The sequence below is a fragment of the Gossypium hirsutum genome, chromosome A06, assembly GCF_007990345.1.
Source record: "Gossypium hirsutum isolate 1008001.06 chromosome A06, Gossypium_hirsutum_v2.1, whole genome shotgun sequence".
NCBI lineage: Eukaryota > Viridiplantae > Streptophyta > Magnoliopsida > Malvales > Malvaceae > Gossypium > Gossypium hirsutum.
In genome coordinates, this window is record NC_053429.1 from 31,965,850 (window position 1) to 32,021,617 (window position 55,768).

The window sequence follows — 55,768 nt, forward strand, 5'->3', positions numbered from 1 at the left end:
AGTGTGAGCTTCAAGGTGATCCAATCGACGCATTCCGTAAACCGACAATCTACAAAGAAAAAGAAGAAAATAGGTAAGCATTCTGAATGCTTAGTAAGTCCATATGAAATTAACTTAACTTACCTTGACATTATAACAATTTATACAATTGTAATAGATTGATATCTAACATGACATATTTGGAAACCTTACACTTTCATAAGCATTTCAACAAATATATCAAATAAGTTAGTCCAGTTACAAGTCATGAACTTATAATACAATTATATAAACATTTAACATTCCATCAAATGACATAAACCAACTAGTTCGTTTTCAACTTACATTTAACTTTAATCCAACCATTTTGTTTTCATATAGTACCATTTCTATTTTTGTCTTTCACTCAAAGAACTGAAGTAAATTAAACTCGGATACTTGGGATTGATTTGATTACATATGTTGTCATTATTAGGCTACTAACACTAGCTTCGGATTAGGGTTGTTATACATATGTTGTCATTATCGGGCTACTAACACTAGCTTCGGATTAGGGTTGCTAACACTAGCTTGGTTCGATTCTGCTAACACTAGCTTCAAAGGATCTACAACATTTGTTAGATATCAAGTCATCGAATTGATCCCAGATCACAACGCCCATTTGTTTATACAAGCTGACATATTCAGGCTACTAACACTAGCTTCAAATCAGGATTGCTAACACTAGCTTCAGACAATCCCCAACATATTCTGGATCTCAAGTCATCAAATTAATCCCTGATCACAACACTCTTTTTCCTTTTTGAAACCCTAATGGCATGCCATTCATATCCTAATCATTTACTAAGTTCACAATGGCTTTAATACCACTTCTGTACCATTTCAATCTCTCTATAATAGTTTATACATATCGTTTAATCCATATCATCATATTTTTACCATTCTATACTTTGTATTGATTCGTATAATTCATAATTTACAGTTTAGCCCTTTAAAAGCCAAAATCACTAAACTTACACACATATATAATTTTATTAGTATAATTATACAATTCAAACATAATATAAAATAAAATAATAAGTTCCATATGAACCTATCTAGAAAAACAACAAGCAAACAAGGTGTCAATGACTAATCTGTAATTTTTCCTTTTTCTGTGATTATCTCTGGCTGGTTTAAATCCCAATCTATATCAAAATTTAATTAAATTATCAATGCCAAAAATTATTTAGTAGCCTACTATAGTCATGTATCAGTGCATTTATCAAATATTCCCTCAAGTTTTGAATTTTATTCAGTTCAGTCCCTAAAACTGAAATAGCCATATCTTTCACGTATAAGCTTCGTTTTTCAATCTAATTTCAATTTCATCCTTCTATAACCCTCCATTATTTATAATTATCGAAATCTCATATCAATTTTGAATATTAATAATTTTTATTTTACAAATTAGTCATTTTTCATAACTAAGCATTAAATCTAACTATTTAACACTGAAACTCAAAGCATTCATCAATGGCATCATTTGTAGACTTTAACAATTTTACAAATTGGTACACAAATTAGCTAAATCAAACTCTCAGGACCTCAAAAATGTAAAAATTGTATAAAAAAAGACTTGAAATGGCTTACCAATTAAAAGACTAAAGCTTGAAACCCCAAACCCTTATTTTTCTCTTAAACTTTCGGCTATGGTGAATAAAAATGAAAAATATGATGGATGTTAACATATTTATTTTATTTTTCACTTATATATTTTAATTAAAATTAATTAATCATAATTTATTAACTAAAGCTTAATTAATTAATCACTAATCCTAATTAACAAAATTAGTGGAGTACATCGATCATCCACCACCGTTTGGCCATTTAAAAATAGACTATTTGCTTATTTGGTCCTCCAATTAATTAAATATACATAATGATTGATATTTTCCATATTTTACAATTTAGTCCCTGTACCTTAATTAATCAATAATTTAACAAAATTACTTATCCAAAATTCAATTAACCTATATAATAACTTTATAAACATTTAATAAAAATATATATAGACTTGGTTTACGGGAACAAAATTAATTAATTATCCAATTAACAAAATTAAATAAAAAATCTAATTAAACTTCATACTAACCTCATAAATATGACTCAATCATCGAAAATGGGGTTCTAAAACCACCATTTTTAAAGTCACTGAAAAATGGGCAGTCATATTCTGCATAAAAATTGACCACCAAAGCTTGAGATTCCTCTCTGAACAGCAGACCATCACACCATTTTAACAAAAGTAGGTACCCAAAATGTTAGGCTACGATTTTGAGGTGGTGTATAAAAAGGGAAATGCCAACATAATGGTTGATGCACTCTCAAAACAGCCTCACAATCCAGCTGGTTAGCTGCTACAAATGGTGGGGATGTAATAGTTCGTTTTTCAGTGGTGTCAGAAATAGTGATTTCAGGGCCACCAAATTCGACGAGTAAGTTTGTAAATATTATTATTTAATATTTACAAATTAAATATGGTTTTAAAAGTATTTTTGATATGATAATTTATGCTATTCAAATTATTAATTAAATTCAAGTGGTAAGATCTTAAGGTTAAATGGTTCTAGAAAATGAGGTATCGGGACCTCGTTTTTATAAAATGAGCCGTAAATATTTTTATAAATATTTATAGAGTGTCATTAAGGTGGTATTAAAGTTTCATTGAAAAATTTTAACGTTTCAATAGTTAACTAATTAAAAAGAACTAAATTGTAAAAGATGTAAAATTTAATCACTATTTGATTTGAGTGATTAAATGGTTAATTGAATAAAGGAAAAAGGGATTTAAATGGTAACTAAACCATGGTCAAAGTTTCCAAGCGGTGGTGTTATGATTGAATCCGTTAGCTTTTGGATTAATTATTCTTTTAGTCCTAATTAATTTGGGATTAAATTGTAAATAATTTTATTTAGTTAGAATTTAATTAAATTGAAGGACCAATTGTGAAATTAAACCTTCCTTTGATTGTAATTATGCCATAAATTTATGTGATGGACAAATATGGACATGACTTTGGTGTTTTATTTATTTATTTAACCAAGGGCAAAATGGTAATTTAATAATTAAATTAAATAAAAGAAAAAGAAAAGCTATCATTATCTTTTAATTTTGGTCTTTCTCACCGAATGGTTGAGGGAAGGAGGCCATTTTTATACCTTCAATTTTCAGCAACTTCACAAGCTAAATTGGTACGTGATTTTAACCCTGTTTTTAATAATTTTTATGTTTTGAGATCGTTGCAACTAGGTACAGGTAGCCCATATCTTCGAATTTGAAACTGTTAAAGATTTTGAATGTTACCATTGATGAACCTTGTGATTTTAGATGTTAAATGATGAATTTGAGATATTAATTCCTATTTAAAAGTATTTTATTAAGTAATTTTGATGAATTTTCCGATTAGGGACTAAATTATTGAAATAGTAAAACATACAAGGGTTTATTGAGAAATTATTAAAAAAAAGGGCTGTAATGAATGTCATGAATATTTAGATAGCATGGGTTTGCATTAAAAATGGTTAATTTGCATGTTTTAGTCTCAGTGACTAAATTGAATAAAAGTAAAATGTTAAGGGCAATTTTATAAAAATATAAAAAACCAAATTTCATAAAATAAATTTTTTTATTGTCTGAATTAATAAATTGAATAAAATTATTAATTTAGATCAGGATCAAGTGGAAAATCGAGGAGAAGGAAAATTTACTAAAATGCACTTGTACTTTGACATTTCTACAATTTAGCTAGGTAAGTTCAGACGGTTAGAATTTAACATCAATATGAATTTTTGAGTTGATTAATACGGTACAACTTGTATATTTATTTTTTAATTATTAATAATTAATGGTAATTTGATATATAATATTGAATTTGATTACTCGGATTGGATTACATGCGGGATAGAATACAGTCGTGATTTGGTGTGTTGGAGGGATTGGCTCTTGTGAGCATCTGGTGTGTTTGGTTGGACTAACAATGTACTCATATCCGTAAGTCATTCTTCGTTTGGAAAATCTCGGTAAGGTAAATTATTTAATAAATTTGAAAGATTTGTTATTTATTGAATATTCCTGAACATAAATGAATTAATCAGTTGAGATTGTATAAATGTGATAATGTGTAAATATGATAATTGGATATTAGTTGTATTTGGAAAGTGAATTGAAACCCTATTAACTGTATCTGGCTGAATCGGATATAGATGGCATGCCATAGGATAGGAAGAGTTCAGAGATTTCTTCGACTTCGAGTCGATAAGGCACTGGGTGCCAATTTACTTTGGTTTAACTGATGAGACACTAGATGTCAATGTATATAACGCTGAGCACAGTTATTACTTCGGATTTATCCAATGAGAAGCTAAGTGCCAAACTAGTGTGTTGGTTGGATCCGTGTATCTGTCCGAGTCCGAGTCGTGTTAATAGGGGTAATTAAATAAAACGATATTTTGATTGATATTGAATAATGTACTTATATATGAGAAATTACATATGTTATGGTTGAACTTACCTATGTTATGAATAAATATATTAATTAGTTAGTTAATTGATGTTGTTATTTAAGTTTATGTTTAGTAAATGGACTAGAAAGTAAGTAAAAGAAGTTATTCGTAGTTTTATGAAAAAGTTAATGATGGTGTAAAATGTTTTATAAAATCTTATTATGTTAGAAATGAATATATATATGATGTTCATAGACTTACTCATTTATGAGTTAGTGGTTATGTAGTTGATAAATCTTGAGGCATTGGTATGACTTTATATTTATCATATAAAGTTCATTATTGAATTGGAATATTATGTTTAAAGTTTGTACGAGCTTACTAAACATTCATTGCTTAAGTAGTTGTTTATCCCTTACTTTACAGATTATCGGAAGCTCAATCGGGTTGGAAGCTCGTCGGAGATCTATCACACTATCCAGCGATTATATCGGTAGATTTTGATATCTTGGTTAAGGTTATAATGGCATGTATAGGTGGATTATGTCTAACTTTTAATTGATAATTTGGGTATATATATGTCATTTTGGTTGATAATTATGGCATGAAATGTTGCTTTGAATTTGATGTACTTAAGGTACCATTGATATCTTGTTGGTTATGGCTAATATGGTCAATTTGATGCATGTTTAGAAATAACCAAAGTTGGTATATGTTGTATCGATCTCAATATGGCCAAGATATGGTATGTTTTGGAAAAGTCTTGAATAGATGTGCATGATTGAAATATGGTATACCTAATATGGTAAGGTTGGTATGTGTTAATTGTGTTATGTATTGGTATGGAAACAAGTCAGTTGGTAAATGGTATAAATGTGGTCAAATGTAGTGAGATTATTTTTTATATAGCATGGAAATAATATTGAGATTAATTAGATATGTATGATTAAAGTTTGAACAAATATGCTCATATGTATATATATATAAGTTGATGCTTGATGATTGAGGTGCCTTTTGGCATATTGGTTGTATGAACATTTGGTATGGAGATTAGTCATTCTTTGCATAATTTAAGTATGTTTAAAGGCCTTGTATACATACATAAATTTCTTGTAGGTTTATGCTTGAAAGGGTGAAAGAAATGGCTTGGAAGTGGTCATTTTCTTGTCTACACGGCCTAAGACATGAGCATATGTCCCAGCCGTGTGTGACATACGGCCAGGTGACACGGCTGTGTGTCCCCTATTATTTTTAAAGGGTTACAAGTCAGGCTATTATATAGCCTAGCACACGGCTTGGCACACGGGCGTGTCAGGTTACTTTGAATGGTATACGGCCTAGCATACAGGCGTGTGACTTGGCCGTGTGACCAAGTCAGAGAGTTACACAGCCTGAGACACGGGCATGTCTCTCGACCATGTGAGTCACGCGGCTTGACCACACGGCCATATGACCCCTGCAGCTTTGAAAATTTTTTATGTTTTCTGAAAATTCTCTGAATTTCTGATTTAGTCCTGACTTGTTTCTAATACGTATTTAAGACCTTGGGGCTCGTACAATGGATAATATATATAATTTTGATTGGTTTTATTATGAATATTGATATGTTATGAAACATTTGAAATTTCTATTTGTTTGATCTGTAAACCTCAGTAACACTCTATAACCCTGTTTCGGCAACAGATACGAGTTAGGGGTGTTACAGGGGAGCTCAACCATTTCTGAATTGTTAACTAGGGCGCAACACCCTTGGTAGGATGACCCTAAGCTCCATCCTTCTTGAGGAGGAAATACAATTTGGTGGTGGGAGCCAACAAAGATCATCAGTAGGAACTTTTCTCCTACTTCCATGAGAGTGTTATTGGGGGTCACTCAGGCACTCATGCTACCAAAAAAAAGTTGACTAGTCTGGTGTATTGGAAGCGCATAAGTTCTTATGTCAAAAACTGTGAAGGAATGTGCAGTATTTTAAATATGCAAATATGACAATACAACACATCTGGGACTCCTGCAACCCCTTGCTATCCCTAGCAGAGCCTGGTTTCACATAATCATGGATTTTATTGAAGGTTTGCCCTCCTCTAAGGGTAAAGACACTATTTTGATGGTTGTGGATTAACACACAAATTATAGACACTTTGTGGCTTTAAGCCACCCTATTTTTGCTATTATTGTTGCCCAAGCTTACCTTGACAATGTGTACAAACTCAATAGGTTACCAAATTTTATTGTTTCTGATTAAGATAACATTTTTATCAGCTTTTTTTGGTAGGAGATCTTCAGAAAGCTAGGCATTCACCTCCATCTCTCTACAGTTTACCATATTGAGAATGATGGTTAAATTACGGTCCTCAATCAATGTTTAGAGACCTACCTTCGATGCATAACTGTAGAAAGGCTTAGAGACTTATTTTTTTCTTTACATGGAAAAATAGCGATACAATTCCACCTTTCACGCAGCCATTCAGACGGCTCTAAATGGGAAAGTTCCTCCTCAACACCTGCCTTACCTAGCATGCTCTCCCATTGTTTGTGTGGACTATAACCTGCAGTAATAAGAAACAACTCAATGCCTTTTGCAATTTCATCTCAAACGGGTTGAGAATCGTATGAAGCATTTTGTTAACTGTAAAAGGTTTGATTACACCTTCTGAAACAGCGCGTTTTTAGGATTAACCGAAACAGTGGTTTCGGCGCCACCAAATCCGACGAGTAGGTTTGTAAATATTATATTTAATATTTATGAGTTAATTGTGATTTAAAAAAATATATTTTTGATATTGTGATATTTGTTTTATAAGTGATTTATTAAGTTCAAGTGGTATGACCTTAAGGTCAAGTGGGTTTAGGAAATGAGGTATCGGGACCTCATTTCTATAAACAGGGTCGTAAATATTTTTATAAATATTTACGGAGTGGCAAAAAAGATGGTATTAAAGTTTCGTTGAAAAATTTTATCATTTCGATAGTTAATTAAGCAAAAAAGACTAAATCGCGTAAAATGCAAAAGTTGCATTCTAATTGTTTAAGTGTTTATTTTCCATGTTTTACTAAAGTAGAAGTCCCTATTTATCAATTAAACCATTACTTTATGATAGTGGAGATTGGTGGTTTGGCATATATGAAATTATGTATTATTATAAAGGACAAAAAGGTAAATGGAACATTAAAATGTATCAAATAAAAATAAAACATAAAATGGCCATGCAAATTTTATTTCTTGGCCGAATATGGAGGAGGAAAAGAAATCCATTGAAGCTTCCTTATTTTCGGCACTTGCATGAAGTGATTTAGGTATGTTTTGTGTTCGGTTTTTGATAATTTTTATGTTTTTGAGATCGTTGCTTCGTATTCTAGCTAGCCCGTATCTCTGATTTCAAAACTGTTAAAGCATTTGAATGTTGCCATTGTTGAATGCATGAGTATTTTGATAGTTGATGATGGAAAATAAATTATTGTTGTTGGATATACATGTTTTGTAAAGTGAATTTTGGTAAAAATGTCAATTTTGGATTAAATTGTGAATTATTGAAATTATATGGTTGAAAGTGTGAATAAATGAAAATATGGGCTGTTATGAAGTTGTAGTAAATTTGGCTAGGCATGGGTTTGGCCAAAATTAAATGAATTTAATTTTTCGAGCTTAGGGACTAAATTGTAAAGAAGTTGAAATATCAAGGGCAAAAATGTAATTTTTCCATTAAATAATTTATGGGCTGTTTTAATACCATGAATATTCGGTTAAGCTTAATTATGGTTAAAAATGGTTAATTTGCATTTTTTTAGCTCAGGGACTAAATTGAATAAAAGTGAAACTTTAGAGGTAAAATAGTAATTTTACCAAAATATGAAATTGAGTTAAAATGAATAGAATATGAATTGTAATAGTTGAATTTGATTGATTAGATCAAGTTAAACCTCGTACGAGTCTATATCAAGGGAAAAACGAAGTATCGAATTCGTCGATCTAATTTGTCGTTACCACGAATGAGGTAAGTTTGTATGCAATAAGCATTGTTAAATTTATGTTTCTAATGCTTTAATATCGCATAAATTGTATATACGTGAATATTTTAATGTCTGACGACATATCGACAAAATGTGGCACTTAGTGTGCGGGGTAATCAAATATGGTACTCAGTGTACGAAATATTGAGAATGGCACTTAGTGTGCGAGATATTGAGAATGACACTTAGTGTGCAAAATATCAAATGATTCAAAGGGCAATTATAAATTGTGATTGAATGATTAAATAGCGTAAAGTGAACAGGTATACTTGCTATATTATATGAATTGTTTATGAGACGACTTTATAATGGTGATATTCGGGCTTTAAGCTTAGCAAGCTTTAAGCTGGTGAATAATATTATCGGGCTTCGGGCCTAGCAGGCTATAATGCCGGTGAAATGATATCGGGCTTCAAGCCTAGCAGGCGAAATGCCGGTGAATGAGTTCAGACTTAAAGTCTAGCAGGCTTCGTGCCGGTGATGAATTCGGGTTTAAAACCTAGCAGGCTAAATGCCGGTGATTTGATAAAAGTCTAAGACTATGAGACCTTGTGTTAAATCGGCAATTGAATTCGTTCAATACATTAAGTTGGCCAGGTATGTGATATATACTTATGCATGTTAGATCGATTGGATATGAATCATGAATGTGAAATGAGAAGCATAGATGAAAATGCCTATGTCATATATGTGAGTAAGGGTAAAACCATCGTAAATTATCGATAAGGGTGGACTACGTGCGGAACCATCTTATAATTGCTAATTTGAACGGTTGTGTGCAAATCATTGAGCATGATGTATTGTATTGAGATTATGCTTAAGTGAAATTATAGAACTGTGATGAAATTGATTGGTGATATACATGTTTAAATAATGTGAATGCAAAGAATGTATGAAAGAGTAAATTTGTAATAAATCTGTTTGGGACAGTAGCAGTAACGTGATTTTGGAAAATCACCATAAATTGTGGGAGTTGATTTAGAAGATGAATAAATTATGTAATTAAATCTTAATGAGTCTAGTTTCTTATAAAAGAAACCGTGTTAGCAAAAGAATTGCTGATAATGAGATATTTGAAGTGGCGTGGGATAGAGTTAAATGACTTCAGGGTCCGTTGTTCTATTTTTAGAAAATCATTATAATTTGTAAAAAAATGTTTATAAGATAAAATTTATATTCTTAGACTCCTTAATGAGTCTAGTTTCAAATGAAATCAACGATAACATATTTTGAATTCTGTACAATGAGAAATTTGATTCATAGTGAAGAGTGGTCAGATTAGTCAAATAGTGAAACAGGGGAAACTTTAAGAAAAATCTGGTATTGATTGGCCAAATCAAAAATTCTAAAAATTTTATGGATGAAATATATATGAGCCTATTTTCAGGGAAAATTAACGGCAAATGATTTGGAGTTTCGTAGCTCCAGTTATAAATAATTTAGTGACTGTTGCTCAGGAAGACAACTTGTAGTGAATTTGTGATTATGTTGTAAACATTGATAAAACTTGTTAATGAGTTGCTTATTGTTTTCTTATGAACTTACTAAGCATAAAGCTTACTCCCCTGTTCTTTCCCATATTCCCTAGGGTTGCTAGGTTAGCTCGGGTTGGAGGCCGTCAGAGATATTATCACACTGTCGAGTTAACGCTATTGGTGTAAGTAAATCCTAGTGTTTCGAGTCTATGGCATGTATAGGGTTTTAATGTTGAGTATGTGATATTATGATTTAGCCAAAGGTGTTGGCTGGTATTGATAAAGTGTAGTAGCCATGTGAATTGCCTGTGTTGGCTAATGATGTTGTGGGCCTCAATGTTTATTCATATATATGTATGATACTATATCTTGTGATGTGGCTTATAGTATGTATGCCTAGAGATTGAAATGAGATTCATTGATGAGCTAGTAATTGATGCAAGATTTGGTGATTGGTAAATAGTTAATAATGCCTCATGAATGGTTTGTGGAAATGATTATGTATGCTTAGTGATGGACATGAGGTTCGTGATGTAATGATAGTTATGACTAGTATGTGGTAATGATGTGGGCAAATTCTATAATATTTATTGCATAAGAAAATGACTTGAGCATAACATGTTTGTAGATGTTTAAGAGCTCATTTATGCCATGTTGTATGTTATTGGATAAGTATGTATCTATGCATGTGGTGTGAGAGTGACAAAAGGCTTGGTAAATAGCCTTTTTCTGGCCACACAGCCTGAGCATACGGGCGTGTGAAGCCTTAACGCAAGAGATTTTTCTAAGTTTTTCATGAGTTCTCGGTTGGGTCCTGAACCACCCCGGATGTATGTTTTGGGCGTCGTAAACCCGTATATGGGATAGATTGCATGTGAAAAGAAAAGTTTTTAAATTGAACAAAATTTTATAGCCCAATTTTTGTGTGATTGATTGAGTTTTTAATTATTTGAGATTTCATGACCCTGTTTAGTATGGAAGTGTTAGTAAAAGTCAGGTAGCACCTTGAACCCTGTCCCGGTATCGGATACAGGCGAAGGGTGTTACACCTTCCAAATGGGAGACTTGGTCTACTTGAAGCTTCAACCATATAGACAACACACTGTAAGGAGGTTGACCAACCAGAAGCTCTCTTCAAAATTATTTGAACCCTTCCCTGTTACAGCAAGATCGGACAATTGGTCAACACACTGCAGCTACCCATTGATTCTCGTATCCACCTGACCTTCCATGTGTCCCAACTAAAACGCCACATTGGGAAGTAGCCAGCTCATGCCAACTTACCTCTCAATCATTCCCCAAGCCATAAATCTCCATAGTATTTGAAGAAAAACATCCAAGAACACTATAGATTTCTCCATTGTTGAACTTTTAAGTTTTTCGAATTTCTGATCAAACGTTTGGTTTTTCATAAAATAAGGTAACAATTCGGTTCCTTATTAGTTTTTAATGTTATTTGATCCTTTAAAATGAGTTTTTAACTATTAAATCGCATGTTTTAAATAAAAGTCGAAATTTGGGTCATAATAGTAAATTTCAGGATTTTGGGTAAAAATGTGGTTTCAAAGTGTTTTTCAATTAGAATCCATTATATTAGAATGTTTCTAAACTTACTTTGAGGTTTCGTTAAAGATTTTTATCTTTTTAATGAATTTTTGAGGAAATTGCCATAACTTGTCGAAAAATTTTGATCCCATAAATTGGGCAATTTTGTGTAGTTCACAATTTGAGAATCTATCATAGATGAATAACTAAATAAATGGAATTCATTTTAAGCAAAAAGATTAGGTATAGACTGGGATGTGTGAATCTCAAGTTTGCTAAGTCGAAGGTTTCGGTTACACGGGAAATTAGCTTAGGCTTGTATTTTGATTGCTTTGTGTGAGTCCTTAGCTAATTATTGATGGTATTGCTGTGTGATTTGTTTGTTTAAAGCTTCGAATTTATTAGGACATTCTACGAGTTAAGGAAATGTTAGTTTGAACTTTCGGCATCTCAGCGAAAGCGTAATTGGTGAGTGTTTGAAATCGTTGCTTATAGATACGATTCATTGCATAAATTTAGAATTTAGAAGTAGCCTAAAATTCTGAGTGTAATTTTTCTCATGCCTATGTTTAGGTTGTGAAATATGTGCTCATGTATTGAGAAATGAGAACTAAAATGTGATGCCATAACATGTGCTATATGCTTGTAATGTTTATTGTGAAAATGGAAATGTAGACATGCTATGCATGTCAAATGACAGAAATTATGTTGTGCCTATAATATGAATTTGCAGTGAAAAGTGCAGAAAACGGTAAGTAATATGTGTGTTTAATAACGAATATTTTGGCGTTGTGATCTTTGAGACCGTTGGATGTAGTTGGCATGCCATAGGATTGTGAGTACTTACCTATATATGTTATGTTTTTGGGGTGTTAAGGCCCGTGACAGATTTAGAGAGATAGGGGAATGTGAGCTAAGCACCGGGACATGTTTGGTGTGTTGGAGAGTGCTAGCTATAAGCTACTCTTTTTGGGATATGTTCGACTTTATGAGTCATTTGGTGTATTGGAGATCCGTGTATCCGATGTGTGGTGATAGAGCCCACTTTATGTTTCATAACTCAAGTGTCAAATTATATTAAAATGTAAATATGTGTAATATGATTAATGCCTAGATGAGTATATGGTTACTATGTAGATAGATTTATGAATAATGCATGAATAAGTAATATTTTATTAAATATTGAAATTTTGTAATTGTGCTATATAGTTGTTCTAATATTGCATGATGACATGTTTGCGTGGTAGTTATTCTAATCATTCACAGAGCTTGTAAAACTCACCCGCTCTTTTTTAAACCAGTGTAGATTAGTTGTTTTCCGGTGTAAGCGATGTGGTTCAAAAGGAGTGATCCAAGTAAGACTGTAGCAATTTTTCGTAGGTGTTTCTTTATTCGTTTATGTTTAGGGAAAATAAAGGCAATATGGTAGACTTTTAGTTGATTTTTCCATGATGTTTTAGTTGCTTATATGACTTACTTGTTCTTAGGATTTATGGATATTAGATCTTGTGATATTGATTTCTTACATGGACATATTCTCGATGATTGAATTATTATTATGGACGTTTTGATGATTTCTTGATGAGGTAAAAGTTGCATGATAAATAGTTATCAATTTATATGGATTATATGCCTTAAACTGTTATACTTTTGTGGTCTAAAGTAGATGTATCGATATTTGGGTTTTAAAAACGATACCTCCATGATTTTTGAAAGTGTAAGAAGTTAATAACATAATTTGGTATCGATACTACATCACGAGTATCGATACTCGAGGTAGAATAATCGATACTTTATGAAAGGTACCGATAATTTTTGAGATTTTGATTTTAAACGAGAAACAAAATGTTGTTTTGGTATCGATTTTCCAAGCAGTATCAATACCATTTGAGAGAAATATCGATACCTTTGGTTAAATATTGATACCTATTGAATAATTTGAAATTTTTGTTTGATGGTCTAAAAGCATATTTAATTCTCGTTTTAAGCTCGTATGATGAATGTTTATCATGTTTTAATGATGTCTGGAATATACATGACCTATAATTATTACAAAAGACAAAATGGAATATGTTTGTCTAATAACGAGACCATTTGTAATGCTTATGATGTGTGATGGTGATGACATCCTGATATTCGAGCTCGGCGACTGGGCTAGGTATAGGATGTTACACGTCAGCTTGAATGGCACTATCATTAAGGAACCAACTCATATATTAGATCGATGTATGGTGAAGCGAGGCAACCACGTTGTCATTGAGGTGTTGGTTGAGTGGGCCAACACATTCCCTAAAGATGCCACCTAGGAGATCTTCCATGACCTGCAAAAACAAGATCTTACCTTCGATCCTTGAGGACAAGGATCCTATGACCTAAGCACTTGAGACAGACTAATTTTTTACCGTTAATTCAGTTAATGAAACACCCCGTTTTAAGCTTAGAAATCGATTTGTTAAGCTTTAATAAAACAATGAGTTTTAAGTTGTCATTAGACGTTGTATTTTTGTGTTAGTTTGGGTGTAGGGACGTTAAGTGAAATGGTGTGTTTTACTACCCTGCTAGCTGTGTATCTAATAGCCTAATCAGTTTCTAAATGGTTGTAACAGTCATTAAGCCTTTAACAACAAGGGTTGTGTCTGAAGTTTGTTATGCTAATTGTTAGAATTGAGTGACCCGAATCTTTATTTAAATAAAATACAGTGGTAAAATAAAATAAAATAAAAGTAAAATCCTTATAGAACTACACTTCCTTTATTTTATTTTAGAATAAGGTTTTTTAAACCTAATTAAACTTTATCTATTTGATATTGATTAGAATAGGGTATTTCAATATTACTACAATCCTATTAGAATATGGTTTTACAAACCTATAAATAGACATAGTCTACTTCTCTTGTAATTATTTGAATTCAACATAGTAAATTTTCTTTTCCTCTGCCCATGTTTTTTCCTAAAAGGGTTTTCACGTAAAAATCTGTGTGTTCTTTTTTTTTCTTTCTCTTTTCTTTGCAATATATTGTTATTACCGACATTCTACTTTTTACAAATTGGTATCAGAGTTTCCGGGCTGTTCATCTCAATTATGGTAATGGCGTCTTTGAAGTATGAAATTCCGCTGTTGGATCACAACACTAGATTTGTGTTGTGGTAGATAAAGATGTAGGCAGTTCTTGCACAGATGGACTTAGAGGATGCCCTACTAGGGATAGATAAGATGCCTTCAACATTGACGGAAGAAGAGAATAAGCATAAGGATCGAGAGGCATTAGCACAATTACATCTACATTTGTCTAACAAAATTTTGCAAGATATGCTGAAAGAGAAGACCGCTGCTACATTATAGAAGAGGCTGGAACAAATATGTATGTCGAAAACTCTAACCAGCAAGTTGCATATGAAGCAACGTCTTTATGCTCATCGTTTGGAGGAAGGTGTGTCTGCGCACGAACACTTAATAGTGTTTAAAGAAATTCTCTCAAACTTGAAGGTCATGGAGGTTCAATATGATAAGGAAGATCTAGGGTTGATTCTACTTTGTTCATTGCCCTCATCTTATTCAACCTTTAGAGACACGATTTTATATAGCTGCGATTCTTTCACAGTTGATGAGGTTTATGATTCTTTGACCTCATATGATAAGATGAAGCATCTTGTGGTTAAACCCGACTATGAGGAAGAGGGTCTCATTGTTCATGGAAGACAAGATTGAAATGCTGATGATAATCGTGGAAGGACACAGGAACAGAATCCCCGTAGTAAACCTAAAGGTAGATTGAAGTCTTCAAACAAAGGTAAAACTTGTAATGTCTGCAAGAAGAAAGGGCACATTAAATCTGAGTGCTATAAGCTGTAGAACAATATCAAAAGGAAAGCTATGAATCAAAAGGGAAAACAACCAGAAAAATCCAGTGAAGCTGATGTTGTAGAAGACTACAACAATGGTGAACTTCTAGTCACTTTTATAAACAATTCTAAAGTGAACGAGGAGTGGATCCTTGATTCGGGTTGCGCCTTCTACATGAGTCCCAATCGGGATTGATTTACAACTTATGAAACAGTGTATGAAGGTATTGTTTTGATGGGAAATAATACTTCATGTAAAATTGCAGATGTTGGAACGATTAAAGTTAAGATGTTTGACGGAGTTGTCAAAACACTTAGTTATGTGCAACATGTTCCAGAATTGAAGAGAAATTTAATTTTGTTGAGTACTCCTGATTCAAAAAGGTACAAATACACAGCTAAAAGTGGGGTTTTAAAGATTTTCAAAGGTTCCCTTGTTGTGATGAAAAGGTAGAGAAAGACTGCCAAGTTATATGTTTTGCAGGGTTCTACTGTTACTGGTGATACAGTTGTCGCTTCCTCTTCCTTGTCAGATGATGATGCTACTAGACTTTGGCATATGTGTCTAGGGCATATGAGTGAGAATGGCATGACAGATTTGAGAAAAAGAGAAATTCTTAATGGACAATAAATTTGCAAACTGAAGTTTTGTGAACATTGTGTTTTTGGAAAGCAAAAGAGAGTTCGATCACCAGAGAAATCCATAACACGAAGGGAAAGTTGGAGTATATTCATTCTAATTTGTGAGGGTCATCTAAAGTGCCTTCGAGAGGTGAAGCTAATTATATGCTAACACTTATTGAATATTTTTCCAAAAAAGTTTGGGTATTTTTCCTGAAGCAAAAAAATGATGTGTTTTCTGCATTTAAGTCTTGGAAAACTATTATTGAAAAATAGATGGGAAAATAAATAAAACACCTCCGCACAGACAATGGCTTAGAGTTCTGTTTTGATGAGTTTAATAAACTATGTAAGTTAGAAGGAATCGTGAGACACTTGACAGTTCGTCATACTTCACAACAAAACAGCGTTGCAGAATGAATGAACAGAACAATCATAGAGAAAGTTCGATGTATGTTGTCGAATGCTAACTTACCAAAGTTGTTTTAGGGTAAAACAGCCTCTACTGCATATTTTTTGATCAATTGATCTTCATCCTTTCCCACTAAGAAAAAGACTCCACAAGAGGTATGGTCTAGTAGTCCTGCTGATTATTCTGATTTAAAGATCTTTGGGTGTCATGCGTATGCTCATGTTAATAATGGAAAATTGGAATCGAGATCCATTAAATGTATTTTTCTTAATTATAAAACTAGTACAAAAGGGTATAAGTTATAGTGTCCTGAAAATAGAAAAGTTGTGATTAGCAAAAATGTTATTTTTTATGAAACTGCTATGCTACCTAACTTATCTCTTAAAGACTCTTCCAATTAAGAAATATCAAAAGTAGGTGGAGCATCAGATTAATCTAGAATCTACAACAGACTCACTCCTCAAGCTAATACAGAAATTTAGAATAGAGTTGCTTCTTCACCACAATACTCTATCGCCAAAAATAGAACTATAAAAGAAATTAAACCTCCAAAGAAGTATGGCAAGGCTGATCTAGCTGCTTATGCTTTATATGTGGCTGAAGATGTAGATGCAAACCAAGAGCTATCTAATTATTCTGAGGTGGTTAGCTTTGAAGACTCAGAAAAGTGGATTTTGCTATGCAAGAGGAGATGAATCACTCCACAAAAATAGAATACAGGATCTTGTGAAACTTTCTAAAGGGAAAAAGGTTGTTCGTTGTAAATGGGTGTTTAAAAAGAAAGAAGGGACTCTAAGAGTTGAAGAACCCAGATATAAAGCAAGGCTTATTGTAAAGGGTTACAGTCAAATTCCAGGAGTGGACTTCACATATGTGTTCACCCTAGTTGTGAAGCATAGTTTGATTCGAGCTTTGCTTGGTATTATAGCCATGCATGATTTGGAACTTGAGCAGTTAGATGTAAAAACTGCATTTTTGCATGGAGAACTTGAGGAGGATATTTACATGCAACAACTAGAGGGTTTTATAGTCTCAAAAAAATAAGACTATGTTTGCTTGCTGAAAAAGTCCTTTTATAGTTTGAAACAGTCACCAAGACAGTGGTACAAGAGATTTGATTCCTTTATGACTTTTTATGATTTCAAAAGAAGTAGATTTGAAATTTGTGTTTACTTTGAGAAAAACAATGATGGTTTTTTGCGTATCTACTCCTTTATGTTGATAACATGTTGATAGCAGCGAAAGATAAAGGAGAAATAAAAAAGGTCAAAGCCCAAATAATGAAGAATTTAAGTTGAAAGATTTGGGACCAATAAAGAAGATACTTGGTATGGAGTTTCTCAAAGATAGAAAATCAAGTAAATTGTACCTAAGTCAGAAAGGTTACATTGAGAAAATTCTTTACAGGTTTAATATGCAGAATGCTAAACCTATTAATACTCCTTTAGCAGCCCATTTCAGATTTTCATCGGCTTTGTCTCCACAATCAGATGATGAGATTGAGTACATGGTACATGTTCCATATTCTAGTGCAGTGGAATCTCTCATGTCCAAATTTATCATATGTAGTCAGTGCAGTTAGTAGATACATAGTGAATCTCGATAAAGAACACTGGAAAATAGTTTAGTGGATTTTAATATACTTATGAGGTACTAATAATGTTTGCTTACAGTTTGGAAGAACTAGAGATGAAGTCATTGGGTATGTTGATGCTGATTTTGCTGGAGATCTTGATAGAAGAAGATCTCTCACAGGTTATATCTTTACAATTAGAGGTTGTACAATCAGTTGGAATGCCACTTTGTAAACTACAGTTGCTTTGTCTACCATTGAAGCTGAGTACATGGCGATTACTAAGGCTTGTAAAGAAGCCATTTGGTTGAAGGGACTCTTTAGTGAACTCAATGAAGACGTTAAAATCAGTACAGTATTTTGTGACAATCAAAGTGACATCTTCTTTACAAAAGATCAAATGTTTCATGAGAGAACAAAACACATTGATATTTGATATCATTTTGTTCGTGATATTATTGCTCGTGGTGATATTGTTGTAAGCAAAATTAGTACTCTTAAAACTCCTACAGATATGATGACTAAGTCACTTCCTATAACTAAGTTTGAGCATTGCTTAGACTTGGTTGGTGTTCATTGTTGAAGTTAAACCCTTAAGGGATTTTCTAGCAGAGGTGGAGAACTTGTTCGTTGAGAGTTTGCAATGAAGAACTTGTTCATTAAGAATTCATGTCAAGGTGGAGATTGTTAGAATTGAGTAACCCGAATTCTGATTTAAATAAAATACAGTGATAAAATAAAATTGTAAAATCCATATAGAACTACACTTCTTTTATTTTTTTTTAGAATAATGTTTTTTAAACCTTATTAAACTCTATCTATTTGATATTGATTAGAATTGGGTATTTCAATCTTACTACATTCCTATTAGAATATGGTTTTACAAGCCTATAAATAGACATAGTCTACTCCTCTTATAATCATTCGAATTTGACATAGTGAATTTTCTTCTCCTCTGCCCGTGATTTTTTTCCCGAAAGGGTTTCCACATAAAAATATGTGTGTTCTTTATTTTTTCTTTCTCTTTTTTTATGGTATATTGTCATTACTAATATTCTATTTTTTTACACTAATTTTATGAATGAAATCCATTGCCTTCTTTCTCTCTCTAGATCTTTTCCTCTCTGTTTTCTCTCTTCTCTCGATTTTCTTCATTTCCATTGCAACAGGAAATTCTCTCCCATCACTATTAGATGGGGTCTATGTGCTGCAATACACATAATAGCCAAAGGTAAAAGCAAATGCTCAAAAGCAATTTGATGCCATTTGGAATTAATAGGCACATGATCATTTGGAATATGCGGCAACTTGATCTAAAATACATTTTATCTTAAATTCAAAAGGAAAAAACATTTTATCTCCAACTAATTGATATTTATATTTATACGTGTTAAAATCTAATTTATATACAATTCTTAATTTTATTATCAATTTTTTTACCAATGATTTATTAAAAATTAAATTCAAGTTTAAAGAAAATTCTACTTCAATCAAATTCAATCAAATCTATTGAAATCCCAAGCCTTAAATAGGTTGAATCTGATATTAATAAAAAGTAATTAGACAAAATCCAAATTAAAAGTTATAAATGAGATGCTAAATTTGTTTCCGAATAATGCATCTCAATTTGAATATTTAGTTCTTGATAATTTTTTTTTAACTTGGTTTTTAAATATTTTTATTCACATTAATTTCAGAACTTGACAATTTTTTTTAATTTAACCTTTAAATTTAAATAACATTAAGGTGTGATGATGACGTCAATTATTTGATGATGTGGTTTAATTTTAAAGTTTCAAGTCATTATATCTTAATAAAATTCAAATTTAAGAGCAAATTTGAAAAAATCTACTAAATTTAAAGTCTAACGGAGAAAAAAAAAAGCACCCAAAGAAATTGTGCGAGGGACTAAATAATAAAATATGATTTCAAACACAAGTCCAGGAAGAAGAAAAGAAAAAAAGCTCAATTATTGCAGAAGAGCCCAGATATTAGAGGTGGCCTAATAACAAACCCAAATCCAGCAAAAGATATTTTGGGCACTTTTATCATCCGGAAAAGAGAAGGCTGAAGCTGTCTTTGACACAAGTTTTTGAAGATGAAGAACCCGTGGTTCAGGTGAAAACAAAACAAATTATAGCAAAAATAGAATAAAAATAAATAAAATGGAATGATGGATTTGATGGTTTGCCTGCTAACATACGTTTTTCTATTTAACTCTGCAAACTTTATGAAGATTTAATGGACACTCTGTTTCTGCAATACATAAGAATCAACAATGGGTTTTAGATTGAATCTCAAAGGTGTTTTCCCAGTTCCTTCTCATTTTCTTCCCAATTATTCACCTTCCAGGCTTCCTTCTTCTTCTTCTTCTTCAGGTGAGTTCAATGGATTTTCAAATCCACTCTATCCTTCTTGCTTTACTTAAAAGGAAAGTTAAGCTTTTAAATTTTCTGAGTTTGGTTAGATTGTCAGTTAATTGCTTAGTTGAATTTGTATTGCTGCATTCTTTTAATGTTAATTGAAGCTAAGATGAAAATGATGTCCCTGTAATTTAGCGAAGTTTTAGATTTTGTTAAAAATTGAATATCTTGCTTTTTAGATTTAAAAATTCGAATTCAATCATTGACAGCTTTAGTGTTTTCAATCAAATTTGGTTACCATATCAAAAGTGTTTACTGAGTTCATAATGAATTGCTTTTGAAGTTGGTATGATTGTAAGAGTGTTTTGAATGCAAATTTTAGCAGAAAATACTAACTGCATTAAGATTGAGCAAGGACTTTTAAAATCTCAAACTTTATTCAAGAACAGGGATTCGCAACATGGTTTGGCCTAAAATTAACTTCGACTAAGAAGTTGGTTATTTTTCTATTTCGAGCTTTTACTATGCAGTCCATGCAATTGAATTCCAATTCATTCTCTGGCCTTATCTTATACCAAGTGCTTGTCTTTGGGTTGTTGTCAAATTTTCATTTCTTCCCTTGGTTTTTGTTCACTTCGATTTATTTTTCTTTAACACAGTTAGAGGGAAGGAGGCTTCTTTTAACTCAACCAGGCTGTCTTTAATATCTGATGAAGGTGTGTTTCTATCAAAAGATCCTCCAAAAGCATATGCTTCACCTGCAGCTCTGCAAACATTAGAAAATGGTTGCTCAGATATTGAAGAAAAGGTGTGTGGTTGAATATCAAATTATATCTACTGAACTGCACGCAACCCTTTATTGGATATTTCATAATTTTTCACTGTCAAGTATCTTGTATTATTGTGGATTTTTTTTTTTTCTCTTCCAGGTAAATATTGACAAGGGACCACAGTCACAGAATTGTTCCCATGTTATGGTTGGTAAATCGCATGAACCAATTAGAGGAAACAGATCTTCCTCGTGCGCAAGCCCACAGACATGCAAGGCATCACGTTATAACGTGCTTATGGATAATCTCCACGTTTTGGAGGAGACATTTGTTGATTCAGATGTGTTAAGATTGGAGAGGGAAATCCTAGTACAACTAGGAAGGCTTGGAGCTCTAAATTTATTCAATATCTTTCTGTCTCATAAACCTTCAAATATTTTCGACCTATCTGACGATGCTGCTAATAGTTTAGAGTGTATTATGAATGGTTTGGTGGATAGTGAAAAGGACAAGATAATTGTTAGCTCTAGAAAAAATAAACAACGAAGAAAAAGAAGAGAAAAAGCAGTAGAAACTACTACAATTTCTACACAGTTGCCGCCTACCAACACCCTACATGGACGTTATCAAAAGCCCAAACGTTCTTCTCCTAAAAGAATGTCAGACTCTAGAAAGAGAAGATCGGCAGTTGCTAGGAATGAAGTAGAAATGTCAAAGGGTGTTAAGGTTGTCTTACAAGCTTAGTATATGGAATGCATATTCTTTTGTTACACACATCTTAAGGCAACCTCTGACCTCTCTATGCTTTTTCCAAGCAGGTGGTTGCAAACTTGGAGAGGATTAGAGCAACTTTGGAAGAGGAAACCGGGAGAATTGTCAGCTTGAGTTGCTGGGCAGAAGCAGCCAAACTTACTGAGAAGGTGCTGCAACAGCATTTGCATTATGGTTGGTACTGCAGGGATGAGTTAATAAGGAGTACACGCTCCTTAGTCCTCTACTTTGCAAGGAACTATAGGGGTTTGGGAATAGCCCACGAAGACTTAATCCAGGTTAGTCAGGCCTTTTTGATATGCTTGGTTGTCTACATGCTACACTTGTTTTAATCATTTCCAATCAAGTTATTATTCTACATAAAGTAATTTTCTGAGCAGATCTTGCCTGATTAAAAATGCGGCTGCCTAGTTTTTTCTTTGTCTATGTTTACACTTTTGATGTTTTGGAATCTAATCAACAGTATGAATAGATTAGGATGAATCTTCTTATGGGAAGTATCATCTAGGCTAAACCACTAAAAATGCCCTTGGACTAGTTTACTTTTTTTAATAAGCCCCTATACTTTTACTGAACCCAAATAAGCCCTATGTTTTAATTTGTACTTAATTTAGCTTATATTTTAAATGAAATGTTAATTTATGTTAAGAGCATTTAGGCATAAATTAAAGGTTAAGGACTTATTTATATACAAGTTAAAGATTAAGGGCTAATTTCGGTATATATTAAATTTCAAGGGCTTATTTCAGTGTTCATCTAAATAAAGTAGTAAAGTTCAAGGGTCTACTTAATATTTTAGCTTATTAGCGATCATGTTGGAAAGGGTGCGTTGGTTTCTTAAATACTACAACAATTCTGATTATATAATAGCCTTGATGTGCTTTTCCAACTAGGTTCTCTCTTTAATTATATTGATAAGTAGTCATGAATTAGCATAACCAATCAGAAGAAAGCAAAATTTCCTTATGGAATCTGCCTAGTAAATTGTTAATTGTAATGTTTCAATATTTGTGTAGGCAGCACTATCTTATTGTATGGGACCTTTGACATATCATATAAGTGCAAAGATAGAAAGGGAATGATGTTAGTTTAGCTTTCTTACAAAGAAAATTTCAACTTAATTTATAGTATATTTTATCTGAACCAAATCTAATGGATTAACATGTTTCCTAAAAGGTCAGACATGTTTGTTTTACACGTTTCCTATTATCTTAACTTTAATCCTTCAGACATGGAAAGGCGCGAATGGAATTCTTACAGGCATGTTCTCCCTTGCAGCTATCTATTTTATGGATGTCACGTAGACCCTTATTTTTGCAGGCTTGCTAACATAATCAAATGTTTATTTACTTTTTCAAATTTTTGTACAAATCATAAAAGTTAAAACAGTGAGATTGTAAGAAATCATGGCATGATTAGAGAGGGACATATTTTCCTTCATGTCTTCTCTATTTCCTTTGGTTTCCAAATCCTGCCTTACTAAACGTTCAAGTTTTTTTTGTTGTGTTTAACAGGCGGGAAGTATAGGAGTCCTCCAAGGTGCAGAAAGGTTTGACCACACAAGGGGATACAAATTTTCTACCTATATACAGTACTGGATAAGGAAATCAATTTCGAGAATGGTGGCACGGCATGCTAGAGGGATTCAAGTTCCCGTATGTAGCTTTCTCTATATTATTTCTCCATGCAAATATCTTGGTAATAAGAGCTGGAGCTTGACCAATGTGTTATTCTCCTGTCCTTTCTTTCTTTCTAGTGCACGTTAAGCAGGGCGATAGTACAGATACAGAAAGCTAGGAAGGCCCTTAGCAAAAGCCATGGGAAATACCCAGAAGAGGACGAAATTGCCAAGATTACGGGTCTTTCTTTGTCCAAAATCAGGTTGGCTAATAAATGCTTCAGAGTTGTGGGTTCAATTGACCAGAAAATTGGAGATTATATCAATGCAAAATATTTGGTATGTCATTATTTCTTTCCGTTCGCTGCCTTCTTTTCCTCTTCTGCATTATAAGAAAAAGGCATTAAAATTTCATCAGTTTTATTATAGAAGAGTTTCTGTCATTGATATCCCCCAAGCCCCTTGTTTTACATCGGTCAGATCTCAACTGCAAACTGGCTAGATAATGGCAAGAATTGCGAATGACAATGGTGGAAGTTGCAGCATCTGTTAATATGAAAAAAAAGGGCATTTGAAGCTTATCTTTAGGATTGCTTTCTTCTTTTTGTTGAATGCAAGGTTTATATTGCGTCAACGGTGCTACCAAAGAACCCAACTTATTTAGGTTAAATATCTTAGTTCACTTAACCCTATATTATAACCTTACATGTCAGTATTTTCGGAATAATTTTATAATATGGTGGATTATTTGTGGAAAACATAAGGGCTTTCAGTGTTACTATGGAAGTCGTTTTGATATCGTTGAAGCAAATATGCATTGATACATTCTATGAATTGAATGAAGTGGGGCAAGAATATCTTCTTCTTCTTTTTTTCCTTTCTCCCCTGCATTATCTTGAAGCTTTAGATGATGATGGGTTCAGAGTACTTTTCATTTTATTGCTTTCTATTATCTGCATGTGCATTCTTTTTTTTCATGCAAACTTGATATGGCATCAATGAAGATGCTTTGATTGACAACACGTGTGGGTATATGATGATGCAGGAATTTATTCCAGATGCATCAATATGTAGCCCGGAGAAAACTGTGATGAGGCAGCACATGAAGGAAGATATCAATGATCTTTTGAATGGTCTGGAAAAAAGAGAGAGGCAAGTGATGGTTCTACGCTACGGACTCACGGGTTCTCCCCCGAAGTCACTCGAGGAGATTGGGAGGCTTTTCCGTGTGAGCAAAGAGTGGATAAGAAGGATAGAGATGAAAGCAATGGCAAAATTGAGGGATAAAGAAACCTGCAGAAATTTAAGCCACTATTTGGACTCTTAGTTCCAATTATGGTTCGAGATAACTCCACTATTGGCTGTTTTTCAGAGGTGTTTCGAGCCTGAGAACACAATTAACTTCCATTCTCCCAACACTATGACAGATGATTTTGCTCGGGAAATGAATCGCTCTCTCGAAGAGGTTGGCAAAGGCAGAATAAAATCAAACATGGTGCTTTGTTTAAGGCAAGCTTGGTAAATTATCTTTGGAAGCCTTTAATGGCCATTTTGTATTATCTGAAACTCTGCAAAGTTTCCATTGTAAATGTTCGTTTCATCTTCTCTAGGATGAAAGAAAGCTTTAGTATTATTGTAATATCATTACAAATCTCTTGTATGTGAAGTTGAAGATTGGGTCAATTTTACCACTTGGATATTGCCTTTGTAAGTTGCAACTCTGCCATATCTAAGCCAAGCATAAAGATCGAACATTCTGTCTGTTTTATGAATTGCACCTCTTAAATGCAGTGCATCTCACCCACACTTGTAGGTAAGAAAACATTTGTAACCATAAATCTAGACAAACAATAATAATAAAACTGTTCAAGTTCCTACGATCTTGAAAGCGAAGAATTAATGAATATTTATTGAGATTATTCTTCCTCTTCATGATTTTGTACCTTTTTTCTTTCAAATTATATCCCATAATTTCGGACAATTTACGAAAACATGATATAAACACAATATGACATCTGTTCAACGTGACTGCTAATGTTTGGGAGACTAAACTGAAATGCAAATTTTATTAGGGATTAAAACAAATTTTACCATTTTTAGCGAAAGATAACTGATATACTCTTAGTTTTGAGGCAACCAATAGGGTTGAGGTAACTGTACCTAGGGTCTATTTCATAAAAACTGTTTTAAATGAAACAAATATGCATTTGAGAAAAATTTATTATTTTTTTATTATTTAATTGAGTTTATTTTATATCTATTAAATTTATATTTTACATTGTTTTCACATAAATTACAATTATTTATTGATAATTAAATATATCAAATTAAATATATAATAGAACTCAATTATTAAACTAAAATATTAACAATCATAAACTGAAAACAACCAAAACGAATAGATGATTCCTAACTGTGTTATTAAAAAAATAAAAAACAAAGATTGAATAGTAATAAATTAGCTTCTAAACCATAATTAAACTACAAAATAATAATATTATCCAAGTACATAATTAGTAGCACACCACATAATAACTACAATATTGTCCAAGTGCATAACTAGCATTACACCACATAATTAGTACTACACCACATTAAAGCATCAACATCTTTAACGTTGAGAAAAATTTTAAAGCCAAAATTTTCTATGTTTCGTACTTTTAGCTAAGAAAACTTTGGTCTCGTATTCACGACCCACAAGATAATCACATTACAAAGAAAGTCGTCATCAAATCCTTCCACCTCCATCGACATCACTTCTTTATAAAGATGTGGTATTTTATCTGCAGTAAATTGTTCCAATGCATTAGCAATCGTATCAAGTTGTTCACCCACGAATGTAGTTTGTTCATCAACAACACTTTCTTAAGCATTCTTTCTTTTACGTTTAGATGTACCAGATGAAGATACTTTTACTCTTACCTCCTCAACCTCCACATTGTCTTAGTCTACAGCCACTGAATCTTAGTTACCATTATCCAATTTTATGTCAGCAAATGTTCCAGAAAAACTCTCTGTTGCAATATATTTGCCAACAACCAAAGCCATTTCATCATAACGATCAATGCTTTTGTTCAAAAATGATTCATACTTCTTTTATGTTTGTTGGATATTATACACAATTAGAATAAGTAAAAAACAACTTAAATATATTTAACATATACATACATATATTACCATCACTATTGCATCATATATCGCTCTACCACATGTGATCATTTTCATGTTTTCATCCCATCTAAAATCACTTTCAGCCTGAATTATCCATATAATTTGCCATTGGTTTTTTACAGTCCTCAGATGATTTTCGGCATGCTTAGCATCACATTAAACTTGGAATCTTTCAAAAATAGCTGCAATAACTCGATTAATAGAAATTTCTTTGAAAATATTAAAAGGCTTATTTCATTTCTAGGCCTCCTCTACTAAAATTTCGAGAAAATAATGTTCCATCAATTTTGTCCACCTGAATTGTTTGATTGTCCTTTCTTTGTTCCTAAACCCTAAACCCTTACCCATTCCACGTTAATAATTGTCATTGTCAATAATTTCAATATCCAACAAGTTTAAAACATAATAATTTCAATATCCAACAATAATTTCAATATCAATATCCAATCAGTATTAAAAAAATAACAATTTTAATACTAAAACATACATAACATAGAAACATTAATCCTGAACCTTAAACCTACCTAATGTTTCTAGCCATATAATTAGTCCACATAGTTTGTGCAATTTCCTCTCATTTAGCAGACCATTGTTTTGCTTATTCTCTTTCCTCTTACTCTGTAAGACTTGGTATTATCAAATCAGACTCAGGTTCATTATATGATCATTTATTAAGTAAATTATTAGGGCCAACTCCCATTATATGATTATGAATGATACAAGAAGCCAAAACTATATATACTTGAGTTTAAAAATTCCAAAATGGTTCAGCATCTAACACACGAAATCATTTCTTCAAAATCCCCAAACACGTTCAACAATAAATCATAATGATGAATGACAAAGATCAAAGAGTTCTTTTACATTTTTTGGCCCATGATCACTGAACTCTTCTAAATGATATCAACCATCACGATATGGGGTAATATATCCATTTCGGATGTCATATCTAGCATCAGCAAGATAAGATTTACCTATAATTTTACCAAACATAATTATTACTAATAAATTATAAGTTTACTTGAACTATTTGATATTTAATGTTAATTTTTACCTTTTGGAATTCTTAATCCTCTTGGGCATGAAAGTGCATCACTTAAAATACGATAATCATGTGCACTACCTTCTCAACCAGCTAGAACAAAAGAAAATTTCAAATCAAATGTAATGACAACTAATACATTTTGTGTCCTCCCCTTTTACGACTATGAAATCTTCCTTAAATGCTAAGTGGAACAGATGCACTAACATAAGTTCCATCTAATGCTCCAATACAATCTTTAAAATAAGGATAAAACCTTGGATTGTTTCTAATTTCACTAGGAGTTGACTCATCAAGTAATCTAATAACTAATTTATACAATTTCAAAATAGCTCTCAATACAACCCTAAAGTAACGATGAATTGTCTCAATTGATCTATAATATCTTGATCTAATAATTTGAAACCTTACATTATGACCAATTATATATAAAAATATAAATACTTGCTCCCTAATATTCATCGATTTAGTTTATTGTAATAAATTGTTACTACTAAGAATGTCACACAAACTGAAAGAAGGCAATATATCTCATCCTTATCACATCAATACAATGTTGGTCACATCTATATAAAATACTATTAATATAATTTTCTCTTTCATAATCTTGATTCACACAAGGGTGAGAAGTGATTTCTTTCCTAGCTTTTAATTTTTTTTTTATCAAAAGAGCCCCAAAAGCTAAAACCAAAGCCACGACCCTAACAATTGCATTATGATCTTGATTACGATCCATCTACATAAAATAATGCAACACAAATATTTAATCATTACAACAAAAATAATTTCAAATTGTGTTTGAGCTCAAGAACTAGCGAAGCCAACATCAACAATAAATAATACAAATCAAGTAGATTTTTAAGCTCTGAACAAGTTAAAACTTCAAAAAAAACCTGAACAAAAGCTCTAACCACTGCTCCAAGAAAGTCTTGGTAATACAATTTACTTAATTTAAGAATAAAAAATATCATTGTATGAAACAAAAGGATCCATTAAAGTAGTAGCATCAATCAAAGATAAACAAATACCTCCAATTCTTGTTTGCGTCGCTCCTCTTTTCTTGCTTCTGATCTACAGCTTCTTTGTACCTCAAAAATAACAGCGGCTCCTGCAACCTAAAGTAGGACAGAGAATAAGGATCATTCAATCTCAGTTACAATATGATAAGTCTTGGTGCAATAAGCTATGTAAAAATTAAAGTGAGAAAACTATGTATCAATAAAATATGCTTCACCCTTGAGCTAAGTATGAGAGTAAAATTCATTAACAAAAAATGAAGATGATAATATATATATTCTGATGTTTCCATTCATACTAAAAGCTCTATTAGCATCTCTCAGAGATTTCTTAACTTTAAAAGCAATTTCCTTAAAAGCTTGTTTGTAAAAGAACCTAGCATTCATACGCCCTTTTTTATATGCTCAATCAAGTTATGGTCCTATCTCAAACCATGTGTTCTCATTAAGAGTAAAGAGAGTAATATTTCCTAAAATAGTTTAATGATAGTAAAGGAAAAGTCATTGAAACTGTTTATGGTTCCTAGGTCAATTTGAAGAAAATACATACTTTTGTTATCACACTGCACCATGAAACACTTGGAAATAGATTTCCATCTTCAATTTTCATAACGTCGTAGCAAGTAAATTAATGAAGCTGAAAACTCAGACCACACATAATTAGGGTTCATGTAACAAACCAACCACCCTTTTCAAATTTTTCATTGATTTGTTACATCAGAACATTAAGCAAATAGAACATGAAGTCCCTTCAACATGAAAAGATGCAAAGAAAGTAAAAGCTTCTCCTATTTGGACTAAGCTTGACTATGGCTACTACATTAACCAATGCATCCACCACTCTATCTCTCAACTTATGTTTTAGTTCCACAGTCTCTTTTTCTTGTGGCTACTGCTACTAATATCAACAACTCAAACCTTGCATTTAAAACATTTAATTTGATAATTATAATTCTTTGTAAAATATTAAAATAAAGGGAAAGGAGTAACAAAAAAGAAAAAGACATATTAATAATAAAAGGTTAAACAGAAGAGCTCCTTCACCACCTAAACTATTAGAGATTGCTTTTGTTAGCAGAGATTGAATAATAATGGATAAAAATCAAAATTATCTAAGCAACTGGATGAAGCATGCAACTTTATTTATCTTCAATCTTTCATATTAAAATTTCCAAAATATTTGTGGACTATTTATGATTGCAGTAAACAAATGTTCCATTCACTAGTCATATTTCAGAATTTATATCACAAAGCAAGAAAAATTTCAAAACCCAAAATTTTACGAAGTAAGCAACCAACAAAATCCCCAGCTCAGATATTCCTGAAACATCACAAAACAAGCAAAATTTCAATACCCCCCAGAAAAAAAGAAACCCAAAATGAATTAAACATCCAGAAAGCTAAAAATGAATAAAATCAAGTTCCATAAATCTTATTCAGCTCAAGAACTAAAAATAAACAAAAATCCTGCTTCCACAATTCAAGGAAGATGAAACATAAAAATAACAAAATCCATAAAAAAGAAAAACAAGGATTAACCAACCAGTTGGGCTAAAAGAGCAAGTTGCTGCTAAAAAGCAACCACATATTTCTTTTTTTTCGTTCTTACCTTCGAGAGAGGAAGATAAATGCTGTCATCGATTGGTGCAGTGTAGATTTCGACAATGAAAGGCGAAAAGGAGGAAAATGAAATATGAACGCCGGCGAGGTGCTGAGAAGCATTGCTGGCTGGCGGCAAGGACTAGATGGAGGTGGCAAAGAATGGGGAAGGGGAAGAGGCTTCGAGGAACTTCGCTAGTGAAAAGAAAAAAAATTGGAAGATGTCTTAGCTGAAATGAAAAGGGTAAGACGTTTTCCTAAAAAAAAAAAAACCTTCTTTTCTTGTGTTTTGGATAATGGTTTACGAAGGGAATTTATTTTCCACCAAACAAACAAGCGAAAACAATAAAAATGTTTTCAGTAAAAAGTTTTATAAAGTTTTACAAGTAAATAAACACACTGTAAATATATTTGTTTTATGAAATAGGGGAAAAGGAAGAATTTAATTTATAACTTGGTAATTTTTTTAATTTGGTCCTTGAATTTTTTATTGGTCTACATTATTTTCTGAACTAGACAATTTTTCTTAATTTTAGTTTATGTGATGACATGTCACTTTAAAATTATATTATGTTATTATCTAAAATTTTTATTTAAAAAATATTTTTAAAATAAAAATAATATAATATTAAAGCGTAACATCTATCACATAACCCTTTTAGTAAAAAAGAGAATCTGAAAACTTGAATATAATTCTTGTGGCACTACACTTATGATTCATTTAAGAAAAAGAAAGAAAGAACTTTCAAGCGTAAGTTTAATTTATAATTTTATGATATTTTTATTATTTGTAAATTATTTCTGCGTAAAAGTGTTAAGGATAGTAGTTACTCTACAGATTTTGTATCGTATGCTCTGAATAGGGAACAACAATGAAGCTAATAACTTTTTTCGGGATTAAAATAGAACTATGAAATTTTGGAGACCAAGGTTAAATTTTTTGTGTTAATAATATTTAAATTGAAATATTATTTTTTAGGACGACAACAAATATTATTTATTTAGTTAAAGGGTAAAAAGGCTTAAATGTTAGAATAAATAAGTAAAAGGAAATTTGAAAAAAAAAATAACACTACAAAAATAACAACTTTGAGTCATATAGAATATTTTTCTTTTAAGTTTTTATATGTCTCCAAAATATAACAAAGCCTTCAACACCCCAATCAAAACAGTGAAAATGACTAACAATTTTTTTTTATATATATAGATATTCAATAGGTGTATCTTTTCATGAGATACCCTTTTATAGGGATATATTTTTTAATGAGATATCATTTCATAGAATTGTGTTGTTTTACGAGACAACCTTACGTAAAATTATATCTTTATAAAATAACTTTACGTATAAAAGTTACGTCTTTATAACACAACTATTTGATCAATAATTATAATTTATTAGACTTTTTTTCATAATAAAATATTATTACTATCAACATTATAAACTACTAACATTAAATTGATAATTTTAATTTTTTTATGGAGGGGTTTAAAAGTAAGTTTTCCATTTAACAAGAGGGCTAAGACTCTTGCACAATGTTTTTTAAACTGGATTGGTGGGCAAATTGATCAGGCCACCGATTCACCAATCCAACCAGTTTGATTAAAAAATTAAAAAACCCAGTTTGATCGATTAGTCCTCGACTAATTAAGCAAATCGTTAATTAATGTACAAGAACTAAATTGTAAGTTAATGTCAAATATTTATGAGGCTAGTAAGTTACATAATATTTACGAAGTTAGTATAAGTTTAATTAAAGCTTGGTCATTTAATTATGTCAATCAAATAGTTAATTAATGTACAAGAACTAAATTGTAAAAGTTTATCACTATAGATTTTTAATTATTTGAACGACTAATTAAGCAATTGGATCACTGTAAAATGGCCAAACAGTAGCAGCATTAGTTGGAATCCATTAATTTTTATTGCTTACACTTAAGGTTAAGTAATTAAGGTTAATTAAGTTAATCTTAATTAATTAATTAATTAATTAACTAGTGAAATTAAAAGAAAAAATGAAACATTTAGTTCATCTTCTTCAAGCTCGCATATAAAGGAGAAAAAATAGGGTTTTGGAAGCTTTAGCATTTGGTCCCTCATTTGGTATGATTTATAACCTTTTCTTGTAATTTTTATATTTTTGAGGTTTAAGGAGCTTGATTTAGCTAACCCGTGTACCAATTTGTCAAATTTTTAAAGTTTCCAAAAGTTTTAATTGTTGAATGCTTAATTAAATTGGTGTTAAATTGTTAGAATTGAAGATATGAAAAATGACTAGTTTGTAAAGTTTAATTGCTAGTTTTTGAACATAGGGAGTAAAGTGCATGAATTTCAAAATTAATGTTATATTTCTATAATTTTAGGTAATAGAGGGTTATAAGAGGATGTAATTAAGATTGGTTTCGAAATCGAAGCTCAAATTTGAAAGTTATGGCAATTTCGATTTTAGGGACTAAATTGAATAAAATGAAAATTTGTAGGGAACATTAAAAAATGAAATTAAATTGAACATATGCATATAATAGGATAATATAAGATATTTGGAATTGATAAATTGAAATGAATTGTCGTATAGATCGGGATTTGAATCAATTAAAGGATAATCAAGAAAAAGGTAAAATTACAAATTAGTCCTCGACGTCTTGTTTGTTGTTGTTTTTGCTAGGTAAGTTTATATGTAACTTACTATGTTATTTATGTTATTAAGTATAGACGATGTACTAAGTGGATGTGAAATTGTTATATGATTGAATGACATGTATATGATGATGTACAAGACTTGAAATAATACGAAAACGATAATGGTGCTCGTGAACTTAGTAAACAATTAGGATATGAATGACATGTCATTTGGGTCCAAACGAAAAAAGGAAACAGGTGTTTGATCAGGGATTAATATGATGGCTTGAGATCTAGCATATTTTGCGGATTCTCTGAAGCTCATGTGAGTAGCATTGAACTAAACTTGCATGAGCAACCCTGGTTTGAAGCTTATGTGAGCAGCCTAAATATGTCAGCTCATATGAGCAAATTAGTCTCGTGTATTTGAGTTCAATTTGCTATAGTTCTCTGGGCGAAAACAGAAATGAAAACGTATTAAATGGAAACGAAATGGTTGAAATGAACATAAGCGAATGAAATGGATTCGTATGAATATGAATTGAGCATTATTGTTTGGCTATGCATATGAACTAATTTATATGTTGTTGTTGTTAAATTGCACATGTTAGTGAATGGATGTCATGTATTATACCATTGAGTTCAATTGTTTGAAGTGATATAAATGTCAAGGTAAGCTAAGTAAATCTCATATGAACTTAGTAAAAATTCGTTATACTTACTTGTTACTTTTCCTTTTCCCTATAGATTGTCAATTTTTGGAACCTTTCGATCAGACCAACTTGAAGACCACACTATCCTACCATAGACTGGTAGATTTTTTATCGTTTTAGCTCGATTATGTGACATGTTCATAGGTTTTAATATATGTGTTTACTTTGAATGATAGTTTTAGTTTGAATCCTCTATAATGTTTGGTTTCTAATAAGGTAAATGCTTACTTGTATTTTATTGTTTGGTAACGTGTAAGGTATGTGAATGGTATTCAAAATGGTATGTTTAAGTAGGAATGATATAGGTAAAATGATGATACTAAATGGCTAATGGTATGGTTGATAAGTTGAATTTGAATAAGTTGGTATGTTTTTTATGTTCTGATGGAAGCTATCTTGAAATGGTTGATTGGGTAATGGATTAATGCATTGTTATAGTATGTTCTTATATGTTTTTATGCAGGAAATGTTAGATTTGTAAAATAAATCTAAAAATAAAACTGAATAAACCAGGATCTATCATGTCAAATCATCAAGAATAAATCAAGAACAAAACTAGATGCGAAAGCGTACCTGAATCCATGAATTCCTTGAAGTTTTACCGAATCTTGGGGATTTGATATTCCAAATTAGCACACAAGAAATTAAGAGAATATTTTCTCTATCTTTCCTAATGATGGGATATTAGAAAAGATATATTGTGTATAATTTGGGGAGCATAACCCTAATATTTATAACATTGGCATATTAGTTCTAATCAAATTCTAATTAGCCCATCATTAATCAGAATTTTATTAGAATTCAATTACTAAAGTATCTATACATATTTGACCCATATTTTATTTAATAATTAAAGCCCAATAAAACTTTAACCAAATTAGATAACTTTTAATTTGGGCTAACCTATCATAATAATAAATAATAACATGTAATTACCCTTATTATATATATGATGTCCATATTTTCCAACAATCTCCCACTTGGACCACATATATATACTAATTACTCTATAATTACATGTCATTATATAACCTTATGAGCTTAAAATTTTACTATCATATCCAAAAGGTATTCCAAACAATCTCGTCCATTAATTATGTTAACATAAAACCAATGCGACTTTCGTTACATATATCGTAACTAAATCCATCCATGATCACGTATATTAACACAACCAAATGACATAGATCAAGTATGGATGTGTAGCATATAAATTACATGCAATATGGTCTAAACATGTCTATTTCCAACTGGTCATCTTTAAACTTAAGTGAGGTTAGTACCAAAATAATAAACATAATGAATAAACTGAATACTTTATTTCTGATCAGAAAATAACCAAATACATAAATGTCTGAAAACAAACATAAAACAAATAAAATATAAACTCCCACTAAATAATGATATCATTAAACAATGTAACACCCATATGAGCAATGTGCTCATGAAAGACCTTGGGTGGTAAACCTTTTATGAGCAGATCCACTATCATGAAGTTTGTCCCAATGTGCTCTATGGATATTTGACCATTTTGCACTCTTTTTTTCACAACTAGGAACTTTATGTCAATATGCTTTGACTTAGATGAACTCCTGTTGTTATTGGAATACAGTACTGCTGACTTATTGTCACAAAATAATTTGAGTGGTCTTTCTATATTCTCTAAAATGCTCAGCCCTGTGACAAAGTTCCGTAACCATATTCCATGGTTTGATCCCTCATAGCATGCCACAAACTCTGCTGCTATAGTGGATGAAGCTACAAGTGCCTGTTTGAAATTTTTCCAAGATATAGCTCCTCAGCTAACAGGTAAATATAACCTGATGTAGATTTCCTACTATCTTGGCATCCAGCGAAATCAGAATCAGAATACCCTATGACCTCCAAAAGATCTGATCTCTTATAAGTAAGCATGTAATCTTTTGTTCTCTGAAGATATCTCATAACCCTTTTAGCTGTTATCCAATGGTCTATACCAAAGTTGCTTAAATATCTGTCTAACATCCCAACAATGTATGCAATGTCCGGACACGTACAAACTTGAGCATACATTAAACTCCCAACAGCTGATGCATAGGGAATCTTTTGCATTTCCTGAATTTCAAGGTTACTTTTATGGCATTGAGTAAGACTAAATTTGTCTCATTTAGTGACAGGGGCATCACCTGGGCTACAACTCTGCATGCCAAATGTTTTGAGTACTTTATCGATATATCATTTTGTGATAATCCAAGAATACCTCGAGATCGATCTCGATGTATCTGAATTCTTAAAACAAAAGAGGTGTCCCCAAGATCTTTCATCTCAAAATGTTTAGATAAAAATCTCTTGGTTTCGTGCAATAAGCCTATATCATTAGCGGCAAGCAAAATGTCATCAACATATAGAACCAGAAATATGTACTTACTCCCATTGAATTTATGATACACACAATCATCAACAATATTCATATCAAAATCGAACGAAAAAATTATTTGATAAAACTTGTGGTACCATTGACGGGAATCTTGTTTGAGTCCATAGATGGATTTTGTCAATTTGCAAACCATATTCTTTGAGTCTTCCGACTCAAAATTTTCTGGTCGCACCATATAAATTGTTTCTTCAATATCACCATTAAGAAACACAGTCTTAACATCCATCTGATGTAACTCAAGATCAAAATGAGCAACAAGTTCCATGATTATCCTGAAGGAGTCTTTCGATGAAACTGGAGCCTCTGTAAAATCAATACCTTCTTTTTGAGCATATCCTTTAGCTACAAGACACGCTTTATACCTTTCCATATTACCATTTGCATCCCTCTTGATTTTAAATATCTATTTACAACCAATTGGTTTTGCACCTTCAAGTAATAGGACAAGTTTATAAACTTTATTGCCTTGCATAGATTTATACTCATCTTTCATGACATCAATCCACTTTTGAGAATTAAAAATTTTTATGGCTTGATGAAAGTTGATTGGATCATCTTCCATCATTCCATTATCATCCTCATGTTCTTGAAGAAATACAATATAATCATTGGATCATCTTCCATCATTCCATTACTTTTGAGGTTGTTGAGTTTGTTCTTTTGGAACAATTACCTCATTTTGAATTGGGAGTTGTTCAACATTGTATTGTAGAGGTTCTAGATTCACTTCTTAATCAATAATAGGTATAAGAACTTGAACATCATCAAAAGTGATAGTAGAAATTGAGTTAGAATCCAATTTATCCTCAAAAGTAATGTCTCTAACCTTATTTCTCCCCTAAACTCAACATCCTCAAAAAATGTTGCAGTTCCTGTCTCAAAAATATTTCTTATTATGGGATCATAAAATTTATATTCCCTAGATCACTTAGAATAACCAATAAAGTAGCTACTTACTGTTTTGGAGTCCAATTTCTTTTCATATGGCCTATAAGGCCTTGCCTCAATTGGACATCCCCAAATGTGAAAGTGCTTTAGACTAGGCTTTTGACCTGTCCAAAGTTCATAAGGTGTTTTTGCAAATGTTTTATTGGGTACTCTATTTAAAATTTAAGCTGTTGCCTTTAATGCTTCTCCCCAAAGGAACTCAGGTAATGTAGAATGAGCAATCATACTCCTTACCATATCCTTATGAGTTATGTTTCGTCTTTCAGCTACACCATTCATACTAGGTGATCCTGGCATGGTGTACTGTGGAACAATACCGCATTCCTCTAGAAATTTCGCAAATGGTCCTGGACATTATTCACCTAAGCCATCATATCTACCGTAGTACTCACCACCACGATTAGATCTGACGTTTTTAATCATTTTGTTGAATTGATTCTCAACTGTAGCTTTATAATCTTTGAATATGTCCAAAGACTGAGATTTCTCATGAATGAGATATAGGTACCTATAACGTGAGTAATCGTCTATGAATGTTATGAAATATTGTTGACCATTCCAATATGCTATAGGGAATGGCCCACAAATATCTGTATGAATTAATTCTAAGACGTCTGAAGATCTGTTGGCACCCAATCTTTTAGTTTTGGTCTATTTTCCCTTAATGCAATCGACACAGACATCAAAGTCTGTGAAGTCAAGGGACTCTAAAATACCATCAAACACGAGGTGTTCAACTCTAACTTTTGAGATATGACCTAAGCGCCTATGCCATAATGATGCTGAATTTTCCTTATTTAATTTGTGTTTAATACCACATGATTCCATATACAAGGTTTCATTATAATATGCAACTGTTTCTAGCAAATAAAGGTTGTCATAAGTATTTAAATAACCAATTCCAATAACATTTGAATTTAAATACAAATTAATTTGATTGATTCCGAGTGAACAATAATATCCAAATTTGTCCAACGAAGAAACATAAACTAAATTCTGTTTAAATGAAGGTACAATAAAAGTGTCTTTTAAATCCAAATAAAAACCAGTTCCTCAACAACCTAAAATGCCCAATCGCTTCCACTTCTACCGATTTTTCATCGCCCATAAAGATGTGTCTTTCACCATCACTTGGCTTTCAGTAACTCAAGCAACCCTGCATAGAAACACTTATGTGAGTAGTAGCACCGGAATCTATCCACCAAGTGTTTCTAGGTACTGAAGCTAAATTAATCTTAGAACAGACCAAATTAAGAATTATACCTTTCTTTGCACACCAAGCATGATATTTGGTACAATCTTTCTTTACGTGTCCAGACTTGTTAAAAAAAAAACAACTCTCTGTAGCTTGTTGTTGTTTCTTTTGAGCTAGACCCTTAGCAGCTTCATTCTGATATTTTCTTTTATTGCCCTTGTTTTTAGGGGCATTGGCCAAATGAGCACTTTCAGACTTGTCACGCTTCAACCTTTCTTCCTCTTGCACACAATGAAAAATGAGCTCATTTAGGGTCCATTTCTCCTTTTGACAGTTATAACTAATTTTAAATTGATTAAAATGTGCAGGAAGCGATACCAAAACCATAAAAACAAGCAATTCCTCAGAAAGTTTTATCTTAAGTGCCTTAAGTCTTGAAGCAATATGGAACATCTCCATAATGTACTCCCTTACGTTTCCTTGACATTTATACTTCATAAACATCAACGAAGTAAGAAGTGATGTCATCTCAACCTTATCGTTTTTAGCAAAACGTTTTTCAATTTCATCAAAGAAACCCTTAACCTGAGTAATCTCTTCAGATTCTGTGCCCCTAAAGGCTTCTGGAATGTTGTGTTTCATGATCATTAGACTCATGCGATTTAAACGATCCCACCTCTCAAAATCCCTCTTAACATCAGGGGTGCTTTTCCGCAGTGAGATGTGCAGGTTGTTCTTCCCTTAGTGCAAGGTCTATGTCCATACAACCAAGCACTGGAAGTAAGTGCCTTTTTCCATTCCTTAAAATTAGTCCCATTAAGCATGGGTATAAAATTTATATTAGTAGATATTGTGGCAGCAGAAGATGAATTAGTTGAATATAGAACAAAAACAAGCTTAAATTGATATTCATAAGTAAACAATAAATTCAAGAAAATGGCTAATCTCATATCAAGAATCCAAACACAACATTAATATCAAGTCTTTGGACAGTAACATTAACAGTAAGTGGTACTCTTGTTGTAGCAATCAAACATTGATAATAAATTATGTCAAACAATGAATTAATCTTTGGACTAATTTCTTGCTCACATAAAATACCTTATAATTGTCAAACATTTATCACCACAGATGTCGTTGAAATTCTGCCAAATATTAACTTACATTTGGGTCAATTAATAAACGCGTGAATCACAAAACATATAATCATATTAATATTTCAAATAAACTAATCTACACAAAAGAGGTCACTTTGGCGACATTTTGTTTTAATTAATTTATTTAAAATATTAGATATCCTTAATTAAAAGCCAAAATTTGAACTTATTTGTTTCAAAATATTTACCTTAATTTCATCTTTCAATCAAATTAAAAGATAATTATATATATTTATATAAATTTCCAAAACAACATGCATTTATTATATATGTATATAATCAATATATATATGAATCAAGTTATGCCTATTTACAGTTAACTTTCTTTTAATCCATCGAAAATAAAATAAAATAAAAGGAAAACCTTAAATTTTTTTTATAAATTCAAAAATATATTTACTTTAATATAAGCCTTCAAAGATCAATATATATCCGAAATATAAAACCCATAAAATTTTATGAATCAATCGTTTAAAGAAGAAACTTTAATCGATTCCTAATGATTTAACATGACGAGACTCAGATGTCACTTGTTAGATTTGTAAAATAAATCTAAAAATAAAACTGAATAAATCATGATCTATCATGTCAAATCATCAAGAATAAATCAAGAACAAAACTAGATGCGAAAGCGTACCTGAATCCATAAATTCCTTGAAGTTTTACTGGATCTTGGGGATTTGATATTCCAAATTAGCACACAAGAAATTAAAAAAATATCTGCTCTCTCTTTCCTAATGATGGGATATTAGAAAAGATATATTGTGTATAATTTGGGAGCATAACCCTAATATTTATAACCTTAGCATATTAGTTTTAATCAAATTCTAATTAGCCCATCATTAATCAGAATTTGATTAGAATTCAATTACTAGAATATCTACACATATTTGACCCATATTTTATTTAATAATTAAAGCCCAATAAAACTTTAACCAAATTAGATCACTTTTAATTTGGGCTAACCTATCATGATAATAAATAATAACATGTAATTACCCTTAATATATATGTGATGCCCATATTTTCAAACGGGAAAATGTGGCGCAAATAAGCACCAATTGAGTTAATTGAAAGGTTAACATGAAATAGGTACCAAATGGCCTAATTTGTACAAAAAACAAAGTTCTTGTCTCGACAACCACATCTCCTTGTCGCAATGCTGGCCGAAAATATGTGACGTAGCGACGTCGAATGGCCTGACATCATGACGTGACAAACTGTTTTGCAATGTTACGACATGGAGAAAGTGACGTCACAACATCAGCCTTAAAATTTTAAAACTTTATAATTGAGTCATATTTCATACTCGAGTCTATAAAAGAGCTTTCGTAAACTCGATTAAGGCTCAGATTTAATTGTATATCATATTGTAAATGTATTTATGACATGAATGTTTGTTTAAATGATAATTATTGTAACAGTCTATTTTTCTATAGTATCGAAAATAGTGGTTTCAGGACCACAAATTCGATGAAATAGTCTAAAAATATTATTATTTAACATTCATGAGTCAAATATAGTATTGTAGTAAATTTTGAATTGATAATTATAGTTAATTGAATGATTAATTAAGTTCAAATGGGTTATTTCTAAAGTCAAGTGGTTTAGAAAATGAGGTATTGAGACCTCGTTTCTATAAACCGAGCCCATAAATATTTTTATTAAATAGTTATAGAGTGATTATATTGGGGTATTAAAATTTGGTTAGATAATTTTGATGTTTAGTTAGTTAATTAAAGGGAAATGATTAAATTGCAAAAGGTGGAAAAGTCACTTATTATTGATTTTTTAACATAACAATTTAAATAATTAAAGTAGGGGGACTTATGTTGAAATTAGACCATGAAAATTGGGTGTGGATGGTAAATGGGTATTTTAATGTGTAATTTGAAGGTTCAATTAATGGTAAAATGGTAAATAATTAAATAATGTATAAACAAATAAAAGAAACAATGTTATCATATTTTTCTTGATACATTGTTGGGGAGAAGAAAAATAGCCATGGAAGTAGCTTGATGGGTCAGCACCTAGTCTCTTACATGTAAGCTTATTTCTTAACCGTTTCTTATAATTTTTATGTTTTTGATGTCGTATTAGCTTAATCTAGTTAAACCGGGGGTTATTTTGTAAAACTGTTAAATATTTTGGAAGATGCTATTGTTTTTAGTGTGTTTTTTAAGTTTAATGGTAGAATATTAATATTGATTGTTGATTAAGATTATTTTGTAAGGTAGTTTTTTATTTATTTTAATGTTTAAGGACTAAATTTTTGAAATGGTAAAATCCCAATGTTTTACTATGAAATTATAGTTTATAGAGGGCTATATCGAAACTTTAGATAATCGGCTAGCAAAGGTTGTGTAAAAATATGATTAATCTTATAATAGCCCGTTTTTAGTCAAATCAGAACAGTGAAGGTCAAAATATTTATTTTATTATTTTAATGTTTACAGTGTGATATTATGTTGGTGTGAAAATTTCGTTAGGAAATTTTATTGTTTGATTGGTCAATTTGATAAAAAAGACTAAATCACGTAAAGCGTAAAACTTGTGTTCTATTAGTTAAAGGTGTCAAATAGCTATAGAACCATAGAGTAAAGGTCCTTAAACAGTAATTAGACTATTTTTTTGGTAAGTGGACAATATTGGACATTAAATGGATGTTTTATTTGGTTTATCATTAAGGGTACATGTGTAAATTGGCAAATAACATAAAATAAATAAAACAAAACCAAATTAAAGGCATTCATTCTTATCTTTTAACCGAAAATTGAAGAAGAAGAAAAAAGAATATTAGGGTTATTCATTCGGCTAAGGAAAATTGATGCAATTAGGCATGTATTTTGTCTCGTTTTTAATGATTTTTATATTTTTGTGATCGTCGCAACTAGTAGTAGCTAGCCTAGGGACTATTCCACAAAACTGTTAAAGATTTTGAATGATGCCATTGATGAATACATGTGTATTTTGATGTTCGATGATAGATTTTGAATGCTTGTTGATAGGTAAGCAAGTTTTGTTAAGTGATTTTTAGTTAAAATGTAAAATAGGGATTAAATTGAGAAATGTTAAAATTTTATGGTTAAAATGTGAAATAAATGAAAAATATGGGTTGTTAGGGGTATTATAGTAATTTGGCTAGCATGGGTTTATTTTGAATTTCACTAATTTGTGATTTTATGAAATAAGGACTAAATATGTGAAAGTTTAGGGGAAAATGTGTAAAATAGCCCTAATGTGTGTTTTGGATTAAATTGATTAGATAGATGACTTAATAAGTTAATTTTAAATATATTTAGATCAAGAAAAGCAGAATTCAATTCTAGATTGGGGAACAACTAAAGTTATCGACTAATTGACTTATTTAATCATTTCCATATTCAAGGTAAGTTCATATGTGATAAATTTCATTTTACATGTATTTTAAACGCTCTGATATTGTGTGAATTGAGAATACGAGACTTCGGATGAGTTCGACAATGACTCAATGGTAATTCGGCATTCAAAATCCCAGTTGAACCTTAGGAATAGTTTAGGATACTAGTGGCATGTCATTAGGAGATACATGTGTTGCCTTCGGGCCATGATATTAGCACTTCTGGTGCAAGAGATACCGATTTGGCTTCGGGCCATGCATATTAGCTGATTTGGCTTCGGGCCATGATATCAGTACTTCGAAGATAAGTTACCTTGATTTGGCTACGGGCCATGGTATAGGTACTTATCGTGTGAGACCCTTGAGTATCCGACTTCTATTCTGAATGGTTCAACGGGTAAAAGAAAGACGAGAATGTGTATGAGATTGGTACGAGATGGTACAAGTATGTGCATAAACCATATTAGCTTTGAATTGAAGAAATGGTGAAAAAAGTATTTAGTTTTGTGAATGAGTAATTGAGAGGTTTATTAGTTGATGTGAATTCTTATACTTATGATCAATTGTTGAATTATGTATTTATAATTATATCGAATTTATGTCATACGAGCTTACTAAGCTTTATAGCTTACATCGTTTATTTTTTTATGTTTTATAGTGTTATCAAGCTAGCTTAGATTCAGAGATCATCGGAGATCGCTTCACACTATCTACCTATCACTCAGTACCTTTGAACTTTGGTATTTTAATTATATGGCATGTATAGGGACTTTAAGTCATTTTGGTATTTGTAGCATGATTTTGGCCATTTGTATTGGCTTGTATATATTAAGTGTTTGGTTTTGTGTTAGCCATATAGGTTAGCTTATTTTGGCAATTATGTGATGTATATATAAGCATTAATGCCTCTTAGTGATGTGGTTCATGTTTGATAGATAATGGCTTATTGAATGCAACTTTCATAGTAGCTAATGGTTGAAAAATTGAGAATGTTTGTGCTTGTGATTTTAAGCTAAGAAATGCTTAGTTGATATAGTATATATATGAATGCTTTGGAAATGTGAATTGGCATGATTTGAGTAGGTAAATTATGGTGTTAAAAGTATGTTAATTATTTATATTGAAATGGTACGCTTTAGTATTGGTTGTGGTTGATTTGGATATCTATATATGCTATGAATGTGTACCAATTGGATTGTGTAGGTGTGTACAATCTGGGGTGGCAAAATGGCTTGGTAAATAGCCTATTTTTGTCCACATGGGCAGAGACACGGGCGTGTGTCTCAGCAGTGTGTGACACACGGTTATTTACACTGTCGTGTGTCCCTTCGTGTTGAAATTAAAATTAAGTCAACATGCTCCATACGGCTTCACACACAGGCATGTGACTTGGCTGTGTGGCATAAGTCAGTATACCCTACAGGTTTAACACGGCCTGGCATACGGACGTGTATGGCCATTTTTAGGGCAGACAGGCGTGTGTGTTGGCCGTGTGACCCAAGTCAAAGAGTTACACGGGGTCGGACACAGGCTGGGACACGGCCATGTGCTCCCATTTCGAATGTCCACACGATCTGTGACACGAGCGTGTCACACGGTCTAGCCACACAGGCATGTGTCCCCTGTTTTGAGAAAAATTTTCTAAGTTACATGAAAGTTTCTTAAGTTATCGGTTTAGTCCTGAACCACTTTCAAAGCATGTTTAGGGCCTTGTAGGCTCGTATTAAAGACAAATTGATTGAGATTGAATGATGAGTGTATGAATTGATTAAGTGTATGTGAAAAGTATGTTTAAATGTGTTGTAAGTACGGTAATGCTCCGTAACCCTATTCCAACGTTGAATACGAGTGAGGGGTGTTATAAATTTGTATGTTTTGGGTTTAAAGATTAAATTGAATTAAATAAAAAAAGTTTGGGGCAAATGTGTAAATTTATAAATAAGAAGTCATAGGTAATAAATTGAACAGTATATGTGAAATTGGGGCTAATAATTGAAATAAAATTATATTATAGATTAAGAATAAGTTGACAACCGTGGAAAAATAAAGATTTCGGAATAGTCCCTGGACTTTTGTCATTACTGCAGTTTAGTCCTGGTAAGTTCGTAGCCATTTAACTCAAACTTTATTTATTTCAAATACTTTAATTATTACTTTGATATCTTAATTATATATATATGCAAATGATTAAATTACGAAATGATAAATTATGGATTATGTAATTACATATGTATTTGTAAATTTATCCAACTAGCCCTGGGCGCAAAACATTATCGATTCATCTGACTAGCACTAGGCACAAAATATTATCGATTTATTCAACGAGTGCTGGGCACAAATTTGACATGGTTAGTTTATCCTACTAGTATTGGGCTCAAAATATTGTTGGTTTATTCGACTAGTACTGGCACACATTTGACATCATCGATTTATCCGACTAACGCTAGGTGCAAAACTTTGTTACGGTTTATTCTTCAAGCATTGGGCACCAATAACATATTAAAAAGGATGATATACAAAAATGATATCAATGAAAAGGTCAAAATGATAGAACTGAAAAGGTTGGCATTTCATTCTTCAACCAGTCGCTATTTAGGTAACATGTTTTGTTGTATAATGTATTATAAGTTTGAATATGAGATGAACATTTTGATTAGTATGGTTTGATAATGAATATTAATACTATGGTGTGATTATATGTATCGTATGTCTATAATTATGTCTTCTAGTTATGATGGTAGTGGTGTTTAGAGAATGAAATGGTGATATGATTATTTTCTAATTTATCAAAGTTATTTCATTTGGTTCAACAGGTAATTAAGGTTGAAACGAAAATATATATATTATTAGCTATGTTTTTACATAAAGGAAATATAAGAAGATGAGGTATTAAATGTAATGTCAATACAAGTGCATAGTATATGATGAATATGGTTGAGCAAGTTGAAACTTTGATATGTTTTATGCCATGTTTTAGTGAAGTTTATAAGTGCTGTAATATCCTGATTTTGGGCCTAGTCGGAATAGCGGTTTCGTGACCACAAAATTCGAGATAGAAATAATTATTTTATGATTATTTTGAGGTCTATGATATGATTGCATGATTGTGTGAAAATTTCGTGAAGAAATTTTATGCATAAAGTGCTTAAATTGAAATTAGGGACTAAATCGAATAATTTGTAAAACTTGCATTCTAGAAGTTTCTAGTATGAAATTATTTTGAAATATTAATTAGGAGGTCTTAAATAGCAATTTTACCAATTTCTAAGTCTATGGACAAAAATTGGACATGGATGGAATTTTTGGAAAGTTTAGTAGTAAGGGCATTTTGGTCATTTAGGGGTAAAATGAATTAAAATACAAAATTAAAAGCCAATTTTTCTCATCTTCAACCCCATGGCCGAATATAGTAAGGAGAAACCATGGCTAGGGTTTTTCAAGCTTCCAAGCTCGATTGTAAGTCCGTTCTAGCCTCGTTTTTAATGATTTTTACGTTTTTGGAGTCCCGGTAGCTCGATTAAGCTTATGCTAGCAATAATTCAACCTAGGGTTCATATTTGGAAAAATACCCATAGCTGAAATTTGTGTATTTTGGTGTTTTATGATAGAATATGAGGTTTTAAATTATGTTAGACAACTTGTGCTACTCGGTTTTAAGCGAAAACTAGCAAAAGGGCTTAATCGGTAAAAATACCTAATAGTCATAAGTACATGTTAGAGTGAGAATTTGATGTTTCCATAGAAGGGAAAAATGATCAGCATGTCATTAAACATAAGAAAATAGGCTGAAGTTTAATTTACGAGCTTTGGGGAAAAAGTGTAAATATGCAAAAGTTTAGGGGCAAAACTATAATTTTTCTAAAATATGATTTTGGGTCAATTTGAATAATGTGAGTCCTAATTAGACTATATTTTAAATGATAGAGCAAGGAAAACTAAAATTTGGGCTAAAATGGGGAAAATACCAAGTTGTGGACGAAATGGTAAAAGTAGCCATTTTCGCGTACGAGGTAAGTTCATATGTAAATGTTGGTAACATAGTTATTATTTTAAATGTTTTTATGTTATTTAAATGATATGATAATTATTATGAAATATTATACTCGTGATAATTATTTGATAATATGTCAAATTGTGTGATATACTTGGAAAATGTGAAATACTACCGAGTATCGGTATCGGCATTCCATAGAAGATGGTTGAGACACATGATTGGGAAAAAGGTCCCGTTGAACCTTAGGAATGGATTAGGATACAAGTGACATGTCACTAGGATATTTGTGCATCCGAACTCGTTGAGTTGAGTCCGAGTTCACTTATGGATGCGAATGTCCGAACTTGTTGAGTTGAGTCCGAGTTCGAGAGATGTAACTAGGCATCCGAGCTCGTTGAGTTGAGTCCGAGTTCACTTATGGATGCGAACGCCCGAGCTCGTTGAGTTGAGTCTGAGTTCACTTATGGGTGGGTTACATGGTAGCTTGGCTACATATGTGGCACTTATGTGCAAGCTTTCCATGTATCCGAATTATATTCCGATGTGTTCAACGGATAAAATTCTACTCAAATGGAGGAATACTCGAGATGAAAGGGACGTATTGGTAAGTGTTGTGAAATGAATACTTTGAACAGGTATATACTTAACCCTCGGGTTGAAAACTCGATATAACAACAATATGGTAAGATGATAAATGAAAATGTGATATGAATGTCTCGGTGATGATTATGCAAATGATGTTTTATGTTTGCGTATATAGTTGTGTTACTTGTTATTTGCATGTGAACTTACTAAGCATTTATGCTTACTCCATCCTTTTCATTCCTTGTAGTTTTGATAAGCCAACTCGGAAATCGGGAACGGTCGGAGGTTCGCTCACACTATCTGTATACCATCTTGGCATAATGGCTTGTATATTTTGAGTATGGCATGTATAGCATTATAATCATTTTGTATATATGGTCTTATGATATGGTTATTGAGTGGTATGGAAATGCTTGGTAATGATTAGCCATTGGAATGGCTAATCATGATCATATTTGGTGTTATGTATGTCAAATTGCTAGCTAATCCATGGAAACCATGAAATAGGTAAAATTTACCATAAAATAGATTCTAACAGCAGCAGTGATGTAAATTTGAAAAATCACTAAAAATAGTAGAAATGGAATTAAATGATAAGAAAGTTATGAAATTGAATCCTAATGAGTCTATTTTCATATGGATAAAAAAACAGGCATATAAATTATACTTTGTGAGATATTTGAAACCTTGTGAAACAGGGCCAGAGTGATTTCTGGATCCTCTGTTCTGACTTTAAAAATTCATAATAAATTATACAAAAATAATTATAAGTCATTATTTATATGTACAGATTCCTTATTGAGCCTAGTTGTAAGAGAAACAAACTTCATAGTCATTCAAATTCTGTACAGAGAGATATCTGATTCGTAATACACAGAGGTCAGAGCAGTCGAACCCTGAAACAGGGGAGACTTTAACTAATAAACTGTACTAATTGGCTCGACCAAAAATTCTATAAAAAAATTAGTAAATAGATAAATGAGTCTATTTTCAGGGAAAATTGACGGAATTGGATTTCGAGTTTTGTAACTCGAGATATGAATTTTTAAGCGACTGTGACGCAGATTGCTAGTTTAACTGGAAATTTTAAAAATAAATTGTTTGAGCTATTTAAATAATGAATTAAGTCTGTTAACACCTCGTGTTCGACTCCGGCGATGGTCTCGGGTACGGGGCGTTACAAGTGCAATGTTTCACCAACAAACTCTATGAGTTTTTATGTGTAGGAAAAGCATTTGGCTTACAATGAAATGAATCTATCTTTATTTGTTTTATCTAATGTATATGGTAAGTTTAAGTTCTATTACACGAGCTTACTAAGTATTAGTTGCTTATGTAGTTTATTTTCTTTTTTTCTTTAGGTCATAGGAAAGCTCAATTGATTGGAATCTCATTAAAGCATGATCACACCATCCAAACCTTTTTTTTGTTGATTTTTGGTATATAAGTTCCAGGTTATAGACGGCATGTATAACGTTTGTTATAAAGGGAGTTTTTGATTATGTTATTTAGTCAACTTGGTTTGGTTATGCCCTTTTGTGTATATGTGTTTGTTTGGACTCATAATGTTTTGGCATGTTTGTGTCTTTTGGTCATTTTAAGTATTGTGTAAATATGTGGCCTAAGACAAGTTTATATGTGGTGCAAATGGTTCAATGGTGTGTATGAATATAAAGATATTTGTTTAGGTTATAATGTATGTTTGAATGAATTGGATAGGTTGTGATTGAGGTGCCATAAGAATGGCACATTGGCTAGATATAGGACGAGCATGAAATTGGTATGTTTTTGGATGTTTTATGTATGTTTTAAACATGTGAAAGATGGTTGAATTAGTGTATCTTGGTGTGCAAGGTTTGTATTTGAAATGGCCTATTTTAGAGGCAACACATGTTGCACACAGCCTGGGACACAGGCTGTCACCCAGTCATGTGCCACACATGGTCACTTCACACGACTGTGTGTCTTTTAAATTTTACGTACAGGTTTCACATGGCCTGTGACACGACCGTGTGACCATATTTCGAATACATACACGGCCAGACACACTGTTTGTAATGACCCAAAGTTCATGGGCATCGGTAAAGTACATTTTCGGGCCTCCGTCTTAGTAAACCGAGTTCGAAAATAATTATTAGGAATATTTATGAGTCTAGTAGTGTGTTTAGTTAAGTTTTAATTAGGTGAATTTAACTTAATTAAGAGAAAATAGGAAGAATGATTAGATTGAATAAGGGGTAAAAGTTGAATTATAGATTAAAAGAAAATATAAAGGACCAAAATGGCAAATATGCCATTAAGTAATAGTTGAGGCAGCAAAATAATGAGAAAAATCTTAAGATTTTTAATGATTTAAGTTATTATTAATTACTATTAGAATATAATAGTATAAATAATTATTTAATTGATATTATCTTATTAAATTAATGAAATATATATAAATTAAAGCCAAATGTATGGTAGTAAAATATACATTTGTAATAAAAGTAAGCATACAATTGTAATTCATGGATTTAAATTACTTATTATTTAAGTAAATAGATATTTATTATTTATCATTTATTATTAAGTAAAAGATATTTATTAATTAAATAATTATATTATAAGATTTTTATGTGATAAATAAATTAAAACATGACAAATGTATGATGATGATATAGTACATGTCTAAATATAAGTAATATTACAATTGTAATGAATATATTGATTATTAAATAAATATTTATTAAGATATTATATTATTATTAAACAAATAAAGAAAATAAAAGAAAGAAGGAAACCAAAACAGAATAGGCTATTCCAAAGTACAAGGGGAAAAAGTAGAAAAGAAAGAAAAACGAAAAACTAAGGTTTGGAAGCTTTAAGCTTTAATTGTTAAGCTTTAATTGTTAAGTTAATTAAGTCCTTTTTATTTAAAGTTGATGTTTTAGAAGCTTTAGAACAAAGTTTTGTTGAAATTGAGGTTTTGGAAGTTTTTAGGTTTTTGAACATAGTTCATGTTGAACAAAATAATAAATTAGGGGTTTAATTGAATGAATTTTAAGTTAGAATTGATTAAAGGATTAAATTGTAAACTAGGCTATAAGTTTTGGTAATTGAGGGATCAAATTGAAATAATTTTTAAATTAGGGTTTTATTATGAACACTTGATAGTTAAGTTGAATTTGATAGGAATTTGAATAAGAATGAAGTATGAATTAAGTTAGTAAAGTGAATGAGTTAGTTAGGACCTAATTGAAAATAAGGTATAAATTGAATAGAAATTCAATTATTTGTTATAATAAGTGCTGTAATTAATGGTATAATTATTTTAATTTCCGTAGCTAACGCAATACCGGAGACCTCGACAAAGAAAGGAAAGGAGAAGGTTGACGAAGAGTAATTCGAGAATTACGGTTTGTATTTCTATAAACCGAACTTAACATTTAAATTGTTGTTTTTATTATTATATGTGTATGGAAAGATATTAAGGTAAGTATTAGTGTTTGATATCGAATTGAATGTATGTGAATTTGTGATTATTGTGAAATGATTAATTACTGTGAATTGAGAAATGAATTAAATACCCTATTAACTGTATCGGAGTGAGTCGGATATAATTGGCATGCCATAGGATTGGAAGTGTTCAGAGATACTTCGACCTTGAGTCGATGAGGCACTATAAGTGCCATACTGTTACTTCGACTTCGAGTCGATGAGGCACCTTATGTGTCGTACTGTTACTGTTACTTCGGTTTAATCCGTTGAGGTACTAAGTACCGTACTGTTACTGTTTACTTCGGCAAAGCCGATGAGGCACTAAGTGTTGTACTGGTGTGTTGGTTGGATTCGTGTATTCGTCTAGGTTTGAGTTATGTTAATAGGGGTAAACTACTGTACTGAATAATTGATTTTACTGAATAACTAAATTACTGTATTGAATAATTGATAGTTATTGAATAACTAAACTACTACACTAAATATTTGATAGTTACTAAATGACTAAATTACTGTACTGAATAACTGATTGTTACTGATTAAATATGATTAGAATCATATACTTTATCGAGGAAGAGCTAAGAAATTATCTATTGTTATGTAAATAAGGTTTTATAGTCAAAATGGATATTAGCTAATAATTGATTTAAGTATTGGTTTATAGAAATACCACTGAGTGCATACTCAGCGTACGGTTTGTTTCTGTCCGCAGGTTAGGTACAAAAGTGACTAACGACTTAGCATCTAAGTCAATCCCGAACTCAAATATGTGGTGATGTATTTTTCTTTTGAAAATGGCATGTACCTAGGTTATAATTTGTTGTTATTTTGATACATAAATATTAATGATAAATGATGGTAATGGTTGTTCCATATAATTACATATGTCTTAAATATAGTCTATATCATAGCTATGGGCAATTTTGTTGAATGATAATTTAAATGAATCAATTAGACATCTTATGTTAGATTGTTATAAACATAAAAATGTTAGAACTTTATATTATTAGTTTGTTATAATTAGAGATGTATTCATGAATTGATTTATTTGGATTGGTCTTGATTTGAATTTGCAGGGAATGTTAGATATTTATAAAAGGGTTATATTGAGTTCGCACAAAAAAAATTCGGAGTATCCGAACAAGTCCCAATTCGATTCTAACGTGCGATTTGGACCTCGAGGGTCCATTATAGAGACTTTATAATTAAATCAAGATATGTATGTCATTTATTTTGAATTAATTGTAAATTGTCCAATAGGTCCGGTAATGTTCTGTAACCCTGTTTCGGCAACAGTTTGGGGTTAAGGGGTATTACACTGTTTACGAGACGACCGTGTGACACAAGTTAGTGAGTTACACAGTTTAAGACATGGGTTGGGACACGGCCATGTGTCCCTTACTTTGAATGTCAACACAGCCTGAGTTAAACCACACGGCCATGTGATCGTTGTTTTGCAGATTTTTAATTCTGCCCTAAAGTTTCTGTTTTGATTTGAATAAGTCATTGATTGTTCCGAAACTATTTTTAGGGCCATTTAAGCTCGATTTAAGGCCCGTAAAAGTATTTATATAATATTTAATTATGTTATTTTCATGTTGGTGCATGTTGCGATGTTGAAGGTTTTGTTTTGCACTGTAATGCTCTGTAACCCTAATCTAATATTGGAGACAGATTAGGGGTGTTACAATTACAGTATGCTTGATAGTAGTTGTTCAGGCAACGATTGTAGCATCTTATAACTTGAACCCAACGATTGAGTCAGGCAAGAAGTATTACATAATAAATACCTAAATATGATGATATATATGTTTGTAGAGTACGTATATTAAAAATTATATGTACCATCCTTCCCAAAAATATATATATCAAATTGTGTGAAGTAAATTATAAATATATAATCTTATAATATTAAATTAAAGATTGATTAATAAGATAGAATGGCGTGGAGAAACTAAATCAATATTCATAAATGAGGATGTTTTTTCCTTGTTTTGTTATCACTCTACCTTTTTTTCTTTATTTTTTTTCTTTATTCACCCAACGTGTCTTCTTTCTTTTCAATTTGCATATTTATTTTAGTGAGTATCTTTGTTGTCCTCATAAGATAGATGGCGATACATGTTGTCACTAAACCTCCACTAGCCACCAACAATTTCTCTTGGAAGTGAGTTGGTCGTAGATACTCAAATAGTGACTTTTTGTCGACTTCTTAATTTGTTTCTATTTTGAAAGTATTTCAAAATAATAAACGATTTCATGAGTCAGTTTGAATTCGTGTTGTCTTAAGTTTTATATTTTTTTTGTTTGTTTTCAACATTGTTTAATAAATTTTCACTTTTGAAAGTTTTTGTTTTATCTTTTACAAGATTTTTAGTCTTACTTATGCATATAGTCGTGATTTTGCACGTGATATTAGGGATTGTTTTATCATTGTCCTATCTAATTTGGTGGATGCTTGGTTTTTTTGCCGATTTTGTTTATTGCTTTGGACCGTTTGAAGTTGATTTTTCTTGCAATTACTTCAAATATGTCATACTTTAGTTGTGACAAAATCAATTGCCAACATGTCGTAATGTTCTATTGATGGTAATACCAAACCATTGTCATGTTGATAGAGCTAATTCTTCACCACCAATGACGGTTATTTATTATTTTTTCTCCCAAATTATATGGTCCATCCATGAAATGAGTTACTAATTTTTCTATTTAAAAAAAATAGATCAAACAATTCTATCTCAGTTCCCGTTTTCGTCCCTCCGCATATCCAAATAATAATATTATTAATTTTTTCTTTTTTAAATTTGGGCCTTTGAAAAGCCAGTTTTATTATTTAAGACATATTAAAATATTTCAGGAATTCAAATTATTATATTAATATTAATTTCACATCCAAATTTAAAATAAAGTAATTTTATTTGATTAAACAGCAATTCAAATCAAATCCAACACATAAATTCATGCTTAAAACATGACTTGAGTTGTATCATATCCACTAAATTAAAACAGATAATTCGATGCTCACTACGGTTTGACAAGTGGTCAATTTTTGTTAATAATCTTTAAACTATATATAAATTATGAATTTTGTTTCTTTAACTCTAATTTAATCAATTTTAGTATCTTTACCTTTTAAATTTTACTATTTTTGTCTTAACCAAAAAAAGTGAATGTTAAACTCGTTAAATCAAATTCTGCTATTAAGTCCATATTATGCATAAATTCTGGATTTAATTTATTCTCTAATTTAATTATTTTTAGTTTTTATATTTTTTGATTTTTTAAATTTCAATATTAACTCAAATGATATATAAATGGCATGGATTTTTTACATGTATTATGTGAAACAAGTTGATATAATAATGCACATGTAATAATATATTTGTCTCGTTAAATTTTGGAAATCTCATAATTTAACTTTACAAATTTAACAACTACTATTTCAATAAGACTAAAATCCTAAAAATATAGGGAATAAAAATGCCAAATTAGAATACATTAACTAATCCACAACTTATCCATAGTACATACACTAACAACAAATTTGACCTACAAAAATCCACAAACTGAATTTAAAAAGTTGCCAAATGTCATTGAAGTATATTAAAAGAGTAATTAAAAAATAACATTTATGATTAAAGAGTTAATATGTCAATATTTGGTACATTAATAATATAATTTTTTAACTCTACAAGCATAACTTAAACAATTATCGTGTTTATATTGTTTTTTACTATATACCATGTCCATTTATATTTATATTTATATTTTTAGCTCAACATTTAATACTCAACAATCAATTTGAACTTAATCGAACATTATTTTTTAAGTTCTAAATTGTGCTTGATTAAATTTATTTTATCAAATTTCGTATTCAAACTTGAATCTAATTCGATTAAACAGATTCATACTTAAAACTCTTTCAATATAAAAGATCAAAAGTCAAAATATATTTCATAATATAAATTAATGTTAAATGAAAAATTCGACTAAATTTATAAAATTGATTCAACCGATAACTTGAATTTGAGCACAACTTAGAAAAATTGAAATCGAAATTGGAAAATTTTCATGTCCAACTCGTATATCTTATAAGCATCGATTCCTCGTTTACATCCCTAAACGCAAAGGCTAACTACTGGACGAACAGAAACCTTCTGGAGGAAACCTATGGTTTTTCACTTGGCTTGAATTACTACACGTGTCTTACCCGTTGTGCTAAGTAAAACAATTAATAATTAATAAAAATCACAGTAACTGTCTCTTGTGCTGGTCCAATCCCACACCAAGCTTAGATACCATGCGGGTAATTCAATCAAATCCTGATGCTGCGCTTTTTGCATTGCCTCCAAAAGTTCTATTCCCCTTCTCACCCACCCGCGCGTAAACACTTCCACCCCAATATTACCCATTTATTTATTTAAAAGGTTAGGCTTGGAAGGGTAATTTTCATAAAATTAATTAATTAGTAATCCCCGACTTACACAGATTCTACGCCGTCGTTTTAAAAAACTGCTTCTTTTGCCACTTGCCAGGAGGTGCTTAAACGGTCTTTAACAAAAGATTGAAGTCCATAAAGAAATAAATCCACAACATCCAATATTAGCCAAATATGATTACACCCGTCCACACGTTACAACGGATCGGCATTTCCAAACTTTTAAAAGGCCCTTCCACCCGCTATCATTGTGGTAAGAATCAAACCGAGCCGAGGATCTTCCTGTTTTCGCTTCAAATGATTCGATTGAATCAAAATTTCATAAATTGATTTTCCTTCTTTCGCCAAATCTTATTCGATTGAATCATCGTTTTTCATATTTATTTATGTTTTTTTACCATTTTTATTCAATTATTTATCATTAATCAAATCCATCAAATTACTCGTTTGCAATTTACTTTTGATAAAATTGATAGCAATGCCAATAACTAATATATTTGTAATTTTTATAAATTTCGATTTTAAATCTAAGCCAAACTCAAATTCTATTTGCAATCT

The 55,768-nt window shown here is 31.4% G+C and overlaps 1 protein-coding gene and 1 long non-coding RNA gene across 5 annotated transcripts; one reads left to right on the plus strand and one right to left on the minus strand.

Moving 5' to 3' along the window:
- Positions 1-19,831: 19,831 nt before the first annotated feature.
- LOC107897079 (RNA polymerase sigma factor sigC) lies at positions 19,832-25,174 on the plus strand. 4 transcript variants are annotated; one of them, XM_016822417.1, is made up of 9 exons: positions 19,911-20,059; positions 20,178-20,319; positions 20,964-21,112; positions 21,234-21,800; positions 21,893-22,123; positions 22,862-22,900; positions 23,360-23,500; positions 23,602-23,802; positions 24,509-25,174. In XM_016822417.1, exons 2-9 carry the CDS (start codon positions 20,220-20,222, stop codon positions 24,788-24,790), a joined length of 1,710 nt encoding a protein of 569 aa, XP_016677906.1. In that variant the 5' UTR covers positions 19,911-20,059; positions 20,178-20,219; the 3' UTR covers positions 24,791-25,174. The 4 variants fall into 4 exon arrangements, with proteins under 4 accessions (XP_040971681.1, XP_016677906.1, XP_016677905.1 ...); XM_041115747.1 differs by lacking the exon at positions 22,862-22,900 and having other exon boundaries at positions 19,832-20,059; XM_016822416.2 differs by having other exon boundaries at positions 19,961-20,319.
- A 737-nt stretch (positions 25,175-25,911) lies between these two features.
- Positions 25,912-30,633, minus strand: LOC107897080 (uncharacterized). Its single transcript, XR_001684017.2, has 3 exons — positions 30,302-30,633; positions 28,705-28,791; positions 25,912-26,246 (listed from the first exon to the last, which is right to left on the minus strand). It is a non-coding gene; the product is annotated as an uncharacterized lncRNA (long non-coding RNA).
- Between the last annotated feature and the right edge of the window lie 25,135 nt (positions 30,634-55,768).

Coding starts and splice junctions, on each gene's coding strand:
- LOC107897079 (XM_016822417.1), top strand. CDS start 20,220: ATGGGTTTTAGATTGAATCTCAAAGGTGTTTTCCCAGTTCCTTCTCAT. Junction 21,113..21,233: donor GCTCAGATATTGAAGAAAAG/GTGTGTGGTTGA, acceptor TTTCTCTTCCAG/GTAAATATTGACAAGGGACC. Junction 23,803..24,508: donor ATATCAATGCAAAATATTTG/GTATGTCATTAT, acceptor ATGATGATGCAG/GAATTTATTCCAGATGCATC.